The following is a 64,406-nucleotide window of genomic DNA, read 5'->3' as shown; positions in this document are numbered from 1 at the left end:
CTGGCGTGGATGTTACAGATCCACAATTCCTTTGAGGCAGCACCAGAGTCGTAAAGAGATTTTTGGGCATATTGACCATTAGGAAGAAGGGTAGGGGTATTAATGCTAAAGTTGTAAAAGTCACAGTGGTTCCAAAATATGCAGTATTGTGTGCAGCTCTGGTCCGAACTTGGAGGAAAGATATCGATAAGAGTGAAAGTGTGCAGGGAAAATTACACGGACATTGCTGGTGTTTCACGAAATAATTATAGTGATAGGTTGAACAGGTTAGGACTTGATTACCTGGAATACAGGGGAATGAGGGGGTATCCGAGCAGGGTTCCAACTTTTCTCCGCCATTTGCCCCTACAATTAAAGAAAGGTTCCATGGACCCTAGGTTCCAACCCCCCGCTAGAAACATAGAAAACTATGATGGTATAAAAAGGGTGAATGCAGGTCGGCATTTTCCACTCAGGTTGGGTAAGATCGTGAATTTAATTGAGAATGTGACACATTTAAAGGGATTTTGAGGGGGAAGTAACAGATGAAGTTTCAATTGTAGTATTTGAGAGATGTTTGGGTAGGTAAATGGATGAGGGAGGCATAGAGGGCTATGGTCTGCGTGCAGGGGGAGGGGACCACACCGAAAATGACATGGACTGGATGGGCTAATAGTCCTGTGTCTGCGTTCTGAGGGCTCTGTGAATTTAATTTGATCGTTCGACACATTTTCGACATTTGTTGCCGACAGGTGATATCCAACAATGTGTTTTTATTTTGGACCAGGGTCTGCAGTGCTGAGAGTTCTGTAGAGCTGGAACTACCATGAGATTTGCTGAATGCACCTCGACAGGGTAAATACAACCAGTGGAATTTTAGGATCACCATCACAAAATGGCTGAATGTTCAGTTCATCTTTGCCATAATGAAATTCAGAACATGTCACTTTGAGTGTGTTATTTCCTTTTTCGGTTATCTTTGCGAGCCACTTCCTCCGTCGCCAGGGCAACCGCTCACCAGAGCTGGAAGAAGAGTTGAACAAGTTTATCGCTCTCCGGTTATTGACTCTCGGAGGAGAGACAGGGGCCTCAGCAGCCGCGGTTGATACTTTGAGCTTTCACCGGGCGGGATGGATGATGTCTGTGTTGGAATGAAGAAACAACTAATGATTGTAGAGATTGCATTTATGCAATTCTGTTCACTGTGTCAAACATGTTGCAGTCAGTCAGTGTTTTGTGCATCAAAAGAACTAAAATATCTCCTGTATTTAGTTTCCAGTGCTATATTTTCAAATTTATATTTACAACATTTTGTTCCTGTTACGCGACGGGGAAAGTGGCTGCTAATTGACCTGGGCTACACCGCACTCAACAATAAAATAATGAACAAGTATGTTCAGTGTAACTGTGGAGACAAGTTGAAATGTAACAGCACCCTGTTTGTGACCCAATGCCCATGTCTCCCGGCTGATCCCCGTCCAGACAAAGGATCACCAGGCTCCAGTTCTGTCATGGGTTGGTGTGGGAGTGTAAATTTTTGAACTGGGATTAGCTGAGACACTGCCGCATATTACCGGCAGCAAAGAGCCCTGGGAGAGCTGGTGCTTGAGATACAATCTTGGGATGGGGGCTCCAGGAATATGGGACTGTTAGTGTTTGGGCTTCGGTCTATGTCGGTGATTTTACAGATGCGGCTGGATGTTCCTCCTTCTGCAAAAAAGCAGACGTCTCCGGTGGCTGGATATTGGTAGCGTGAATCTCTCAGTGTGTGACCTGGAAAAGATGTGCGAGGCTCTCGGTGATGGCTGTGACCCTCTGAGGTTGGATCCTGGGATACCACACTTGTTTTGGCCCAGATAAAATGAATCAGGGAATCAAGTTGTCCGCGTTTATGAGATGTTGAGCGAGTATTTCTGTTCTGTGCTCAGATGTTTGATTCTATAGTTCCTTTGGAAGCAAAGCAGAGAATGAGTTCCCATTCCATCCCACACAGGGAAAGGCTGTGATTAAATACCCTGTTTTGTGTTTGCACCAGTAGAAATAGACCGGGGTTTCAGAATTCAATTCACATTTGGAAATCCCCCCTCACTTTTACCTGTCTATCTGCCAGTGGGAGACAAACAGAAACTCTAGATGCTGAAGATAGAACAGAACATGGAACAGTACATCACAGGAACAGGCCCTTCGGCCACAATGGTGTGCCAAACCAGCTGAAAAGTAAATCAACCCCCTCAAAAAAAAGCTAATGACCTACCTACACAATGTCCATATCCGCTGAATCTTCCTCACATCCATATGCCTATCTAAAAAAAAACTAATGACTCCTACCTACACAATGTTCATATTCGCTCAATCTTCCTCACATCCATGTGCCTATCTGAACGTCTCTTAAAAGCCTCCGATGTATTTGCTTCCACCACCATAACAGACAGCAGATTCCGGGCATCCACACCTCTCTGAGTAAAACAACTTACTCTCACATTTCCTTTACATCTACTCCCTCACAGCTTCATTGCATGTGCTCTGGTATTAGACATTTCAAAACAGGGGAACGATACTTCCTGTCTACTCTACCTATGTCTTTCATAATCTTAAAAACCTCTGTCAGATCATCCCTCAGTCCCTACCTCTCCAAGGAGAACAACCCGAGATTTTCCACTAAAACCTGGATGAATCCATTCTGACGAAAGGTCAGGAAACCGAATCGGTAACATTTTCCCTCTCCCAACAGCTGCTCCTTACCTGCTGAGCGTTTCTTGTGATTCTCATTACTCTTTATTACATTCACCTGGAACATTTTAAATCTCCTGCGAATGGATCAGCGCATCAGCGCTCGTTTTGTGTCAGTTGATAGAAGAGAGAAGAAACCACACAGCTTTTCCCAGTACATTATCCTGATACCAATTGTCCTTTATTTTTACCCCGGAAATGCATTCAGTACAGTTGCTGATAACAAGGTTCAAAGAATAATCCAAGGAATGATAAGCATTATGCATGTGGAGCATTTGATGGCCCTGGGCCTGTGTTCAGTGGAGTTCAAATGGTTGGCGGGTTAGGACAGGGGTGATTATTTACACCGACTGAATGACAAGAAGTTTGGTTGCAGTGAGAATGGAGAGGGTGTCTTGATTAGACGGAGAGTCTGGGATCTGAGAGTGCCGCTTCACTTTAAAACTGAGATGAGAGAAATTACTTTAGCCAAATGTTGGTTGATCTGTGGAATTTGATGCCACAGAGGGTGGTGGAGGCTGTCGTTGGGTATATTCATGTTCTGGATTGCTAAATAGGTTGCGTGCTATAGCAGGGAAGCAAGAATACGGTGTTGGAAAAAAAAATCCTCCATGATTGATTTTGGAGCAGACTAGAATGACCGAATCACCTAATTCTACTCCTATGCATTATGATTTGTATCTTATACCATGACTGAGTAATGAGTTCTTTGTGTCCCATCACAAACAAGAGAAAATCTTCAGATGCTGCCAAGCAACACACACAAAATGCTGGAGGAATTCAGCAGGCCAGGCAGCATCTATGGAAGAGAGTAGAGTCGACATCCAGATGCTGCCTGGTCTGATGAGTTCCTCCAGCAATTTTGTGCGTGTTACTTTGTATCCCATGTCAGGCTTTGTAAAGTGTGAGGGGCAGTTACAGATTTCTTCACTCGCATCATTATATATGAGTTCAAGTTCCAATACGTTTAATTCTTTGTTCTACTTTGTATGAGTAACATGCTTCATTATCTCTCTGGTTAAAGGTAGACCTGACCTGCGAGATTTATTGGAAGAAAAGTCCACGACAAGGAGAAAATCACAACTGAAGACGAGGGAACAGCAACAATGAACCAGCCCGAAGACGGAGAGCACCAAATGGAGATAACCCATCTGACGTGACGTCTCCATTGATTCAGCCAGGAGAAAGGTTGGTGAGTCTTATTTACCCAAACACTGGTCCTTTAGACATAACATTTCTGTATCAAGGAAGGTAGGAAATAGCTGGAGTGGGACTAAATAAGCCTCGGAATACCAGTATGCGTCTGTCAGACCCATTTGCACTCACTGCAGATTTGCTAATTACTCTGGGAAGTCACGCACATTCCCTCATATTGTTTACTCATTTCAAACTCTTATCAGTTCTGCTTGTTTCCTTGCTTGGCTGTTTTACGTCACAATAGTCTCAAAATGCGTTGAGAATTTCCTCCCTTTATAAGAGGCCGCAGTTTTTTCCTGCTCTGGTGATTGCAGAAATGTGGAATTACCGTGAACTACAGCAACATGTCATTAACTCCTCTGTCTATTGCAATCTGCAACGATATACTTGCCCTCGAGTATGTTGTCCTACAAGCCTCCGCAAACCCTCTTGAAGCCAAATGTCCCAGCACCACATTTCAGTCTTAACTAGCAAATGCCAACCAATAATTTACATTTGTATACCCTGTCGCCATCAAGTACATTTCTACTAATAAATTGTCAGAACCTACGAATCTGTGATTAAGCATATTTAGGTTTTATAATGAAGTTATGTTCCCATTTGGCCCTGTACCAAAGGCATGGGTTATATCGGTACTTGAGATGAATAAATGTCCCTGCAGCCAGGACTTCTGGAGCTGCCGGGTTAGTTTAAACTCAGTCGTTGCGGGATGGGAACCAGAGTGTTTGGTCAGATAATAGAAGAGTTGATATAAAGGTAGATGCGAAGTTCACAGAGACTGTGGAAGGATCGGTTGTGGACAGGGCGTCATGTAGTCAGTTGGAAATGTCTTTAATTCAATACAATATGTATTAAGAATACGAGTAACTTAGAACATGGATGGTACATGTTATCACCATTATACAGACCGGACTGTTTGATGCTCAGGGTTTTAGTTGTTTCATAATACATATGGGGGGGGGGTGTGAAATGGGGATAATTGTCTTTACTAATTAGGAATCATATGACAGTTACATAAACAGAGGACATCAATGTGGGTGGAAATCAGAAAAGGGAAGGGGGCTATCATTCTGGAAGTATTCTACAGGCCTCCCCCAAAGCCACTAGGATAATGAGAGCAGATAACTTGGCAGTTTTGGGAAAGGTGCAAAAACAACAAGGTTATTATCATTATTGATCTCAACTTTCCTGATATTGATCCCACCTCCTTGTTCCAAAATGTGTCAATGGAGCAGAATGCATTGTGCTTCCAGGCAGGATTCTTGACGTAGTATGTGAATGGGTTAACTGGAGGATTTGCCATACTGCATCTAGTTTGAGGCAGTTGATGCCGGTCAGATGACAGAAGTCACGATGGGTGACCTTTTTGAGATGGTGACCACAACACCCCAACTTTTATCATGGTCATGGACAAGGATAATAGCAGACGATACGAGGCAGTATTTAATCAGTGGATGGATAGTTACAATGGTATTCGAAGCATCTTGGGGGTGTAAATTGGGAAAACATTCTCAAAGGGAAATGCAAGATGGAACTGTGAAGTTTGTTTCAGGAACACTTGAATGCGGTTCGGGGTAGATTTGTTCCACACACAGTGAAAGAATGTTTATATAAACGAACCGTGGTTCACAAGGGATGAGAACATTTAAGCAAGAGGGAAAAGGAAGCATTATTTAGGTACAGTAAGCAACATTCAAGCGAGGCTCTAGAGAATTATATGGTATCCTGGAAGGAACTTAAGAAGCGACATAGAAGTCAAAATGAACTTGAGAAGTTCTTGGGAAGTAGGATAAAGGAAAGCCCAAGGCGTTCTACATGTGGGTGAAGAAGTGGAGGAGGAATAAATTTAGGGTAGGATACTCAGGAGCAAAGATGGAAACATGCCTGGACGATGCAGTGATAGGTGAGCTGCTTAATGAATGCTTTGATTCTGAGTTACCAATGAGATGGACAGTGATTGTGATAATAGCATAATATTGCCATTCTGCTAAGAAAGTGATGTTGTTCAATTTACCAATAAACGCCATGTTACTACAGAAAGTGAGGGGTGATTACGGGGCATTAACAATGAACATTGCATCCTCTCTGGCTACAGGGATAGTAACACATGATTGGAGGCTGTCAAATGTTGTTATGTAATTCAATAAACCCAATGGGTTTAAATCCTGGGGATGATAGACCAGTGAGTGTTACATCGGGGGTGGGCAAACCCTTGGAGTGGTTACTGAGGGATAAGAAATTTGAGCATCTGGAGAAGCATAATCTTACTACGGGTTGCCATTTTGGCTTTTTGATGGTGAGTGGAGAAAATTGAAGGGCAGGTGCGGGAGATAATTTCCCACAATATGGAGAAGTCACACACAGCATATCTACTAACATTTGTATCGACAGAGACTGATCAGGAATCACCATGGCATGGTGCATGGGAAGTTGTGTTCAACAATACCTTTTTAAGGTATTTGAAGATGATTATCAATGAGGGAGGAGGAGTGGATGGTGTACATTGAACTCCAGTAAAGCCTTTGGCAAGGTGCCTCATGACAGCTTGGTCTGGAAGATAAGGTCCCATACGGTACAGAGAGAGAAAGTTAGATGGATTCAAAAATTTCCTTGAAGGTAGCAAGCAAAGAGTGATGGTTGAAGGTTTCTCCTCAGAATGGAGGCGCGTAAGTAGTGCTGTATCGCAAAGCTACAAGTAACATTTGATATTTGTTAGTTGATAGCAATGAAGTGAATGCAGGTGCACAAGGCTTGACTGGTCAGTTCGTGGTTGACGCAAAATTAGTAGATGGTACTCACGGTGAAGATTATCGTAGCTTATAGCGGATCTAAATGGGCAGAGGAGTGGTATATAGATTGCAAAACCAACACGAGCAGCAACGGTTTCATGCAGAGTTTGGTGATGATGTGGAGGGGAGCAGCCAGAGGAAGTGGGTGAGGCAGGCACGATTGTATAATTCCAGAAGCAGTTGGGATGTGAATATGGAATGAAGAGGCCAGGAGGGAAATGGGTCCAACACAGGAAATTAGCACCATCTAAGTGTACACTGTGGTCAGCATTGTCTCGATGGGCTGAAGGGTCTGTATCTGCGCTCTGTTGCTCTGTGACTCTATCAGTAGGATGCGCCAGATATCACCGGACCGACATACAGACATGGTGTGGGATTTGATGTTTGGTCCCTAAGCACACTGCTGCTGTGATACAGAGGATGACAGTACTGTCACATTTGCAAAGTAATCCTACTCTCTCTGACTCACTGTCTGCCTGTTTTGTGTAATTCAGGGCATCACCAGCAGGTGGGGCTGTCCTGCAACGCGACCAAAGTGTAAACAAGACGCCGACAATCAACAATCGTCAGTCAGAATCAGAATGGCAACAGGTATGTTCACTGGGATCTTTATAATTAAACTTATGCCCTATTGGTGCACAATAGTTCAGATGAAGAAACTTACACAGGCGCTAACAGGGCAGAGAAAAGTTTCATCAAGCAGTGTCATTGATCCCACTGGTAAAGCGATTTTGTGTAGTCGATCAATCCAACAGTTCCAGCGCAGGGACCTGACACCAGTAATGGTCGAATGACTCCGCTCACCAGGCAAAGCTTCACCTGGGTGAAAGGAGCCGGAGACCTTGAATCAGTAGGTTGAGAGTGATACACAAACAGAAATGAGACAGCGGTGTTGTTTGTTATGTAAAAGTCCAGGTTCAGGGTTTGTTGCACATCAGGGCCTGTTTAGAGGTGAAAGACATCTCCAACTTTCATTTATAAAATTCAGACACAGGTGATTGGAGCATTTCCGGGATTTCAGGAATTGTGTGATAATACAACATTTCACGTTTTGGCAGGGCAGCTATCATCTCCCCCCTCGATGCGCAAAGTTGATGAGGAGAATTTTCCGAACTCTGTTTTCTGTAGCTGAGCCGAGAACATTGCCAGCCTTCGAAATGGCTGAGGATCAGGAGACACTTCATTTTGGATTATCTTGTGGTCTGCTTCGGTGCATCACTGTTTGGTATAGAGGGGTAACTGCACAGGATCGAGAGAAGCTGCAGAAGGTTGTAAATCTGGTCAGCTCCATCTTGGGCAGTAGCCGACAAAGTACCCAGGACATCTTCAGGGAGTGCTGTCTCAGAAAGTTAGCGTCCATTATTAAGGACCCCCAGCACCCAGGGCATGCCCTCTTCTCACTGTTACCATCAGAAAGTAGGTACAGAAGCCTGAAGGTACATACTCAGCGATTCAGGAACAAATTCGTCCCCTCTGTCATCTGATCCCTAAATGGACATCCAATCTTTGGACACTACCTCACATTTTTAATGTACAGTCTGTCTGTTTTTGCACGCTTTTAAAAATCTATTCAATATACGCAATTGGTTTACTTGTTTGTTTTCTATTATTATTATTATTATTATTATTATTATTATTATTATTATTATTATTATTTATTATTATTTTTCTCTGCTAGATTATGTGTTGCATTGAACTGCTGCTAAGTTAACAAATTTCACGTCACATGCCGGTGATAATAAACCTGATTCTTTTTTTTCATCCCCCAATCCATGTCCGGTCTGTGGCCAAAAAGGTGAACGTGAGTTCTCAATATTTCCCTCTTCAGATGACCTGCTACCTGAATTTAAATTCCCAGTATCTCTGATGGGAGACCCGGTATAACCAGTGACCAACTGTCTCTGTCTCCTGTAGGCATTGTGATTGTGCTCAACTCTGTGATTCCAGGTGGAATGAAAGAAAGGTTACAGCCTGGACTAATTCATGCTGTTCTAAATGTCTCTGAGCTTGCCCGATTTCCCAGCAGCTTTTCCCAAATTTCCCTTGCAGACTTCTTCTATCCTTTTTCCTCGCACAACTTCTCAACTTTGTAATTTTATTTGTGTTACAGCCTCCTGTTGCTTCATGTAATTTATACCCATCAACCACTACATGAAAAAATGCCCCTTTTGAATGAATGAATGAATGAATGACATTTTATTTCGGTCAGTAAAAACATAAGAAAAACATCATTTTCAAAGATGATTGTTAAATCAAAATTAAATAAAAAAAAACAAGAAAATGTAGATATTCTTTAAAACAGACCGAAAGGGTGTCAGCTGAATCTACAGCTTATTATGCCTACCCCTCTTACTTATACAGAAAACATATTTGGCGTCAATCATCACATCAAAAATGTCATAATCTTTTAACAAAATTCCGAGTATCATTTATCACTGCCATTCATTTCAAATCATGCATTTTTATATTTGTTCATTAAATGTGTAAGGTTACCATTCAAGCTCCCATGATCCAGGGCAAACTGTTCCAGCCAAACCATTTAACACAAAAACCAAACAGCCCCATCCAGTAACGTACTGGTCAATCTCCCCGACACTCTTTCCGTCTGAATCACATCCATCCTATAGATTAGCAACTGCAAAAGCGAGACTAAGCTTAGCTGCCAGAAATGCACGCAAGACTCTCCGTTTGCCAATGACTTGTACAGTTGTTACCTGACAATCATCGTCCAGGAGATGGGATGGGAGCCAGGGGACTAGGCATCATGGGCTTCAAGGTTATGATCAGTCTGTAACCCTGGGGACTGGACATTGTTGGTATCAAGGCAATGGTCAGTCTGTGACCCAGGGGACAAGACAGTGTGTGACAAAGCAAACGGAGAGCATGTGATCTGGAGGATCGGACCATGAGTAATCCAATGGCTTGTCTGTGAGTGACACAGGTGACTGGACAGTTTCTGATCCATGGAGATTTATGTCTGTGGAAGATAATCCCAGTTATAATTCCCGGTATCACCTGATGCCGTTCCATTAATAACGGCTGGTTATCAGTCTGTTCAACTAATGCGTAGTCGGTGATCAGTATATCCAGTTCTTTTTCTGGGACTGGATGTGTCCAGACACTGGCTTATCGGGATGGTCACCTGGCAGGAAGTGTGGTTCACATTCACCAGCACAGTCCCACTCCAAATCTGGTCATCCGGAGTCTCGGCTCCATTGCAGACACACATTGTGAATCCTTGTTTGAGTCTAAATCACTATAAACCTGCTATTCATAATTTACTTAAGGTGGGAAATTAAATCGGGTACAGAAAATACTCAAAAGGCTTTTACCAGGCGGATCATTGAGGGAAGATGACCGGGACACGGGAAGCAAGCTACCAAAGCAGGGTCGGATTGAGAGCAATGTCCCAATGGAATGTAGTCCGGCCACAGCGGAAGTGGAGCAAATTCAGCCCAGTGAAGTGAATGCCTGTCAGCCCAGAGACAGTGACGTCAGAGACACCGATCAGGACCCTGGAACCAGCACAAGTGAGGCGACTGTCTGTCAGCTCGGAACCTCATTGAACACGGAATTATCAAGTCCCCAACAAGGAGCGGGTGAGTGAAATATGAGGGTGATTTGTTCACAGAATGAGGTAGGAAGGCGGGTAAATGTCTTTCTTTGTTGGATGGTTGGTCAGAGAGGGGAAATATGTGAGTGTATTGCATGTGGTGTAGTAGGCACCCGTTACCCCACTACAGGAACTACGGGTATTAGTCTCAGCTCCATTGCAGACACCCATTGTGAATCTTTGTTCGAGTATAAATCACTCTAAACCTGCTATTCATCATTTACTTCAGGTGGGAAATTAAATCGGGCACGGAAAGTACTCAAGCGGTTTTTACCAGGCAAATCTCTAAGGGAAGATGATCGGGACACGGGGAGCAAGGTGCCAAAGCAGGGTCAGATTGAGAGCAATGTCCCAATGAAATGTGGTCCGGCCGCAGCGGAAGTGAAGCAAATTCAGCCCAGAGGCAGTGACGTCAGAGACACTGAGCAGGACCCTGGAACCGGCACAAGTGAGGTGGCTGCCTGTCAGCCCAGAGACAGTGACGTCAGAGACAGTGATCAGGACCCTGGAACTGGCACAAGTGAGGCGACTGCCTGTCAGCTTGGAAGCTCATTGAACATGGAATTATCAACATTCCCACAAGGAGCAGGTGAGTGAAATGTGAGGGTGATGTGTTCACAGAATGAGGTAGGAAGGCGGGTGAATGTGTTTCTTTGTTGGATGGTTGGTCAGAGAGGGGAACTGTGTGGGTGTGGTACATGTGGTGTAGTGGGCACCCGTTACCCCACTACAGGAACTGTATTACCTGCTCTGATGATTTCCAGGATGTGTATCGGAGGAAATGCAGCTAAACGAATAAGAGAGTATTTCCAGGATATGAGTTATGGGAAATGTATTCGCCAGGATGGAGAGAATATCTCTGGGAAGCAACTGTCATTGACAGTCCCAACATTTATTACCCATCTTAACCTGAAATCTGTAAGTGGATGGGACGGTGGGTGAGGCAGGTTTCTAGTGAATGTGGTCCTTCTGGTAACGTAATGTCCAGCGCATTGATGTGTCGGTTTTAAGGCCAATTTTGGAGATTTGGGCAAAATACTGTTTCCAGCTGAAAGCAAGTGAACACTGAGATTCAAGACATGACTGGTTTATTGAGTTGGGTGAGAGCGGTGGAGACAAGCGATATTTGAGTTTGTGACGACATTCTCTTTTTATATTCACAGAGCCAGAGTTTACAGTCTCTGACCTCCTGGCAGAGGGGGGCGAGTATCGACTGTACCAACTGACGAAGTTCTACAGGGCCAGGTTCAAACAAGCGATTGAAGAAAAGGTTGAAAGACTCGGTTGGATGTTGACAAAGGAGGGACATTTCAGTAGAGAAGAAAATGAGGTAAGTGTCATAAGGGGGAGCGTTGAGACAGGACCCAAATGTTGACACAAAGTACTAGGAACAGGGTGGGACAAAGCTAAGGGACGGGACAGGCCGCAGTTCGTGACGTTCGTGGAGCTCGTGGGGTTCGTGGCGTCCGTGGAGATCTTGGAGTTCGTGGAGATCCTGGAGGCTTGGGTAGAATGAGGCTACAGTCCTGGGTTCTTGGGAATCTTGGATACTTGGGTTCCTGGAGTTCTTGGGTACGTGAGTTTTTGGAGTGCTTGGAGGCTTGGGTAGCTCAGGCTAGAGTCTGGGGTTGTCTAGGGACGGAGTGCTTGGAGGTTTGGATAGCTCGAGGCTAGAGTTTTGGGTTCTTAGATCTAGCCTCCTGGGCGGGCCAGGGGCTCGCTTACAGGGGGGAAGGAAAGTAACTTCTGCCACCTCCAACGGGATCCAACTAACAAGCACACCTTTCCCTCCCCCCCTTTCTGCTTTTCGCAGGGATCGCTCCCTGCACGACTTCTTTGTCCACTCGTCCCCCCCCCCCCATCCCTTCCCACCGATCTCCCTCCTAGGACTTATCCTTGTAAACGGAACAAGTACTACACCTGCCCTTACCTACCACCCCACCAGCCTCCAGGTCCAACGTATAATTCTCCGTAACTTCTGCCACCTCCAGCGGGATCCCACTACCAAGCACATCTTTCCCTCCACCCTCTTTCTGCATTCCACAGGGATCGCTCCCTACGCGACTCCGTTGTCCACTCGTCCCCCCCCCCCCCATCCCTTCCCACCGATCACCCTCCTGGCACTTATCCTTGTAAGTGCTACACCTGCCCTTACACTTCCTCCCTCACCATCATTCAGGGCCCCAGACAGTCCTTCCAGGTGAGGCGACACTTCACCTGTGAGTCGGCTGGTGTGGTATACTGCGTTCGGTGCTCCCGGTGTGGCCTTTTATATATTGGTGAGACCCGACGCAGACTGGGAGACCGTTTCACTGAACCCCTACGCTCGGTCCGCCAGAGAAAGCAGGATCTCCCAGTGGCTACACATTTCATGTCCCATTCCCATTCTCATATGTCTATCCATGTCCTCTTCTACTGCCAAAATGAATCCAAACTCAGGTTGGAGGAACAACACCTTATATATGAGTCCAACCTGATGGCGTGAACATTGACTTCTCTAACTTCTGTTAATGCCCCTCCTCCCCTTCTTACCCCATCTCTGATAGATTTAGTCCCCCCCCCCTTCTTTTCTTTCTCTCTTTCTGCCCATCTGTTCTACATCTCGATCTGGTGCTTCCTTCCCACTTTCTTTCTCCCTAGGCCTCCCGTCCCATGATCCTTTCCCTTCTTCAGCTCTGTATCCCTTTTGCCAATCACCTTTCCTGCTCTCAGCTTCACCCCACGCCCTCCGGTCTTCTCCTATCATTTCACATTTTCACTCCCCCTCCTACTTTCAAATCTCTTACTATCTTTCCTTTCAGTTAGTCCTGACGAAGGGTCTCGGCCCAAAACGTCGACAGCGCTTCTCCTTATAGATGCTGCCTGGCCTGCTGCGTTCCACCAGCATTTTGTGTGTGTATCTACCTTTGCTGCCACTTTTAATGAATTATGGACCTATATTCAAAGTTCACTTTGTTCTACCACAATCCTCAGTGCCCTACCGGTCACTGTATAAGATTGACCCTGCTTAGTCCTTCCAAAGTGCAATACATCGCACTTGTCTGCATTTAATTGCATCGGTCATTTTTCAGCCCATTTCTCAGCTGGTTTAGACACCACTGCAAGCTTTGGTCGTCTTTCTCACTCTCCACTACACGTCCCCACTCTTGGTGTCATCTGCAAATTTGCTGATACAATTGACCACATTTTCATTCAGGTCGTTGATATAGATGACAAACAACAATGGACACAGCACCGATCCCTGTGGCACAGCACGAGTTACAAACTCCCAGTCAGAGATTCAACAGTCTATAACCACTCTCTGTCTTCTTCCAAAAATCCATTGTCAAATCCAATTTACCACTTTAACTTGCATGCTGAGCAACTGAACTTTCTTGCCCACCCTCCTGTGCTGTACCTTGTCAAGTGCCGTGCATTCCTTCGACAACACCCATTTCCTTCGATTCATCAACTTTCCCGTAACTCCCTGGAAAAACCTTAAAATTGGTTAGACATGAACTACCACTGATGTCTTATGACCCCAAAAATCAATGGGTTGTCCGAAAAGAGCATATATATCAGACAAACCTTTTGGTGAGCTATTTTACATTAGTAGCTAACCAACTTCATATTTCATATTTTCTCTACTTACGGCTTTTTAGTTGCTTTCGGCTGTTTAGTAAAAGCTTTCCTCTATATCTTTTTCTATATTCTGTGTCCTCTCCTTTGCTTTTTGTGCTGGCATTGACTTCCTCGTCAGCCACGGTTGATCATCCTCCCTCTACTTATAATTTTTCATCTTTGGGATTATCTACCTCTATCTGCGCCTTCCAAATCAATCCCAGAATCCTCATCTATTCCTGCTTTGCTGTTGCCTCTGTACAATGTCCTGTGTATGTTACTAAAAAGGGCTTCTTTGGTTTGTTACGAGTAGGAATGTTTCTTTGTTAAATGTTTCTCTCGCCGTTGTTTCGCTTTAGAATGGCTGATATGGTAATTGTATTCATTTGTTAATCAATGGGGAATGTTATTGTGTTTTGTGAGGATGGGAACTTGGAGGAGGGGTTGCGCGGGTTTGGGGGTGAAGGGAGTCGGGAGGGAGACGCCGAGGAAGGAGGACGTGCGCTCGGAAGACCACCGGGGAGTCCAAGGTGGAAGACGTGGAAGCAAGCGCCGAGGGGTCGAGTGGTTCGCTGGTTGAGCTCCAACGAGTGCACTAAACTGACTGAACTTTGATAAGTTGGCGCCTTTTGTTTTTTCCTTGTATATATATATTGTATTGCCTAATACTCTTTTAATTTTAGTAAACTCTTTAAAGTGTATTTCATACCGGTATTTGTTGTGGGTTTGATACTGTTGGCGGGCGCGAGGCATAAACGCGATTCTCACAGCACCTGCGTGTACGGGAGGTGGGTTGGTGTGTGGTTGGATCTCCTTTTCCCCTAGACATATACCAGCCTTTGTGGGTATGTGTTACACCTCTGCTACTGTCCTCTTCAAATTTATTTTCCCAGCTCCTTTCCCGTGTAATTCATTTATTCCACTGTCATACGGAGACATCTAACTTAAACCTTCTCCCTCTCAAACTGCAGTGTGGGTTCTGCTATTTTATGATCATTGCCTCTTAAGGGTTTATTTAGCTGAAGCTCCCCAATCAAATCTGGTGCAATACACAACATCGAATCCAGACCCGCCTTTCCTAGAGTGGGCTCAACCATAGGCTTTTCTCAAAAGCCATCTCATAGGCATTCTATAAATTCCCTCACTTGGGATTCAGCACGGACCTGATTTTCCAAAGCTACCTGCGTATTGAAATTCCCCATGACTATTTTAACACTGAGCTCTTTACATGCCTCTTCTCTCTCGCTCTGGAATTTGTAGCCCACATCCTGGTTACTGTTCCATCAGGGTCATTTTTCCTATGCAGTTTCTTAACATCTACATCGTCCATTCCGCTACCACCTCTTTATAAGGACATTTATCTTTCTATGAGAACGGAGTCAACCCAACCCTTTCACCTACCCGCCTATCCTTTCGATTAACTATTTATCCTTGGGTATAAGCACTCAAATATGATCTTCTTTCAACGATGATTCAGTGATGCCTGCCATCCATTTTTGCTCTCTCACTCTCCCCTCTCTTCTGTTCTTGTTGTCACATCTTTTTGATGTAATGTTGCACATTGATGGACAAATAAGTTAATTAAGTTTAATATACTCTAGGGTGACAATAAATCCTTATTCTTACGCAATATTGATTTAGAATTTCCTCCAGTTACTGTTTCTCTGTTAATGACTGAACCCAGGGAGGATGAGCCAGCAGCCCAGTGACTGCATCTGTTCTGAAGCTACCGGGGCCATGAACAGATATTTTCCTGCACATTCTCCATGTCTGTCTGTCTGCTCCACAATAAATTCATTGTTTTCCTTTTATAGAAAGTCACTGAACTGACAGAGAAGGGAAACCGGACAGAGAGTTCCAGACTCTTCCTTAGTTTGGTGATGGGCAAAGGCTCCCGGGCCCGGAGGGCGATGTGGGAATCCTTTCTGATGTGGAGGACTGAGTTACCGAAGTTGGACAGAATACTGAGAGAAATACAGGAACTCGGTATGTTAAAACACGCACTGAACACACAGGCACATTGAAATAAACATTTAAGTTATATTAATTATTTTATCTGTGTTTCCATGGATTTTGTTTTATGTTTAAACAGGTCCTGATCCACAGGAATACATGAACATCGGCCAAGGGTTATCTGAGTTACCCACTCAACTGATAGGTGAGTGATGAAATGTGCAGTTCAAATCACAATCAAATGTTTGTCTGTGACTTGGCAAAACCTCAGAATCAAAATTCGCCATTAATCATTCGCCGATCTCAGGATTCAGGTTACAATTCAGAGAATCTCTCTTTGCAGCCTGAATATTCTACATTGTATTTTTGTCTTAATCCAGCTGTTGGTTCTGCTGAAGTCTTCACTCCAGGTCCTCACACTCTGGGAAATCCCACACACCCCAGACAGGCTGCTGATACACTGTATGACTCAGTCCAGGTGACTTTTCTATCTTCAGACGTTTCATATTCCAAGCCCCTTTTCCTTTGTAATAGCACTACACACACTTCTGTTTGCTGATATTCTTTACCTTTTGTAATTCCGCTAGTGACTTCCACAGAGTTTGTCTGGCATTTCCTTTTCGCCCGTTACTGCAACTACAACATCATTTTCCAGCGGTCATCTGGGAAAGAAAAAAATATTTTGGATACTTTGGAATTCTTTCTTATATTATTGACCATATCCTTGCACTTCCTGCACATTCATGTATATCTAGCAGCATCTATAACATATTTGCCACTGACATGACCCAGACAGTAACTTCAATGCACCCACAACTCTGTGAAAAAACTTACCACAATTGCTGTAAATTTACGCCACCTCACCTTAACCAAATGCCCTCTGGTATTAGACATCAGTCTTATGTAAAAAAAATAACAATAGACAATAGGTGCAGAAGTAGACCATTCGGCCCGTCGAGCCTGCACCGCCATTCTGAGATCATGGCTGATCATCTACTATCAATACCCGGTTCCTGCCTTGTCCCCATATCCCTTGATTTCCGTATCCATAAGATAACTATCTAGCTCCTTCTTGAGAGCATCCAGAGAATTGGCCTCCACTGCCTTCCGAGGCAGTGCAATCCAGACGCCCACAACTCTCTGGGAGAAGAAGTTTTTCCTTAACTCTGTCCTAAATGACCTACCTCTTATTCTCAAACCATGCCCTCTGGAACTGGACTCTCCCAGCATCTGGAATGTATTTCCTGCCTCTATCTTGTCCTATCCCTTAATAATCTTATATGATGCAATCAGATCCCCTCTCAATCTCCTTAATTCCAGCGTGTACAAGCCCAGTCTCTCTAACCTCTCTGCGTAAGACAGTCCGGACATCCCCGGAATTAACCTCGTGAATCTACGCTAGATGTACTGGAGGAACATTGAATTTCCCCTTGGGGATGAATAAAGTATCTATCTATCTATCTATCTATCTATCTACACTTCCTCTATAGCCAGGATGTCCTTCCTTAACCCTGGAGATCAAAACTGTACACAATACTCCAGGTGTGGTCTCACCAGGGCCCTGTACAAATGCAAAAGGATTTCCTTGCTCTTGTACTCAATTCCCTTTGTAATAAAGGCCAACATTCTATTAGCCTTCTTCACTGCCTGCTGCACTTGCTCATTCACCTTCAGTGACTGATAAACAAGTACTCCTAGATCTCTTTGTATTTCTCCCTTACCTTACTTTACACCATTCAGATAATAATCTGCCTTCCTGCTCTTACTCCCAAAGTGGATAACCTCACACTTATTCACATTAAATGTCATCTGCCAAGTATCTGCCGACTCACTCAGCCTATCCAAGTCACCCTGAATTCTCCTAACATCCTCATCACATGTCACACTGCCACCCAGCTTAGTATCATCAGCAAACTTGCTGATGTTATTCTCAATGCCTTCATCTAAATCGTCGATGTAAATCGTAAACAGCTGTGGTCCCAATACCGAGCCCTGTGGCACCCCACTAGTCACCACCTGCCAAACAAACAAAATGCAGGCTGTTGATCCAAACTCTTATCTATCAAACTTGTACACCTCAGTCAGATCTCTGTTCTAACTGCAGAGTAAACAAACCAAGTTTATCACACCCCTCCTTGTAGTACATGTCACCGAATCCAGGCAACACCCTGATGAACCTGTTGTGCACCCTCTCCAATCCTTCCCAGAGCTGGAAATCAGAAGTGAATACAATACTCCAGATGCACCCTAAAACCATATGATGCAGGAGTAAAATCGCCGATTGGCTCAGTGAATTTGCTCCGCAAATCCTCTCAACTCCATTATTCAGCCGTCTCCCAGTAAAAGCTGATGCTTTTCCAAATCAAGAACCTATCGACCTGCATTTTAAATATACCCAATGACTTGTCGTCTTCAGCTGTCTATGACAATAATTTCACGGATTCATCACCCACCAGTGAAAGAAATTTCTCCCAGTGTGGGTCACCTCCAGCCAGAACAATTCACACAGTACTCAAGCATGTTAATTTTCTGAATAAGGATTCCATGTGGGACCTTGTCAAACACCCGACTAATATCCAACTAAAAGATCTCCATGTCTAACTTCATCCATCACCTTTGTCACCTCCTGGAAGAACTCCATCAAGTTGGCAAGACGCTAACCCCGCCCAAAGCCTTGCTGCTGAACCCCAAACCACCTCAAACAGGCTCTCTTTCATATTCGCAAGGGGCAGAAGATATAAAAGGCTGAAGGTATGTACCACCAGCCTCAAGGACAGCTTTAATTCTGCATTTATAAGACTACTGAATGATTACCTTCTATGTTATTATTGGCTCTTAATAATAAGAAGACAATTTTATATATAAAATTGTAACATCGTGCAGATCGTTACTAATAACCACTCACTTAGATAACCACAATATACTTACAGAAGAGCTGAAAGAATACACTCAGTGTATGAACAGATTTAAGGAGCAACTGATAATAGATTATGTATCTACCGAGCACTGGGGAGTGTAGAAATCTCTCAGTGTTATATTGTCTATCAAAAACGATTTGATTCTGTCTCTCACATGGTTAAGAGGTTTCAATATTATATAAGATGCATCCAATACTTGTGAAATTTCTACAACATCTAATGAAGTACAATAAACACTATATTAACAAGAACAACGGAACAACCACTGTTAACAAAATAAATGGAGACATTTTCCAGAGTGACACACTAAGCCCACTATGGCTTTGTCTGGCGTTGAACCCACTCTTGGATTTCCTGAAACAGACAAAAATCAGGTATCAAATCAGAAAAAAAAACAAACGGATTATACCTTGACACAACTATACAGGGATGATTGGAAATGATTTGCTCTTGCATCAGTGGAGCTAAAACAATTAATTCAAATAATGGAAGTAATTTCCAAAGAAAGCATATACAGTATAGCTATGCATGTCTGTGTGATTCCGTAAGTATGCAGAAATAGAAATAAAAAAAAGATTAGTGAGTCACTATCGATGGGTTGTTTGTCCATTCAGAAACTAGATGGCAGAGGAGAAGTTTCTGAACCGTTGAGTGTGCGCTTTACTCCGATCCTGTACAGTAGTCCCCATGAACCAGACGGTGATGCAGCCAGTCACAATGCTCTCCAAGTTACATCTGTAGAAATATTCGAGTGATGTTGGAAACTCCTGATGAAATATAGCCACTGTTGTAGTTTCTTTGTGGCTGCATCCATATATTGGATCCAGGTCAGATACTCGAAGATATTGACAGCCAATAATTTGAAATTGCCCACACTCTCCACTTCAGATCGCTCTGTGAGGATTGGTGTGTCGAGTTTCCTCATCTTACCCTTTCTGAAATCCACAATTAGTTCTAATTATATATTTTTATCAACACAAGCAGGATTCAGCACTCCGTACAAACATATGCAATTCTGATATGGGGTACACATCACTGAACGCATAACCCATAAATGAAAGCATAACCCATAAAAATGAAGAAACGATCATAATAGAAGAACGTTAACCTTGGAAGAGTGGAAGAGTCTGACTCCCCACGGAAGACATCCCCACGATCTGAGCGCACTAGATGTTGACAAGGAAGCTTTGAGCGCCTGGCTCATAGTTGGAGACCTCTTCCCAGAAACAGAAGGGAGCATACAGGACCAGGTGCTTAACACATCTAGTTATCAATAATAAAGAACAAAGGCCAGCAGGTTCAAGGTGATAAATGCTGAAAATTACAAGAGCTGCCAGAAACAATTGAACACATTACAGGATCCCGCAGTAGTTCTACTCAATCTGAGCACTGCACCATCAAGTGGTAGACAACTTTCACCAACATCTTGCTTAAACTACAGCCGACAAAAAACACCATCCCTCACTATAAATACAAGTCTGCTCCACATTTAGAGTTAGAGTCCGACAAATCCACCGTAACCGATTCACTATTACAGATAGGAAAATTCATATTAACTGTCCGGCTATAATTGTACCGGACAAACTAGCAAAAACAACTTTTTAAACAGATATTGCCATTCCAAACACACATAAATTACAGATATCAATTAATAAAAATCTTTAGAAATATGCTGAATTAAAAGAGGAAATTGAAAGACTGTGGAACATGAACATGATACACATTGTCCCGATAATAATATCGACAACTGGTATCATCCAAAAAGCACTACACGATAGTAATAAAGAATTAGCTCCACACAGCAATGTTCATGTAAATCTTCCGAACGCCACAATAGTATACGCCACGAGAGTAATCTGAAATGACCTGTCAATTTAAAATGAGTGTGCTTTGATTTGCCCTTACCTCAGGATTTCCCAGTTTGAGTTAGAAAATTTTTTTAAAAAAGTTATTTATAAAGCACTTTTCATCGGGACGATGTCGTTCAAACTGCATTACAATGGGATAAAGTTCAAACTAGAAAATAAAAGACAAAATAATTTCAATTACAGGCAAGGTTCAAACTCTTAAAAAAAAGTTTTACACTGGTGCTTAAAAGTGACTAACTACATCCCTTACGCAGTACTTACAGAAGTCTTGGTCTCCCTAGTTATATATATCTGCCTCAGAATTTTGTGCAGTACTGTACCATTTTTTTAAGTGTTGAATTCTACAGTTTAGGAGAATAGTTCAAAAGCTAAAAAAAAATCTGACCTGCCAATGATCCTTTGGCCTTGTACCTTATAGTCTGCCTGCACTGTATTTTCTCAGCAACTGAAACACTGTTTCCCTGCACTATTCTGTTCCGTTTTTCCTTGTAGGACCTTATTGCAACGATGTGATGTAATGACCTATTTGGATCGCGTGCATAAGAGTTTTCATTGTACCTTGGTACATGTGACTATAATAACCCAATTTGCCAAGTTATTGTTGTCAATAACATAGAGCTGCTTGGTTGTTTAAGATTGTTGCACACAGGGGTGGTAGTGGGGAAACACTCCCACGTCCTATTAAATACTCCCAGTGGCGTGCAACTCAAACAGCCTCTGACAATCAGGTCCAGCTCCTGGCCTTCACATGTGACTCAGCTACAAAGCTTGGCAGAGGCATTTTTTCCAATAGGAGAAAGGGCAAATGCGGGTTACTGCCACCTGACAACCAGTCGCTTCGGGTAGTTGGGGCTCATCGTTCGTGTCTGGCAGCTCATCCAGAAGAAGGAAAACAATGATCTCACGCTGTTACTTTGGGAGTAAACCCAGTGGGAAAAAGTATAACCATATAACAATTACAGCATGGAAACAGGCCATCTCGGGCCTTCTAGTCCATGCCGAACGCTTACTCTCACCTAGTCCCACTGACCCACACTCAGCCCATAACCCTCCATTCCTTTCCTGTCCATATACCTATCCAATTTTGCTTTAAATGACAATACCGAACCTGCCTCTACCACTTCTACTGCAGCTGGAGCCCCTATGGCAGTCTTAGGTTGCATTCAACGCGGTCTGGCAACTCCTGTGACACTTCTGGTGCCAAGCTGTATCAGTCTCTGGAGTTCCTTTGTGTTCATCGTCTGCTAATGATGTAAACAATGCTTCAAATATAGTCAAATGTTGTCCTAACGAAAGTGCAGTCAGGATTGCAATTGGATATCGGGAAAATTCTCTTCAAAATTGATTAATAACAGGATATGAGTATTGGGCATTTTCTGGGACATCTATCGCTGTCAATTCTGGTGTCTGTGAACACAATTTTACTTTCTGTCTTAGTATCCATGGAAGCATTGAATTAATTCATGAAATCTCAAACACTGAATGTTGAAATGCAATTATAAAGTTCTTTGTCAGTTGAGCAATTTAACTTTGTGACCATGTTCTCTGTTTCCATGGAAGATGTTCAACAGAAACACAAGGAGACTCTGCGGGCACAAACTGAAACACTCAGAGTGAACACGATCCTGATGAGGGAGAAGGTGAAGGTTTTCCAGTTGGTTGATCGATACGCTGAGCTCACGGTCATTTCTACAGTTCGAGATCGGAGACTGGTGGAATATGAGCTGCTGGCAAGAGGCAGAGACCACGAGGAATGGAGAGAAAAACATCTCCACAGAGAGCTGGAAAAAATCCGGACTGATCAATTGTTCCAGAGCTGCTTTTCCCGGAGTAAATCCAGATCTAGGAATTCAGCCGCAATGGCCGGGGTCCCGGGGATCGGGAAAACAACAATCGTACAAAAGATTGTTTATGACTGGGCCACGGGGAAAATATACCAGCAATTCCAGTTTGTCTTCAGATTCAAATTCCGGGATTTAAACTCCATTAACTGCAGAATAAACCTGAAGGAACTGATTCTGGACCAGTATCCTTACTTTGGGAATATCCTGAGAGAGGTCTGGAATAACCCAGAGGGATTGCTGTTTATATTCGATGGTTTGGATGAATTCAATGACGAAATTGATTTTGCAGACAGTCGGGGAGATAAAGAACCTCAGTACACATGCACAGATCCTGAATTCAAGTGCATGGTGTCCGACATTGTGTACAGTTTAATCCAGCACAAGCTGCTCCCAGGGTGTTCAGTGCTGGTGACCACCCGTCCCACTGCGTTACATTTATTGGAAAAGGCAGAAATCAGGGTCTGGGTGGAAATCCTGGGATTTGTTGGTGAGGAACGGAAGGAATACTTCATCAAACATTTTGAAGATCAGACGGTGGCGGAAGCTGTTTTCAAACATGTGAAGGAGAATGAGATCCTGTACACCATGAGCTACAACCCCTCCTACTGCTGGATCCTCGCTCTGACACTGGGCCCCTTCTTCACTCAAAGAGTCAGGGACCCACAGCGAGTTCCCAAGACCATCACTCAACTGTACTCCTATTATATTTACAATATCCTAAGAAACCACGGCCGTGAGATTGAGAGCCCCCGTGATGTGTTACTCAGGGTTGGTCAGATGGCCTTCAGAGGAGTGTCCCAGAGGAAGGTTGTGTTTACAGATGGAGATTTGATCAAGTACAATCTGCAGCCTTCCCAGTTCCTGTCCGGGTTCCTGATGGAGCTTTTGGAGAGAGAGGATTCTGCCCAGAGTGTGGTGTACACATTCCCACACCTCACCATCCAAGAGTTTGTAGCTGCAGTCGCACAATTCCTGATCCCAGATGGCAGAGATATTATGAAACTCCTCACTGAAGCCCACTGCGTGAAGGATGGGCGGTTTGAGGTATTTCTCCGTTTTGTTGCTGGTCTCTCCAACCCAAAGACAGCTCGGGGCCTGGAGGAGTTTCTGGGTCCATTTCCTCATCAAACAACCTGCCGGGTGATTGACTGGGTGAAGGAGGAGGTTAAACGCTGGAGTGGAAACACAGGGAGTGACGCTGGTAAAAGGAGCCTCCTGAACACATTGCACTATCTGTTTGAGTCTCAGAATCGTGGACTGGCTCAGGACACACTGGGATCTGTGGAAACACTTTCATTCAGTGGAATGACACTGACCCCGATTGACTGTGCGGTCCTGTCTCATGTCATCGGACTCAGTGATACAATAAAACACCTCGACCTGTGGGACTGCCACATTCAGTGTGACGGAATCCGGCGGCTGGGACCCGGGCTGCACAAGTGCCAGGAGTTGAGGTAACTTGATTTATCTCTCACTTTGAACTGTGAAACTGTCTGATTGTGTTGTTTCAATGTAAAGGAATTTTGGTAAATTTGTAGTAAATCAGATTGTGAAGAATTGTGACAAATCCCCAGGGGATCGGTCAGTAATTCCCCAAGGACGGGAGGGTTCTGTTATTCCTTGTGAAGGGATGTTGGAGACTTCATCAGATCAGTGAACAACGGCCATTGGTTTAACGGTAGTAAATCACAGGAATGGCCGTGTTTCTCGCTGCCTGTGACATGTCCATTGACAATGTTCCTTCTCACTGTTACTGACACCCAGACCGACACTAACTGCAGCAGGTGGGTCAGAGATTCACACCCCCTTCCCGGTGAGGGACAAGAGACCGTCAGCAGACTGTCCCAGTGAGAAGGAAAGAAATACCATTGTGAGGTTGGCCACCCACTGCCCTTCCCGGTGTGTGACTTTGCTCACTTCCAGATACGCAAAGAGCGAGGGCGCATCTCCTCTGGGCCTCTGTTCAGATTCAACACACATGTACAAAAAATTTCTGCATCCTCTCGTCTGGTAGGATTATCGTTTACCGTTAGAATCCTCCTGTGGGACCTCTCATCCCAATCTCCCTTCCATTCTTTGGAATCTCACCCCTATCTCCATTCCTCCTGTGGGGTCTCTATTACTCTTTCCTCATCCTCCTGTGGGATGTCTTTTCCACACCCCCCCCCTTCCTGTGAGATCTCTGCTCCCCATCCCCCATCCTCCTGTGGTACCTCTCTTCCCCATCCCCCTTCCTCCTGTGGGATCTCTCTTCCCCATCCCCCTTCCTCTTGTGGGATCTCTCCTCCCCATCCCTCTTCCTCCTGTGAGATCTCTCTTCCCCATCTCCCTTTCACCTATGAGATCGCACTTCCCCTTCCCCCTTGCTTCTATGGATTTCTCTTTCCCATCCCTTCCTGCTGTTGGAACTCTCTTCCCCGTCCCCATTCCTCCAGTGGGATCTCTCTTCCCCATCTCCCTTTTCATATTTTCCACATCAGATGGCAGGTCGTTCCACACTCTCACCACCCTCTGAGTGAAGAAGTTCCTCCTAATGCTCCCCCTAAGCCTTTCCCCTTTCACACTGAAGCCATGTCTTCTCATATTTATCTCTCCTAATCTATGTGGAAAGAGCCTATTCGCATTTACCCTGTCTATACCATCATAATTTTGTAAACCTCTATCAAATCTCCCCTCATTCTTCTATGCTCCAAGGAATAAAGTACTAACCTGTTCAATCTTTCCTTGTAACTCAACTCCTGAAGACCTGGCAACATCCTAGCAAATCTTCTCTGCACTTATTCAAACTTACTGATATCCTTCCTATAGTTAGGTGATCAGAACTGCACACAATACTCCAAATTTGGCCTCACCAATGCCTTATACAACCTCACCATAACATCCAAACTCCTATACTCAGTACTTCGATTTATTAATGCCAGGATGCCAAAAGCCTTCTTTACAACCCTGTCTACCTGTGACGCCACATTCAGGGACTTATGTATCGGAACTCCCAGATCCCTTTGTTCCTCTGCACTCTTCAGTGCCCTACCGATTATCGTGTATGTCGTACCTTGATTTGTCCTTCCAAAATGGAACACCTCACACTTGTCTGAATTAAATTCCATCTGCCATTTTCTGGCCCATTCTGCCAGTTGGTCCAGATCCCTCTGCAAGCTTTGAAAGCTTTCCTCGCTGTCCACAACGCCTCTATCTTAGTGTCATCCACAAACCTGCTGATCCAATTTATCACAATATTATCTAGATCATTGATACAGACAACAAACAACAATGGCCCCAGCACAGATCCCTGAGGCCCACCACTAGTCACAGGCCTCCAGTCTGAGAAGCAATCATCCACTACCACTCTCTGTCTTCTCTCACACAGCCAATTCGAATCCAGTTTACAACCTCTCCATGGATACCTAGTGTCTGAACCTTCTGAACTAAACTCTTACGTGGGACCTTGTCAAAGGCCTTACAAAAGTCCATGTAGACAACATCCACAGCCTTTCCTTCATATGCATTCTTGGTAACCTCCTCGAAAAACACTACAAGATTCATTAAACAGGATCTACCACATACAAAGCCATGCTGACTATCTTTTATCAGCCCTTGGCTGTCCAAATCCTTGTATATCCGATCTCGCATTACACCTCCTGATAATTTACCTACTACTGATGTCAGGCTTACTGGCCTGTAATTACCTGGTGTACTTTTGGAGCCTTTTTCAAACAACGGAACAACATGAGCTACCCTCCAATCCTCCGGCACCGCACCCGTGGCTGAGGACATTTTAAATATTTCTGCCAGGGTCTCTGCAATTTCTACACTAGTCTCTCTCAAGGTCCGAGGGAATATCATGTCAGTTCCGGGGGATTTATCTACCTGTATTCACTGTAAGGCAGCAAGCAGCTCCTCCTCTTTAATCTCTATATGTTCCATGACACTACTGTTTGTTTCCTTTAATTCCATAATCGCTATGCCAGTTTCCTGAGTAAACACTGACACAAAAAAACTGTTTAAGATCTCCCCCATCTCGTGAGGCTCCACACATAGACGACCACTCTGATCTTCTAGGCGCCCAATTTTGTCCTTTACTATCCTTTTACTCTTAATATACTTGTACAAACCCTTCGGGTTTACCTTCACATTATCTGCCAAAGCAACCTCATGTCTTCTTTTTGCCTTCCTGATTTCCTTCTTTAGTATTCCCTTATATTTTCTATACTCTTCAAGTACCTCATTTGTTCCTTGTTGTCTATACCTGCTAAACACCTACTTAACCAGATCGCCAATATCCCTTGAAAACCAAGGTTCCCTTGCCTGTTAACTTTGCCTTTAATCCTGGCAGGAACATGCAAACACTGCATTCTCAAAATTTCACCCTTGAAGGCGTTCCACTTACTGAACACATCCTTGCCAGAAAACAACTTATCCCAATTCACTCTTCCCAGATCCTCTGTCATTTCCACAAAATTGGCCCTTCTCCAATTCAGAAAATTTTAAAATTCAGTTAATTTAGCGCACAGAAAACAAGCCATTCAGCCCTTCTGCTCTGCTGAAACTTCATTCTGCTTGTCCCATTGAACTGTACCCAGTACATAACCCTCCAGACCTCTCCCATCCATGCATCTATCCAATTTATTCTTAAAGCTTAAGAGTGATTCCACATTTTCTGCATCAGATGGCAGCTCGTTCCACACTCTCAACACTCTCTCAGTGAAGAATTTCCCCCTAAACCTTTCCCCTTTCACTCTGAAGCCAAGTCCTCCTGTAATTTATCTCTCCTAATGTATGTGGAAAGAGCCTATTCGCATGTACCCTGTCTATACCCCTCAGAGTTTTGTAAACCTCTTTGAAATCTCCCCGCATTCTTCTGCGCTCCAAGGAATAAAGTCCTAACCTGTACAATCTTTCCTTGTAGCTCAACTCCTGAAGACCCAGCAACATCCTAGTAAATCTTCTCTGCACTTTTTCAAACTTACTGATATCCTTCCTTTCGTTTGGTGATCAGAACTGCACACAATACTCCATATTTGGCCTTACCAATGTCCTATACAACCTCACCATAACATCCCAACTCCTATACTCAATACTTTGATTTATGAATGCCAGGATGCCAAAAGCCTTCTTTACAACCCAGTCTACCTGTGATGCCACTTTCAGGGACTTATGTATCTGAACTCCCAGATCCCTTTGTTCCTCCACACTCCTCAGTGCCCTACCATTTACTGTCTAAGTCCTACTTTGATTTGTCCTTCCAAAATGCAACACCTCACACCACTGCACAAGTGGTGACTAGTGGTATCCCTCAGGGATCTGTACTGGGCCCAATGTTGTTTGTCATATACATTAATGATCTGGATGATGGGGTGGTAAATTGGATTAGTAAGTATGCAGATAATACTAAGATAGGTGGTGTTGTGGATAATGAAGGTTTTCAAAGCTTGTTGTTCAAAGATTTAGGCCAGTTAAAAGAGTGGGTTGAAAGATAGCAGATGGAGTTTAATGCTGATAAGTGTGAGGTGCTACACTTTGGTAGGAATAATCCAAATAGGACATACATGGTAAATGATAGGGCATTGAGGAATGCAGTAGAATAGAGTGATCTAGGAATAATGGTGCATAGTTCCCTGGAGGTGGAATCTCATGTGGATAGGGTGGTGAAGAAAGCTTTTGGTATGTTGGCCTTTATAAATCAGAGCATTGAGTATAGGAGTTGGGATGTAATGCAAAAATTGTACAAGGCATTGGTAAGGCCAAATTTGGAGTATTGTGTACAGTGCTGGTCACCGAATTATAGGAAAGATGTCAACAAAATAGAGAGAGTACAGAGGAGATTTACTAGAATGTTACCTGGGTTTCAGCACCTAAATTACAGGGAAAGGTTGAACAAGTTAGGTCTTTATTCTTTGCAGCGTAAAAGGTTGAGGGGGGACTTGATAGAAGTATCGGTATTTATAATTATGAGGGGGATAGATAGAGTTGACCTGGATAGTCTTTTGCAATTGAGAGTAAGGGAGGTTAGAACAAGAGGGAATGAGCTGAGAGTTAAGGGGCAAAAGTTTAGGGGTAACACGAGGGGGAACTTCTTAACTCAGAGAGTGGCAGCTGTGTGGAACGAGTTTCCAGTAGAAGTGGTAGAGAGAGTTTCGATTTTGTCATTTAAAGTAAAATTGGACGGGTATATGGACAGGAAAGGAATGGAATGGAGGATTATGGGCTGAGTGCAGGTAGGTGGGACTAGGTGAGACTAAGCGTTCGGCACGGACTAGAAGGGCCGAGATGGCCTGTTTCCGTGTTGTAATTGTTAAATGGTTATAAGTTATATGATATAAATTCCATCTGCCATTTTCAGGCCCATTTTTCCAATTGGTCCAGATCCCTCTGCAAGCTTTGTCCACAACGTCTCCAATCTTAGTGTCATCAGTAAACTTGCAGATCCAATTTATCACATTATCATCTAGATCATTGGTACAGACAACAAACAACACTGGTCCCAGCACAGATCCCTGAGACACACCACTAGTCACAGGCCTCCAGTCTGAGAAGCAATCATCCACTACCACTCTCTGTTTTCTCCCACACAGCCAATTTCGAATCCAATCGACAACCTCTCAATGGATACCTAGTGTCTGAACATTCTGAACTAGCCTCCCATGTGGGACCTTGTCAAATGTTTTACTGAGGTCCATGCATACAACATCCACAGCCTTTCCTTCATATGCATCCTTGGTAACCTCCTCGAAAAACACTACAAGATTCATTAAACACAATCTACAATGAACAAAGCCATGATGACTATCTTTAATCAACCCTTGGTTGTCCAAATCTTTGTATATCCGATCTCTCAGAACACCTTCCAATAATTTACCTACTACTGATGTCAGGCTCACTGGTCTGTAAATACCTGGTGTACTTTTGGAGCCTTTTTCAAACAATGGAACAACATGAGCTACCCTCCAATCCTCCGGCACCGCACCCGTGGCTGAGGACATTTTAAATATTTCTGCCAGGGCCCCTGCAATATCTACACTAGTCTCTCTCAAGGTCCAAGGGAATATCATGTCAGTTCCGGGGGATTTATCTACCTTTATTCACTGTAAGGCAGCAAGCAGCTCCTCCTCTTTAATCTCTATGTGTTCCATGACACTACTGTTTGTTTGCCTTAATTCCATATCCGCTATGCCAGTTTCCTGAGTTAGCACTGATGCAAAAACAAACTGTTTAATATCTCCCCCATCTCGTGAGGCTCCACACATAGACAACCACTCTGACCTTCTAGGGGACCAATTTTGTCCTTTACTTTCCTTTTATTCACAATATACTTGTAGAAACCCTTCTGGTTTACCTTCACATTATCTGCCAAAGCAACCTCATGTCTTATTTTGCCTTCCTGATTTCCTTCTTTCGTAATCCCTTACATTTTCTATACCTGCTGAACACCTACTTAACCAGATCACCAATATCCCTTGAAAACCAAGGTTCCCTATGCCTGTTAACTTTGTCTTTAATCCTGGCAGGAACATGCAAACTCTGCACTCTCAAAATTTCACCCTTGAAGGTGTTCCACTTACTGAACACATCCTTGCCAGAAAACAATTTATCCCAATTCACTCTTCCCAGATACTCTCTCATTTCCACAAAATTGGCCCTTCTCCAATTCAGAACCTTAACTGGTAGACCAGTCCTATCCTTATCCATAATTATCTTGAAACTAATGATATTATGGTCACTGGACCCAAAATGTTTGCTTACACATACTTCTGTCACCTGACCTGTCTGGTTCCGTAATAGGACATCAGGTACTGCACCCTCTCTCGTTGGTACCTCAAGATATTGATTTAGAAAACTTTCCTGAACACATTTGACAAACTCCACGGCATCTAACCCTTTCTCAGAGTCAATATGTGGAAAGTTAAAATCCCCTACGATTACAACTTTCTGTTTCTTACATTGGTCTACAAACTCTCTATGGATTTGCTCCTCCAATTCTCTCTGACTATTGGGCGGTCTATAATACAACTCTATCAGTGTGCTCACACCTTTCCCATTCCTCAGTTCCACCCATATGGCCTCTGTAGACGAACCCTCCGGGCTGTCATGTCTACGCACAGCTGTGAGATTCTCCCTGACTGGTAATGCCACTCCTCCCCTTTTCATCCCTACCCTGATCACGTCTGAAACAATGGAACCTCGGAACATGAAGCTGAAGCTGGAGCTTTTAACGAATATAAAAATGTATAAATCTCTGGATCCTGACAGGATATTCCCTAGGACCATGAGGGAGGTTAGTGTAGAAATAGCAGGGGCTCTGACAGAAATATTTCAAATGTCATTAGAAAAGCGGATGGTGCCGGAGGATTGGCGTATTGCTCATGTGGTTCCATTGTTTAAAAAGGGTTCCAAGAGTAAACCTAGCAATTATAGGCCGGTCAGTTTGACGTCAGTGGTGGGTAAATTAATGGAAAGTATTCTTAGAGATGGTATATATAATTATCTGGATAGATAGGGTCTGATTAGGAACAGTCAGCATGGATTTGTGCGTAGAAGGTCATGTCTGACAAATCTTATTGAATTTTTTGAAGAGGTTACAAGGAAAGTTGATGAGGGTAAAGCAGTGGATGTTGTCTATACGGACTTCAATAAGGCCTTTGACAAGGTTCCACACAGAAGAATAGTTAGGAAGGTTCAGTTGTTAGGTATTAATATTGAAGTAGTAAAATGGATTCAGCAGTGGCTGGATGGGAGATGCCGGAGAGTAGTGGTGGATAACTGTCAGGTTGGAGGCCGGTGACTAGTGGTGTGCCTCAGGGATCTGTACTGGGTCCAATGTTGTTTGTCATATACATTAATGATCTGGATGATGGGGTAGTAAATTGTTTTAGTAAGTATGCAGATGATACTAAGGTAGGTGGCGTTGTGGATAGTGAAGTAGGTTTTAAAAGTTTGCAGAGAGATTTAGGCCAGTTAGAAGAGTGGGCTGAACGATGGCAGATGGAGTTTAATGCTGTTAAGTGTGAGGTGCTACATTTTAGTAGGAATAATCCAAATAGGACATACATGGTAAATTGTAGGGCAATGAAGAATGCAGTAGAACAGAATGATCTAGGAATAATGGTGCATAGTTCCCTGAAGGGGGGATCTCATGTGGATAGGGTGGTGAAGAAAGCTTTTGGTATGTTGCCTTTATAAATCAGAGCATTGAGTATAGGAGTTGGGATGTAATGTTAAAATTGTACAAGGCATTGGCAAGGCCGAATTTAGAGTACTGTGTACAGTTCTGGTCACCGAATTATAGGAAAGATGTCAACAATATAGAGAGAGAACAGAGAAGATTTACTAGAATGTTACCTGAGTTTCTGCACCTAAGTTACAGAGAAAGATTGAACAAGTTAGCTCTTTATTCTTTAGAGCAGGGGTGTCAAACTCATTTTAGGTCACTGGCCGGATTGAGCAAAATGCAGCTTCATGCGGGCCGGATCAGTCGGACGCGTGCGAACGCAGCTTCCGTTGCCTCCGATTTTTCAGCCTGCTCTCATGTGTCTCAGTCTCTGCTATAACTACAAAGTGTTTCACTTTACAAATTCCGTTTCTTATGAAGAAGACTGCCGAGCAAGACTGCCGAATAAACACTAAAAACCCTGAAAACATGGTACCTGAATAAACTCAGCATTAGCCATATCATACGCCATAGGCGCTTCGATTACTGGGGCCAGCTTTAACAGTAATTAGATATTATCTCACGGGCCAAAGATAATTCCACCGCGGGCCAGATTTGGCCCGCGGGCCTTGAGTTTGACATATATGCTTTAGAGCATAGAAGGTTGAGGGGAGACTTGACAGAGATATTTAAACTTATGTGGGGAAATAGATAAAGTTGATGTGGATAGGCTTTTTCCATTGAGAATAGGGGAGATTCAAACAAGAGGACATGAGTTGAGAGTTAGGAGGCAAAAGTTTAAGGGTAACTCGAGGGCTGATTTCTTTACTCAGAGAGTGGTAGCTGTGTGGAACGAGCTTCCAGTATAAGTGGTAGAGGCAGGTTCGCTATTGTCATTTAAAGTAAAATTGGATAGGTATATGGACAGGAATAGAATGGAGGGTTATGGGCTGAGTGCGGGTCAGTGGGACTAGATGAGGGTAAGCGTTCGCATGGACTAGAAGGGCCAAAATGGCCTGTTTCCGTGCTGTAATTGTTATATGGTTATATAGTTATAAGTCCTGCCCCTCCTGCAACCAAGTCTTACTAATAGCAAAAATGTCGAAATCTTCATGTGCCAATCCACGACGTAAACTGATCCGCCTTACATACAAAACTCCTTGCATTGAAATAGATGCACCTGAGAACATTTCTGTCACGTACAAACCATTGATATCTGTCTATACAAGCAGTCCTGGCATGACCCGTATCCTCCTCCAGCTCACTATCTGCTCTAACACTCTGGTTCCCCTCCCCCTGCAATCTAGTTTAAAACCCCACGAGCAGAACTTGCCTAACCTACCGGCAAGGATGTTAGTCCCCCTCCAGTTCAGGTGCAAACTGTCCAATTCGAACTGGTCCCACCTCCCCTGGAAGAAAGCCCAATTGTCCAGAAACATGAACCCCTCCCTCATGCACCATCCCCTCAGCCACGTATTTAGCTGCATTATCTTCCTATTTCTAGCCTCACGTGGCATGGGTAGCAATCCACCTGTGGGATCCCCATTCCCCATCCCCCTTCTTCCTGTGCGATGTACCTTCCCCATCTGACATCCTCCTGTGGGATCTTGCTTCCCCAACCCCCTTCCTTCTGTATGATCTCTCTTCCATGTCCCTCCTCTTCCTGTCGGATCCCTATTCCCCATCGCCATTCCTCCTGTGAGATCTCCCTTCGACATCCCACTTCCTGCTTTATGATCGCTCGTCCATCCAACCTCCTCCTGTGGGCTCTCTGTTCACCGTCCCCCATCCTGCTGATGTGCTTCTGTTCCCAATCCCCTCCTCCTGTGGCATCTGTCTTTCTCACCTCCCTTCCTCCAGTGGGATCTCTCTTCCCCATCCCCCTTCCACCTATTGGATCTCTCTTCCCCATCTCCCTTCCTCCTGTGGGATCTCATTTCCCTATCACCCTTCCTCCTGTGGAATCTCTCATCCCCATACCCCTTCCTCCGATGGTATTTATCTTCCCCACCACCTTTCTTCCTGTGGGATCTCTCTTCCCCATCCCTGCTGTTGGATCTCCCTTCCCCTTCCCCCTTCATGCTGTGGGCTCTCTCTCGTGCATCCGAACTCCTCCTCTGGTCTCTCTCTTCACCATCCCCCTTCCTGCAGTTGGGACTCTGTTCCCATTCCCCTCTTCCTGTGGCATCTGAATGTCTCAGCTCCCCTCCTCCCGTAGGATCGTTCTACCCCATCACACTCCCTCAGGTGGGATTTATCTTCCCTACCCCCTTTCTTCCTGTGGGATCTCTCCTCCCCAACCCTGCTTTTGGATCTCCCTTCCACTTCCCCCTTCCTGCAGTGGGCTCCCTCTTTCCCAACCCCCTTCCTCCCGTGGGATCTTTCTTCCCCATCCCACTTCCTCCTGTGGGATATCCCTTCCCCATCCCACTTCCTCCAGTGGGATCACTCTTCCCCATCCACCTTCCTCCTGTGAGATCTCTCTTCCCCATCCCTGTACTGCTGTGGAATTAATCTTCCCCACCCCCTTTCTTCCTGTGGGATCTCTCTTCACCATCCCACATACTCCTGTGGGATCTCACTTCCCAATCCCCCTTCCTCCTCTGGTTTATCTCTTCCCCATCCCCTTCCTCCTGTGGGATCTCTATTCAACATCACCGTTTCGCATGTGGGGCCTTTGTTCCCACCCCCCACTCTTCTTTTGGAATCTCTCTTCCATATCTTCCTTCCTCTTGAGGAGTCTATCTCTTCCCCACTCCCTTTCTCCTGTGGGATCTCTCTTCCACATCCCCTTCCTCCTGAGGGATCACTCTTCGCCATCTCCTTTCTTACTGTGGGATCTCTCGTCCCCATCCCACTACCTCCAGTGGGATCACTCATCCCCATCCACCTTCCTTCTCTGGCATCTCATTTCCCCTTCCACTTTCCGCCTGTGGGGTCTCTGTTCCCATCCCCCCCCACTTCCTGTGGGATCCTTGTACATCCCACTTCCTGCTTTTAGATCGCTCGTCCACCCGACTTCCTCTTCTGATCTCTCTTCGCAATCCCCCTTCCTGCTGTTGGGCCTCTGTTCCCATTCCCCTCTTCCTGTGGCATCTCTCTTCCCCATCCCCCTTACTCCTGTGGGATCTCTCTTCCCCCACTTCCTCCCGCTGGATCTTTCTTCCCCATCCCCCTTCCCCTATTGGAATTTTTCTTCCCCACCCCCTTTCTTCCTGTGGGATCTCTCCTCCCCAACCCTGCTGTTGGATCTCCTTTCCCCTTCACCCTTCAAGCTGTCGGCTCTCTCTTTTCCAACCCCCTTCCTCCTGTGGGATCTCTCTTCCCCGTCCCACTTCCTCCTGTGGGATCTCTCTTCCCCATCCCCCTTCCTCCAGTGGGATCTCTCATCCCCATCCCCCCTCCTCCTGTGGGATCTCTGTTCCTCGTCCCACTTCCTCCTGTGGGATCTCTCTTTCCCAACCCCCTTCCTCCTATGGGATCTCTCTTCCCCATCCCACTTCCTCCTGTGGGATCTCTCTTCCTCGTCCCACTTCCTCCTGTGGGATCTCTCTTCCGCATCCCCCTTCCTCCTATGGGATCTCTCTTCCCCATCCCACTTCCTCCTGTGGGATCTCTCTTCCTCGTCCCACTTCCTCCTGTGGGATCTCTCTTCCGCATCCCCCTTCCTCCCGTGGGATCTCTCTGCCACATCCCCCTTCCTCCTGTGGGATCTCTCTTCCACATCCCCCTTCCTCCTGTGGGATCTCTCTTCCCCGTCCCCCTTCCTCCTGTGGGAATTCTCTTCCCCATCCCACTTCGTCCTGTGGGATCTCTATTCACCATCACCCTTTCTCGTGTGTGGCCTATGTTCCCATCCCCCACTCTTCTTTTGGGATCTCTCTTCCACATCTTCCTTCCTCCTGAGGGATCTCTCATCCCCATCCTCCTCCCTCCGGTGGGATTTATCTTCCCTACCCCCTTTCTTCCTGTGGGATCTCTCCTCCCCAACCCTGCTGTTGGATCTCCCTTCCACTTCCCCCTTCCTGCAGTGGGCTCCCTCTTTCCCAACCCCCTTCCTCCCGTGGGATCTTTCTTCCCCATCCCACTTCCTCCAGTGGGATATCCCTTCCCAATCACCCTTCTTCATTTAGGATCACTCGTCCATCTGACTTCCTCCTCGGGGATCTCTCTTCCCAACCCCCTTCCTCCTGTGGGATCTCTCTTCCCCATCCCCCTTCCACCTGTGGTATCTCTCTTTCCCATCCCCCTTCCTCCTGTGGGATCTCTATTCCCATCCCCCTTCCACCTGTGGTATCTCTCTTGCCCAACCCCCTTCCTCCTGTGGGATCTCTATTCACCATCACCCTTTCTTGTGTGGGGCCTCTGTTCCCATCCCCCACTCTTCTTGTGGGATCTCTCTTCCCCATCCCTTTAGCTCGGGTGGGTCTATTTCACTGTGTCCCATTGACAGTTCTGCTTTTCTGTTAGGAGCATTTTGTTTAGCCATCTGGAAATGAGAGAGTTTACAGGGTCTCACCGACAAACTAAATTACCGACATTTGGTGAATACACTGGAACTGGGCAGTGAGGGACATTGACAGTGATGGGAACTCCAATCAGTGATTTACTGAAGGGTTTAATGTTTCCTGAAATATCCCAGCGAGAGAAATTCCCCCAAACCCACGGTTTGAATCACTTTGTTCATCAATTTGTCTGTTTGTGTTTAGGCTTGGGCACAATTACCTGGGAGATTCAGGAGTGAAACTGGTGTCTGCGGCTCTGAGGAACCCGGAGTGTAAAATACAGAAACTGAAGTAAGTACCAGACTGTGGGAGATTGTGTTTACAGTCACTGGGTGTCTGACACTGAACATTAATGTGATCAGCAGAAACAAAGAAACATAGAAAACATACAGCACAATACAGGCCCTTCTGCCCACAAAGCTGTGCCGAACATGTTTCTACCTTAGAATTACCTGTTTTACCCATAGCCCACTATATTTCTAAGCTCCATGCAGCCATTCTGGAATTAAAAGACCCTATCGTTTCTGCCTTCAGCAGCCCTTTCCACGCACTCACCACTCTCTGCGTAAAAAAACTTACCCCTGACATCTTCTCTGTACCTACTTCCAAGCACCTTAAAAATATGCCCTCTCGTGCTAACCATTTCAGCCCTGGGGAAAAGCCTCTGATGAACCACATGATCAATACCTCTCATTACCCTGTACACCTCTATCAAATCACCTCTCATCCTCTATCTCTCCAAGAGAAAAGGCTGAGTTCACTCAACCTATTCTCATAAGGCTTAATCCCCAATCCAGGCAAAATCCTTGTAAATCTCCTCTGCATCCTTTCTAATGGTTTCCACGACCTTCCTGTAGTGAAAAGCCCAGAATTGAGCACAGTACTCCAAGTAGGGTCTGACCAGGGTCCTATAGTGCTGCAACATATAACCATATAACAATTACAGCATGGAAAAAGGACATCTCGGCCCTTGTCGTCCGTGCCGAACGCTTACACTCACCTACTCCCACTGGCCCGCACTCAGCCCCTAACCCTCCATTCCTTTCCTGTCTATATACCTATCCAATTTTACTTTAAATGTCAATACCGAACCTGCCTCTATCACTTCTACTGGAAGCTCATTCCACACAGCCACCACTCTCTGAGTAAAGAAATTCCCCCTCGTGTTACCCTTAAACGTTTGCCCCCTAACTCTCAAACCATGTCCTTTTGTTTGAATCTCCCCTACTCTCAACGGAAAAAGCCTATCCACGTCAACTTGATCTATCCCCCTCATAACCTCTCAACTCTTAAACATTACCTCTCGACTCTTAAACTCAGTCCCACGACTGATGAAGGCCAATACACCGTACGCCTTCTTAACTACAGAGTCAACCTGCATAGCAGCTTTGAGTGTCCTATGTACTCAGACCCCAAGATGCCTCTGATCCTCCACACCGCCAAGACTTACCATTAATACTATAATCTGCCATCATATTTGACCTACCAAAGTGAACCACTTCACACCTATTTGGGTGAACTCCATCTGCCACTTCTCAGCCCAGTTTTGCATTCTATCAATGTCCCGTTGTAACCTTTGACAACCCTCCACACTATCCACAACACCCCCAACCTTTGTGTCATCATCAAATTTACTAACCCATCCCTCCACTTACTCATCCAGGTCATTTATAAAAATCACAAAGACTTGGGGTCCCAGAACAGATCCCTGAGGCACTCCACTGTTCACCGGCCCCCATGCAGAATATGACCCATCTACAACCACTCTTTGTCTTCTGTGGGCAAGTCAGTTCCGGATCCACAAAGTGATGTCCCTTGGATCCCAGGCCTCCTTACTTTCTCAATAAGCCTTGCATGGGGTACCTTATCAAATGCCTTGCTGAAACCCATATACACTACATCTACTGCTCTACCTTCATCAATGTATTTAGTCACATCCTCAAAAAAATAATTCAGGCTCGTTAGGCATGACCTACCTTTCACAAAGCCATGCTGTCTATTCCTAATTATATTTTGCCTCTACAGATGTTCATAAACCCTACCTCTCAGGATCTTCTCCATCAACTTACCAACCACTGAAGCAAGACTCACTGGTCTATAATTTCCTGGGCTAGCCCTACTCCCTTTCTTGAATAAGTGAACAACATTCGCAACCCTCCAATCCTCCAGAACCTCTCACATCCTCATTGATGATGCAAAGATCATTGCCAGAGGTTCAGCAATCCCCTCCCTCGCTTCCACCAGTAGCCTGGTGTACATCTCTTCTAGTCCCGGTGACTTATCCAACTTGATGCTTTCCAAAAGCTCCACCACATTCTCTTTCTTAATATCTACATTCTCAAGCTTTTCAGTCCACTGCAAGTCATCCCTACAATCGCCAAGATCCTTTTCCGTCATGAATGCTGAAGCAAATGATTCATTAAATACCTCCGCTATTTCCTCTGGTTCCATATACACTTTTCCATTGTCACACTTGTTTGGTCCTATTCTCTCACATCTTATCCTCTTGCTCTTCACATACTTGCAGAATGCTTTGGGGTTTTCCTTAGTCCTGTCCGCCAAGGCCTTCTCATGGCCCCTTCTAGCTCTCCTGATTTCATTCTTAAGCTCCTTCTTGCTCGCCTTATAATCTTCCAGATTCATATCATTACCTCATTTTTTGAACCTTTCATAAGCTCTTCTTTCCTTCTTGACTAGATTTACAACGGCCTTTGTGCACCACGGATCTTGTACCCTCCCATCCTTTCCATGTCTCATTGGAACGTACCTACTCAGAACCCCATGCAAATATCCCCTGAACATTTTCTACATTTCTTCGGTATGTTTCCCTGAGGACATCTGTTTCCAATTTATGCTTACAAGTTCCAGCCTGATAGGCTCATAGTTCCCCTTACTCCAATTAAAGGTTTCCCTAACTTGCCTGTTCCTATCCCTATCTAATGCTATGGTAGAAGAGATAGAATTGTGATCACTATCGCCAAAATGCTGTCCCGCTGAGAGATCTGACACCGGACCAGGTTCATTTCCCAATAGCAGATCAAGTACAGCCTCCCCTCTTGTACACTTATCTACATATTGCTTCAAGAAACCTTCCTGAACAGACCTAACAAATTCCACCCCATCTAACCCACTCACTCTAGGGAGATGCCAATCAATATTTGGGAAATTAAAATCTCACACCTTAACAACCCTGTTATTGTTACTCCTTTCCAGAATCTGTCTCCCTATCTGCTCCTCGATGTCCCTGTTACTGTTGGGTGGTCTATACAAAACACCCAGTAGAGTTATTGACCCCTTCCTGTTCCTAACTTCCACCCACAGACGTCAATGACGTCCTCCTTTTCTGCAGACGTGACACTATCTCTGATCAACAATGCCACGCCCCCACCTCTTTTGCCTCCCTCCCTGTCCTTTCTGAAACAATTAAATCCTGACACTTGAAGTAGCCATTCCTGCCCCTGCACCATCCAAGTCTCTGTAATGGCCACCACATCATAGCTCCGAGCGCTGATCCACGCTCTAAGCTCATCCGTTTTATTCATCATACTCCTTGCATTGAAATAGACACATCTCAAGCCATCGGACTGAGTGCCTCCCTTCTCTATCACCCGCGTATCCTCCCTTTCACACTGTCTTCAAATTCTCTCTATTTGTGAGCCAACCTCCCTCTCCTCTGTCACATCAATTTGGTTTCCTCCCCCCAGCAATTCTAGTTTAAACTCTCCCCAGTAGCCTTAGCAAACCTTCCTGTCAGGATATTGGTCCCCCTGTGATTCAAGTGCAACCCGTCCTTTTTGTACAGGTCACACCTGCTCCAAAAGAGGTCCCAATGATCCAGAAATCTGAATCCCTGCCTCCTGCCCAATCCCTCAGCCACGCATTTATCCTCCACCTCATCCTAATCTTATTCTCACTGTCACGTGGCACAGGCAGTAATTCCGAGATTACTACCTTTGAGGTCCTGCTTCTCAAATTACTTCCTAACTCCCTGTACTCTGTTTTCAGGACCACTTCCCTTTTCCTACCTATGTCACTGGTACCAATATGTACCACAACCTCTGGCTGTTCTCCCTCCCACTGCACGCTATCTTGGACGTGATCAGAAACATCCCGGACCCTGGCACCTGGGAGGCAAACTACCATCCGAGTTTCTTTCCTGTGTCCACAGAATCGTCTGTCTGACCCCCTAACTATAGAGGCCCCTATCTCTGCTGCCTTCCTCTTCCTTTCCCTGCCCTCCTGAGCCACAGGGCCAGACTCAGTGCCAGAGGTTTAGCTGTTGTTGCTCCCCCTCCGGCAGTACTCGAACAGGAGTATTTATTGTCAAGGGATACAGCCACAGGGGTACTCTCTAGTACCTGACTCTTGCCCTTCCCTCTCCTGACTGTGACTTACTTCTTCAGTCTCCCGTGGCCCCGGTGTGACCACCTGCCTGTAACTCCTCTCTATCACCTCCTCACTCTCCCTGACCAGACGAAGGTCATCGAGCTGCATCTCCAGTTCCCTAACTCGGTCCCTAAGGAGCTGCAGCTCGACACACCGGGTGCAGATGTTGCCGTCCAGGAGGCTGGGAGTCTCCAGGATCTCCCACATCTGACACCGAGCACAGAAAACCAGCCTCACACACATACCCTCTGTCTGTATTGTAAACAGATAACCTACCTCGCCTCGACCCTTTATTGCCGAAGTCTGTTGATACAAAGCCTTCCTACTCTGTCTCCTGCTACTCTGACGCTCGCTCTGTAAATCTGTTCTTCCTTTTAAACTCTTCTCGCTGTTCTCACTGGCCGACTTGCACAGTCGTGCTTAAGAAAAAAAATCAGTAAATGTGTTACTGATAAACACTGGGGATGTGTACCGTATCCTGTCTCTCTGTGTCCTTCACCCTCACTCTCTCTCATCTGTAGGCTGGACAATGTCGGTCTCACAGATTCTGGTGCCGAGGATCTCACCTCCGCTCTCAGTACAAACCCATCACTGACAGAGCTGGACATGAGTGGTAATAAACTGGGAGATTCAGGAGTGAAACTGGTGTCTGTGGCTCTGAGGAACCCGGAGTGTAAAATACAGAAACTGTGGTAAGTACCAGACTGTGGGAGATTGTGTTTACAGTCACTGGGTGTCTGACACTGAACATTAATGTGATCAGTAATTGTGTTACTGATAAACACTGGGGATTTGTACCGTCTCCTGTCTCTCTGTGTCCTTCACCCTCACTCTCTCTCATCTCCAGGCTGCAGAGTGTCTGTCTCACAGATTCTGGTGCCGTGAATCTCGTCTCCGCTCTCAGTACAAAACCATCACTGACGCTGCTGGACCTGGGATCAAACTCGCTGACAGACCGATCTGTCCCCGCTCTCCGCCGCCTCATACTGACCCTCCCGAGTCTGGAGTGGATCCAGTGAGTGTTTGTGTTAATGTTCAATGTGATAAAATATCAGCGGATCCGCGGGTTTTCTGGTAATATTTGTCTGTGAGTGTTGTTGAAACATTAACCCCGGTCCCCTGTTACTGACACTTTTGTGTAATCTGTTTATTTCATCTTTATTCTCCCTTCTGTTTCAGGCTGAAGGGGAATCGGTTCAGTGGGACCGGGAGGAAGGAACTGAAGCCTCTGTGGGAACCCAGACCCGGACTGAGAGTGATCCTGAACATCTGAATGTGTGAACATCCCCGCCCGCGGGATGGGGACATTTTGGCCGGTTCCCCGCCCTCCCCTTTAACTCCCGCCCTTACCTTTAACGGCCGCGCGCCGGGGGTGATTCCCAACGGTTTTAACGGAACCGGCTCAGGTCTCGCGCTGTGCGTCGCTCGGAGCGGTCCCGCAGTGACGCGTTTCCGCCTGTTGTCCGGCGGGACAGCTTCCGCCGGTTGTGCGTGTTCGGGACTCCCACGTGACACCCCGGAGAATTACCCAGACAGGAAGAACCCGGGGTCCGGGGCTCAGTCTGAGACACCGGTGTCCCGGGGTGGGATTATACCAGGAGAGAATCCTTTTGCTCGCTTTGCTGAGGACGGTGCATTCGGCAGTCTGGCCAATATAATGATGTTAAATAGACAAATCCCTCGGCAGTGACCCTGGATCTGCAGCGATCCCGGACACGGCCCTGAAGTGTGATTTTATAATCATCGGTTCCCCGATACAAAGTGACGGTGAGAAATGGGACTGATTATTCAAACTGTCACTCGTTGTCGCCGGTCAGTTAACTGTGTGTGACTGTGAGTGAGTCGATTTACATTTGTCATGAAGAAATCAATAAACCGCTGTAACTTCCCGTCTTGGTGTCGGACATGAGTCTCATCAGAGGAGAAACAGTGACCTGGGGTTACTGCTGGCCCCCCGCACCCGATGAACTGAAATAATACATGGTAAATGGTAGGGCATCGAGGAATGCAGTACAACAGAGTGATCTAGGAATAATGGTGCATCGTTCCCTGAAGGTGGAATCTCATGTGGATAGGGTGAAGAAAGCTTTTGGTATGCTGGCCTTTATAAATCAGAGCATTGAGTATAGGAGTTGGGATGTAATGTTAAAATTGTACAAAGCATTGGTGAGGCCGAATTTGGAGTATTGTGTACAGTTCTGGTCACCGAATTATAGGAAAGATGTCACAAAAACAGAGAGTACAGAGAAGATTTACTAGAATGTTACCTGGGTTTCAGCACCTTAGTTACAGGGAAAGACTGAACAAGTTAGCTCTTTATTCTTTGGAGCGTAGAAGGTTGAGAGGGGACTTAATAGAGGTATTTAAAATTATGAGGGATAGATAGAGTTGACGTAGATATGCTTTTTCCATTGAGTGTAGGGGAAATTCAAACAAGAGGACATGAGTTGAGAGTTAAGGAGCAAAAGTTTAGGGGTAACAGGATGGAGAACAACTTAACTCAGAGAGTGGTAGCTGTGTGGAACGAGCTTCCAGTAGAAGTGGCAGAGTCAGGTTTGATTTTGTCATTTAAAAAAATGTTGGATAGGTATATGGACAGGAAAAGAATGGATGGTTATGGGGTGAGTGCAGGTCGGTGAAACATGGTAGAGAGAGCGCGTTTAGCACGGACGAGAAGGGCCAAGATGGCCTATCCCATCAGACACTCACGGGGTCACACACAGACTGAATGTCTCTCCACACTGTCCCATCACACACTCCCAGGGTCAGACACAGTGAATCTCCCTCTGCATTGTACCAGCACACACACTTTTTTTTACAATATTTTTATTCAGAAGAAAAAAAACAAGATTTACAGAGTGCAACACATCTCAACATAAAGTGTGTACATTCATATATTGTAATAAAATTGATCAAAATGTTATAGCACATCACATATAGGTATACCACTGTAATCAAAAATTTAAAGAGGTCATACAGCATAAAAGAATTTTTTTATATAAAAAAGTCAACACCCTACCAACTACCAAATAAAAAATCTGATGGATGATAATGGATAAATTAGAAAAGAAAACATAATCGCTTAAGAAGAGAAGATAAAAATATACATAAAAGTCTGTGCACTGTTAAACTTTATAAATTGGAAAAGTAATTTAGGAAAGGTCCCCAGATACCATAAAAAGATTGATTCGAATTTAAGACCGAGCAGCGGATCTTTTCTAAATTTAAATAAGACATAATATCGCGTAGTCATTGAAGATGTGTAGGAGGGGTAGACTCCTTCCATTTAATCAAGATTGCTCTCCTTGCTAAAAGAGAGGGAAAAACTAAAGCCTGTAGGTTAGAAGTTTTTAAAGTTATATCTTCATCTGCAACAATACCAAACAAGACAGTAAGGGGATTTGGGTCAAATTGGACCCTCAAAGGTTGTGAAGGTATGGAACACTTCCCGCCAAAACGTTTCAATTTTAGGGCAAAACCAAAACATATGAATTAAAGAAGCATCAGTAGAGTTTCATTTATTACAAAGTGGAGAAACATTCAGATAAAAACTGGACAGCTTCTGTTTAGAAACGTAAGCTCTATGAACCACTTTAAGTTGTAGAAGAGAATGACGAGCACAGAAAGATGATTTATTAACCCGTTCAAGAACTTTATTCCATCTATCATCAGAAATCTGACAATTTCGGTCATCCTCCCAAGCTTATTTATTTTATCTAAAAAGTCTTGTCCAGTATCAATCATCAAGTTATAGATACCGGTAATAGAACCATTAACAAAAAGGTTTTAAATTTAAAAGATCGTCCAGTAATTTTTTTTCAGGACCTATAGGAAAAGTAGTTAATTGGAAACGTAAGAAATCTCTAATTTGAAGGTATCTGTAAAAATGTGTTTTTGGGAGTGCAAATTTAGTTGACAATTGGTCAAATGAAGCAAGAGATCCTGAGATAAACGGGTTCCAAAAACACTTAATACCCAGTTCATCCCAATCCTTAAAGACTGTGACAGTCATGGAAGGGATAAGAAATAATTAAGAAGTATGGGAGATGATAATGAAAAATACGCTAAACCAAAAACTTTCCTAAATTGAGACCAAATCCTTAAAGTTTGCTTAACAATTATGTTATCTGTTATTTTATTTGCTGAAAAAGAAGAATATGATCCAAGAAGAGAGACAATAGAGGAATATTTTACAGAATTATCTTCTAAGGAGACCCATGATGGGCAATTTTTACCATAAATAAGAGCAGAAAGTAATATTCCTTATATCGGCAGCCCAATAGTAAAACCTAACATTGGGTAGGGCTAATGCACCCATTTCTTTATTTCTTTGTAGGTAAACTTTACTTAAACGAGCTTGCTTATTATTCCAAATATAAAATGTTAAAATTGAATCTAAAGAATCAAATTAGGTTTTAGGAATAAAAATAGGTAAGGCCTGAAAAAGATATAAAAATTTAGGAAGAATCTTCATTTTAATCGAATTAATTCGGCCAATTAGGGACAAAGAAAGAGGAGACCATTTAGAAAGCCTCTTTTTCACATAATTCAATAAGAGATTTAAGTTTTCTTTAAATAAATTCTTGAAGTTTTTAGTAATTGTTACTCCTAGGCTTGTAACTTGTAACAACTTGTAACACAACTTCAAATGGAAATTTGGCATTTGATGACATTAGGTCATTTAAAGGAAATTGCTCACTTTCATGTAAGTTCAGCTTATATCCTGAAAAGGAACTAAACTAGGAAATTAAAGAAAGAACCGAAGGTAAAGAAGTTTCAGTGTTAGAGATAAAAAGTAAAATATCATCACAGTATAATGAAATTTTACGAGTCATACCTTCCCTCAGTATACCAGAAATGTCCTTAGATTCTCGAAATGCTATTGCTAAGGGTTCTATAGCTAAAGCAAAAAGTAAAGGACTAAGAGGACAACCTTGTCTAGTTCCCCGCTGTAATTTAATGGGCTTAGAAATTTGAGAGTTAGTAATAACCTGAGCGGTAGGAAGCAAGTAAATTAATTTAACCCAACGAATAAAATTAGGCCCAAAATTAAACTTTTCTAAGGTCTTAAAAAGATAATTCCACTCAATCCTATCAAAGGCTTTTTCTGCATCTAAGGATAATATACACTCTGATATTATTTTGGATGGTGAATATGTCACATTCAATAACCGACTTATATTAAGATGTGTGTAACGATTTTTAATATATCCTGTCTGGTCATGTGATAGATGGTAAAATACTTTCAAGTCTTCCAGCTAAGATTTTGGATAAGATTTTTGCATCAACATTTAATAAAGAGAAGAACATTCAGCTGGATTTTTTTTTAAGAATAAGAGAAATAAAAGCTTCATAAAAAGATTGAGGGAGTTTGCCTGATTTAAAGGACTCTGATAAAACACAGGATAAATAAGGTGTAAGTAACGTAGTGAAAGTTTTATAAAACTCCCCAGGAAAGCCATCAGGTCCTGGGGTCTTACCAGAATGTAAAGCACGTATAGCCTCAGCCACTTCTTCATTGGAAATAGGCTGATCTAACTGTGTTAGACTATCAGCAGACAATGTAGGAATGTTGATATTGCTGAAAAAAGCAACGGGACTGATTATTCAACCGGTCATTTAATTGTGTGTAACTGTGAGTGAGTCGATTTACATTTGTCATGATGATATCAATAAACCGCTGTAACTTCCCGTCTTGGTGTCAGACTTTGGTCTCATTAGAGAAGAAACAGTGAACTGGGGTTACTGCTGCCCCCAGCACCCGATGAACTGAAATAATACATGGTAAATGGTAGGGCATTGGGGAATGCAGTAGAACAGAGTGATCTAGGAATAATGGTGCATAGTTCCCTGAAGGTGGTATCTCATGTGGATAGGGTGGTGAAGAAAGCTTTTGTAAATTAGAGCATTGAGTAGAGGAGTTGGGATGTAATGTTAAAATTGTACAAGGCATTGGTCAGGCCGAATTTGGAGTATTGTGTACAGTTCTGGTCTCCGAATTATAGGAAAGATGTCACGAAAACGGAGAGAGTACAGAGAAGATTAACTAGAATGTTACCTGGGTTTCAGCACCTAAGTTACAGGGAAAGGTTGAACAAGTTAGGTCTTTATTCCTCGGAGCGTAGAAGGTTGAGGGGGGGAGGCTTAATAGAGGTATTTAAAATTATGAGGGGGATTGATAAAGTTGACGTAAATAGGCTATTCCATTGAAAGTAGGGGAGATTCAATCAGGAGGACATGAGTTGAGAGTTAGGGGGCAAAAGTTTAGGGGTAACACGAGGGAGAACTTCTTTACTCAGAGAGTGGTAGCTGAGTGGAACGAGCTTCCAGTAGAAGTGGCAGAGTCAGGTTTGATTTTGTCATTAAAAAAAAATTGAATAGGTATATGGACAGGAAAGGAATGGATGGTTATGGGGTGAGTGCATGTCAGTGAGACATCGTAGAGAGTGAGCGTTTAGCACGGAAGAGAAGGGCCAAGATGGCCTGTCCCATCAGACACTCCCGGGGTCACACACAGACTGAATGTCCATCCACACTGTCCCATCACACACTCCCAGGGTGAGACAGAGTGAATCTCCCTCTGCATTGTACCAGCACATACTCCTTTTTAAAAAAAAATTCAGAAGAAGAAAACAACAAGATTTAGAGAGTGCAACACATAGATACATCTCAATATAACTTGTGTACATTCATATATTGTGATAAAATTGATCAAAATGTTATAGCATAACACATAAAGGTATACCACTCTGTAATCAAAAAAATTAAAAATAGGTCATACAGCATAAAAGATTTTTTTATATATAAAAAGTCAACCCCCTACCAACTACCAAAGAAAAAAGCTGATGGATGATAATGGATAAATTAGAAAAGAAAACATAATCGCTTAAGTAGAGAAGATAAAAATATACATAAAAGTCTGTGCACTGTTAAACTTTATAAATTGGAAAAGTAATTTAGGAAAGGTCCCCAGATATCATAAAAAGATTTTTTCGAATTTAAGACTGAGCAGCGGATCTTTTCTAAATTTAAGTAAGACATATCACATAGCCATTGAAGATGTGTAGGAGGGTAGACTCCTTACATTTAAGCAAGATTGCTCTCCTTGCTAAAAGAGAGGGAAAAACTAAAACCTGTAGGTTAGAAGTATTTAAAGTTATATCTTCATCTGCAATAATACCAAACAAGGCAGTAAGGGGATTTGGGTCAAATTGGACACTAAAATGTTGTGAGAAGGTATGGAATACTTCCCGCCAAAACTTTTCAATTTTAGGGCAAAACGAAAACATATGAATTAAAGAAGCAACAGCAGAGTTGCATTTATTACGAAGTGGAGAAACATTCGGATAAAAACTGGATAGCTTCTGTTTAGAAATGTAAGCTCTATGAACCACTTTAAATTGTAGAAGAGAATGACGGGCACAGAAAGATGATTTATTAACCCGTTTAAGAATTTTATTCCATCTATCATCAGAAATCCGACAATTTAGGTCATCCTCCCAAGCTTTTTTTTATTTTATCTAAAAAGTCTTGTCTAGAATCAATCAGCAAGTTATAGATACCGGTAATAGAACCATTAACAAAAGGTTTAAAATTTGAAAGATCGTCCAGTAATTTTTTTTCAGGACCTATAGGAAAAGTAGTTAATTGGAAACGTAAGAAATCTCTAATTTGAAGGTATCTGTAAAAATGTGTTTTTGGGAGTGCAAATTTAGTTGACAATTGGTCAAATGAAGCAAGAGATCCTGAGATAAACAGGTCCCAAAAACACTTAATACCTAGTTCATCCCAATCCTTAAAGAATTTGTCAGTCATGGAAGGAGTAAAAAAAAATAATTAAGGAGAATGGGAGATGATAATGAAAAAATTGCTAAACCAAAAAAATTCCTAAATTTAGACCAAATCCTTAAAGTTTGCTTAACAATTATGTTATCTGTTGTTTTATTTGCTGAAAAAGAAGAGTATGATCTGTTAGGGTTAATGTTAGGGTTAATTCGAGACTGCCACTACAGGTCAGGAGTGGCTCACGTGATATTAGGAGACAGGAAAGCAAGGGAGGGGGGAAGCGAAACTGGGGATTCTGCTACACCGAAACTGCTAGTGTCACGCGATTCAGTAAACAAAAGAAACAGGTAACTCGTGAGTGAATGACATCGGGCCAGTAAGGAGGACACAAGTGCCCGATATTACCTAATTTGTACAACAAAGTTCGGCCTTACCGAATATGTGTAGTGAGGGGATGGAATGGGGAAAAGGTGTATAAATAAGCGTAGAATGTAAGGGGAGGGCAGAACGCGCCTTCTCCAGCGACGCCGTGTACTCGCTGTGCCAGTTACGCTTCTGCATTAAAGCCAAGTTTTGTAATATTCCGGTGTTGGTTGTCTCTCTTCCTAAACGAACACAGGGAAGAATTTAAAGCCCAACATTTGGTGACCCCGACGTGGGGAGGGAGAGACAACACAGGCTGGCGGGTCCGACAGCAGACAACTTGCGGCCGCAACCTCGACGAAGGTCAGGAAGTGCCTGTTATATCGAAGACTTCCACTAGATAGTTAAATTACCGAGTTAGATCTTGTCTGCTGACGGATCCTCACCAACCACAAATTACCCTGGGAGAGATCATTCCCGGTGCAGAATCGTGACTGGTAAGTACTAACTCTTCTTATCTGTTTTTAGAAGGATCCTCCGCCGGTGCAAAGTCTTCTGAGTGAGGGTACCCGCCGCCCACGAAGGGCATAAAAGTCTCAGGAGTGAGGAGGAGACGCGGTACACCGTAGTGCACGGAGTTACTGACGGCGCCTACCTTAGACTGGTTGTTAAGAGGAGAAATCTCCCACGTGAAGGTCAGGTTTTGAAAGGCGACTGTCCCACATTTGATCCTCTCCGTGTACTAGGGAGCCATGGAGCACTTCAACTTCAAGTTACCAAAACTCAGACATTTGCGTGTTGAGTAACAGAGTATATGAGAGTTTTTAGAAATATGGTAATATTGATAACTGTGCGAGTTCAATAATCTAACAGTGAGCAGCCGCAGGGGTCAGACACCATCAAGGTAGCAGTGGAAGTGTTCCTCCGAGGCCCGGGGAAGCTCACCTGGAACGAAAAACGGTGGCATGGTCCATACCCTGTCACCGAGGTCTCCAACAGGGCATTAAAAGGTAAGAAGGGAGGGGGACAATAACTGGCATCATTTTCTCACTGCTCCAGATCCGCAAAAGGAAGCCAAATTAATCTAATTGAAACGATTGACGAAGAGGGCACGGGGAAGGAAACGGGCAAGGATGAGTGGCTGGATGTTGGGGTGGATAAGTATCACCGCTCTCCTGGGACGTCTCGTTCAGGGAGCGCCGGACCCCTGTGGGGCCAGAGTGATATTAGACGCCGACCCAAAGAGGAATAAAGTTTTTCAATTTGTCCTTTGTGATGTGTTTGACTGCTGGGGAGGTTCCGAGGCCGGATGGAAAGGATACGAAGTCTACATGTGTCGCTTTGCGGCACTCGGACTAGGGTATCCACCCATCTTTCCCAATAAACGAACGGCGGGAGGGCAGTGGTGTGCCTCCTGGAATGATGTTTGGTGGGGAACGGGGTGGACCAGACGGAAAGCTGACCAGCAGCCTCATAGAACTCCGGGCGTTGGCCAACGAGCTGAAAGAGCAGTCCGGGGTAAACAACCCAGTGGTAGATTGGCTGAATAAGACCTTTGGTAAGTGGGGAGCGTTCCTGGGACAGTTGGCGCTAGGACTGTCTATTTCAATTGCTATCTTTATCACGTGTGGTTGTTGTTGCATACCCTGTATCAGGACCCTAGTCATCCGGACTATAGATCGAGCTTTGACTGGAAAGGATGGACCTCCACCGGCGTACTAGGCACCCTTGCTCCCGGTGGAAGGGGAGATCGAGGCCCTCCCGAAAGCGGACGCGCTATGGGAGGACACGGACTGGAATGGGCCATGCAAAGGGGGAAATTGAGAGTTGGCTTTTGAAAAAGTCTTCTGAAATGTTGCATGCTACTTGTAAAAATTTGCTGATGTTTAGGGAACCCCTACCCATATTTAGTGACCCTAGGTCGGACAAATCAGAATATGCAAATAGGGAGGACACGCCAAAGAGTGCCGGGGGACGCTCACCTCCCTGCCTGATCCCGGCAGCCGCGGAAAAGCTTGTAAGGGATGTGGCCTCAGGGAGGCCAAGGGAGGGAGTGTTAGGGTTAATGTTAGGGTTAATTCGAGACTGCCACTACAGGTCAGGAGTGGCTCACGTGATATTAGGAGACAGGAATGCAAGCGAGGGGGGAAGCGAAACTGGGGATTCCGCTACACCGAAACTGCTAGTGTCACGCGATTCAGTAAACAAAAGAAACAGGTAACTCGTGACTGAATGGCATCGGGCCAGTAAGGAGGACACAAGTGCCCGATATTACCTAATTTGTACAACAAAGTTCGACCTTACCAAATATGTGTAGCGAGGGGTTGGAATGGGGAAAGGGGGTATAAATAAGCGTAGAATGTAAGGGGAGGGCAGAACGCGCCTTCTCCAGCGACGCCGTGTACCCGCTGTGCCAGTTACGCTTCTGCATTAAAGCCAAGTTTTGTAATATTCCGGTGTTGGTTGTCTCTCTTCCTAAACGAACACAGGGCAGAATTTAAAGCCCAACAGATCCAAGAAGAGAGACAATAGAGGAATTGTTTACAGAATTAACTTCTAAGGAGACACATGATGGGCAATCTTTACGATAAATATAATAAGACCAGAAAGTAATATTCCTTATATTGGTAGCCCAATAGTAAAACCTAAAATTATGTAGGGCTAATCCACCCATCTCTTTATTTCTTTGTAGGTAAACTTTACTTAAACAAGCTTGCTTATTATTCCAAGTATAAGATGTTAAAATTGAATCTAAAGAATCAAAGTAGGTCTTAGGAATAAAAATAGGTAAGGCCTGAAAAAGATTTAAAAAATTAGAAAGAATTTTCATTTTAATCGAATTAATTCAGCCGATTAGGGATAAAGAAAGAGGAGACCATTTAGAAAGCGTCTTTTTCAGATAATTCAATAAGGGGTTTAAGTTTTCTTCAAATAAATTCTTGAAGTTTTTAGTAATTGTTACACCTAGATATGTAAATTGACTTGTAACAACTTGGAATGGAAATTTGGCATTTGATGACATTAGATCATTTAAGAAAATAGCTCACATTTAAGTTCAGCTTATATCCTGAAAAAGAACTAAACTGGGAAATTAAAGAAAGAACCGAAGGTAAAGAAGTTTCAGTGTTAGAGATAAGAAGTAAAATATCATCACAGTATAATGAAATTTTATGAGTCATACCTTCCCTCAGTATACCAGAAATGTCCTTAGATTCTCGAAATGCTATTGCTAAGGGATCTATAGCTAAAGCAAAAAGTAAAGGACTAAGAGATCAACCTTGTCTAGTTCTCCGCTGTAATTTAAAGGGCTTAGAAATTTGAGAGTTAGTAATAACCTGAGCGGCAGGAGACAAGTAAATTAATTTAACCCAACGAATAAAATTAGGCCCAAAATTAAGCTTTTCTAAGGTCTTAAAAAGATAATTCCACTCAATCCTATCGAAGGCTTTTTCTGCTTCTAAGGATAATATACACTTTTTTTTTTGGATGGTGAATATATCACATTCAATAACTGACGTATATTAAAATGGGAGTAACGATTTTTAATAAATCCTGTCTGGTCATGTGATAGATGGTAAAATATTTTCAAGTCTTCGAGTTAAGATTTTGGATAAGATTTTTGCATGAACATTTAATAAAGAGATCGGTCTCTATGAAGAACATTCAGCTGGATTTTTTTTTTAAGAATAAGAGAAATAAAAGCTTCATAAAAAGATTGAGGGAGTTTGCCTGATTTAAAGGACTCTGATAAAACAGAGGATAAATAAGGTGTAAGTAATGTAGTGGAAGTTTTATAAAACTCCCCAGGAAAGCCATCAGGTCGTGGGGTCTTACCAGAATGTAAAGCACGTATAGCCTCAGCCACTTCTCCATTGGAAATAGGCTGATCCAACTGTGTTAGACTATCAGCAGACAATGTAGGAATGTTGATATTGCTGAAAAAAGCATTCATATAGGTATCATCTGAAGAAGAGTCAGACTGATACAACTTATGGTAAAAGTCTTTAAATACGTTGTTAATTTCAGAATGGTCAGATATCTTAGTACTATTATCTTTAAAAATTTCTGTGATTTGACGATTAACTGTGAAAGATTTTAAGCAATTGGCTAATAAACTACCTGTTCTATCCCCGTGAATGTAAAATTGAGTTTTATCTCTCAACAGCTGTTGTTCAATTGGGTAAGTCAGCAGAAGATTATACTTGGATTGGATTTCAATATGCTTATTTATTATACTTGGATCTGGAGATAGGGCATACTTTCGATCGAGATCTTTTAATATCGCTGCTAGGTCAGACCTTTCTTTGTCAGCTTTTTTCTTTATATAGGTAGAGTAAGAGATAATTTCGCCACGAATATATGCTTTAAAAGTAGCCCAGACTATAGTACCAGCAGTATCTCCTTTAAAATTTTCTTTAAATAAAAAAGTAATACGGATTTCCAAAAACTTTAGAAAATGTTTATCAGATAACAATGATAAGTTAAAACGCCAACTTCAATTTGGTACAGAGTAAAAAGGTAATCTTAAAGCACACACTCCTGGGGTCAGACACAGAGTGAAGCTTCCTCTATACCGTCCATCAGACACTCCCCCGCCACAGTCACAGAGTGAAGCTACCCCCACATCGTCCCATCACACACACCCAGGGTCAGACACAGACTGAATGTCCCTCCACACTGTCCCATCACACACACCCAGGGTCAGACACAGACTGAATGTCCCTCCACACTGTCCCATCACACACTCCCGGGGTCAGACACAGAGTGAATCTCCCTCCCCTCCGTCCCATCACACACTCACGGAGTCAGACACAGTTAATCTCCCTCCACACTGTCCCATTACACACTCCCGGGATGAGACACAGAGTGAATGTCCCTCCACACAGTCACAACACACACTCCCGGGGTGAGACACAGAGTGAATCTCCCTCTGCACTGTACCATCACACACTCCTGATGTCAAACACAGAGTGAAACTCCCTCAAAACCATCCTATCACAAACTCCCGGGGCAGGCACAGAGTGAATCTCCCTCCACACCGACCAATCACACACTCTCGGGGTCAGACAAAGAGTAAAGCTCCCTACTCACCGTCCCATCACACTTCCTCCGAGTCAGATACAGAGTGAATCTCAGTCCCCTCTGTCCCATCACACACTCCCAGAGTCAGACACATAATTAATCTCCCCCCTCAACATCCCATCACACACTCTCGGGGTCTGAGACAGCTTGAAGCTACCTCCACATCGACCCATTACACGCCCCCAGGGTAAGACTCAGAGAGAAGTTCCCACCATTTCTTCCATTAGACACTCCCGGATTCACACTCAGATTGAATCTCACTCCACACTGTCCCTTCGCACACACCTGGGGTGAAACACAGAGTGAATGACCTTCCACACAGTCACAACATACACATCCGTGGTGAGACACAGAGTGAATCTCCCTCTGAATCGTCCCATCACACACTCCTGGTATCAGACACAGAGTGAAGTTCCCTCCACACCGTCCCATCACACTCAATCCGAGTCAGACACAGAGTGAATCTCCCTCCCCTCTGTCCTATCACACACTTCCAAATTCAGACACATAGTGAATCTCCCCCCTCACCGGCCCATCACACACTCGCCGGGTCACACACAGTATGAAGCTACCTCCATATCGTCGCATTACACACACCCAGGGTAAGACTCAGAGAGAAGAACCCTCCACTTCTCCAATCACACACTCCCAGGGTCACACACAGATTGAATCTCCCTCCCCACTGTCCCATCAGAGACACCCAGGGTGAGACACAGAGTCAATCTTCCTCTGCATCGTACCATCCCACACTTCTGGTGTCAGACACAGAGTGAAGATCCGTCAAAACCATCCTATCAGGCACTCCCGGGGTCAGACATGGAGTAAATCTCCCTGTACACCGTAACAACACAAATTCCCGGGGTCAGGCACAGAGTAAATCTCCCTCTACACCATCACAACACAATCCCATGTTCAGACACAGAGTGTAGTTCCCTCCACTTCTCCCATTAGACACTTCCGTGGTCAGACACAGATTGAATCTCCCTCCACATTGTCCCATCATACATTCTCGGGGTCAGACAAAGAGTAAAGCTCCCTCCAAACCGTACCTTCACACTCACTGCGGGTCAGACACAGAGTGAATCTGCCTCCCTTAGTCCCATCACACACTCCCGGAGTCGGACATAGAGTTAATCTCCCCCCTCACCGGCCCATCACACACTCCCGGGATCAGACACAGATTGAATCTCCCTCCACACCGTCCCATCACACACTCCCGGGGTCAGACACAGAGTGAATCTCCCTCCACACCGTCCCATCACACACTCCCGGGATCGGACACAGAGTGAAGCTCCCTCCAAACCGTCCCATCACACACTCCCGGGGTCAGACACAGAGTGAAGCTCCCTCCACACCGTCCCATACACACTCCCGGGGTCAGACACAGAGTGAATCTCCCTCCACACCGTCACGTCACACACTCCCGGGGTCAGACACAGAGTGAATCTCCCTCCACACCGTCCCATCACACACTCCCGGGATCGGACACAGAGTGAAGCTCCCTCCAAACCGTCCCATCACACACTCCCGGGGTCAGACACAGAGTGAAGCTCCCTCCACACCGTCCCATACACACTCCCGGGGTCAGACACAGAGTGAATCTCCCTCCACACCGTCACGTCACACACTCCCGGGGTCAGACACAGAGTGAATCTCCCTCCACACCGTCCCATCACACACTCCCGGGATCGGACACAGAGTGAAGCTCCCTCCAAACCGTCCCATCACACACTCCCGGGGTCAGACACAGAATCAATCTCCCTGTACACCGTAACAAAACACACTCCCGAGGTACGACACAGAATCAATCTCCCTCTAAATCATCCTATCACCTGGGATAGGACGCAGAGAGAAGTTCCCTCCACTTCTCCCATCACACACTCCTGGGGTCAGACACAGATTGAGACTCCCTCCATACTGTCCCATTACACACTTCTGTGTCATACACAGAGTGAAGCTCCCTCGAAACCATCCTTTCAGAAATTCCAGGGCAGTCACAGAGTGAATGTCCCTCCGCACAGTCACAACACACAGTCCCGTGGTGAGACAAAGAGTGGATCTCTCTCTGCATCGTACCATCACCCACTCCCAGGGTCCGACACAGAGTGGAGCTGTTCTGATTGCGCTGGGAGAAATCGAGAAAAACCTGCTGTATGAAGGTCGTGATTTACTTGGAAATTGGTTTGAAACGTCTCTTGAACATCTAAGTGAGCGGCTGGTTTAGAGTGGAAGCTTCGTTTGGAGTTTTTCTGCCAGTTTGGACTGGGTTCGTTGATGGCTGCGAACCGCGTAGCTCCCAGCTGTGGCGGCTGGCAACTCGCCAGGAAGCCGGGTCGCTCCAAAAACCGGAGACAAACGCCATTGTTCCCCCACTGACATCGGGACAACCTCCTTCCATCTCTATCGTCGGGATTCTCGTTCGGTGTCGGAGCCGAAACATCGTTTGAGACGTCTCGACCTCTCACGGCCTGGAAGTTCTGCAGGACTAACGGAGCCTTTCCTGGCGTTGGAATTTCTGGCGCTGAGCCAGCAAGGTACTTTCGTGTACAAACTTTTCCAGCCAGTTACTCAACTCGCTCCAGGACTTTATAAGCAGCACCACCAACGTATCGCTCTCGACTTCGGACACAGAAGTAACATGCCGGATCAGTCTATAGGGAGTCGCAGGCCTTCGGGGTGTTATGCAAAGGCGGCTGCCTCTCTAGCCTCGGGCAACGCCCTGTTTCGGTCGGTGAAAGTTGTATTTTGCAATGTATTTTGCGAACTGGAACTACCCTGGAAAACTGCGCGGAGGCTATGGAGGACTTGTTGGGGAGAGATGGTGTTTTGGCCACTGAGATAGAGTTCGGGAAGGCAGTGTTTTATCTGAGGAATGATGAGTTGGTGCATCGGGCCCTCAGTAGAGGGATCACGGTGGAAATATCTTTTTACAGATGGAGCTGGTGACAGCTCCCACACAACGCATCGTCCTCGGTAACGTAAGGCCTTTCATCCCCAAAGAGGACCTGCTTCCTGCACTAGCACGCTTGGGGCAAGTACGGTCAGAAATAACTGCCATCAGGCACAAATTCCGGAGACGCACCCCTCCGTATCGTAATCTCTTTCCGGCGACAGGTATTCATGCAGCTGGAAATGGAGGACGAAGTTGAGGGCCGGTTTACTGCTCGGAACGAGGGGGTAGATTATCAGGTGTATTGGAGCTCTGAGCGCCCACGGTGCCATGCGTGCCGGGAGGTGGGGCACTTTCGGAGGGATTGTCCTCGCACCCGAAAACCCAGGAAGTCCACTTCGGGAGCTAGTGCCCCAGCTACCTCTGCCCCTGATCCCATTACTGCTCCTACACCTGTGCCGGCCCCTGCTCCTGCCCCGACCCTGTCTCTACCCCTGTCCCTATTCCTACGTCTGTTCCAGTCTCTGCTCCTGCCCCTGACCCTGTCTCTACCCCTGTCCCTATTCCTATGTCTGTTCCAGTCGCTGCTCCTGCCCCTGACCCTGTCTCTACCCCTGTCCCTGTTTCTACGTCTGTTCTAGTCTCTGCTCCTGCCCCTGACCCTGTCTCTAACCCTGTCCCTATTCCTACGTCTGCTCCAGTCCCTGCTCCTGCCCCTGACCCTGTCTCTACCCCTGTCCCTGTTCCTACGTCTGTTCCAGTCTCTGCTCCTGCCCCTGCCCCTGTCTCTAGCCCTGTCCCTGTTCCTACGTCTGTTCCAGTCCCTGCTCCTACCCCTGTGGTTCAGGCGGGTGTTCCTGAGGCAACGTGCAGGGAGTTTCAGGCGAGGGACGGGGTGGAGCCTGTGCGGGGAAGGAAAGTGAGGAAGAAATCCAAACACATGAAGAAGTCGGCCCCCGAGACCGCAGAGCTCACGCCCATTTGCCCTGAAGTGGAGCGGGAGGCTCGGGGAAGTGTACAGTCGGACGGGGTGATGAAAGCGGAGAAAACGCTCCATCGGTGAAACCCGCACCTGCGTGCTCCTCCCGCTTGAAGAGCAAAAGGGACTGTTCCCCCAAGCGGGCAGGGAATGTAGATGCGGGGGAGTCCCAGAAAGGGGTGTGAATCCGGGTGGAAGTTGTGTCTCACCCTGAATCCCCAGATGTAGCCACCAGTCCTGTTGTAGGTGGTGTAGTTGTGCAGGAAGCTGGAGCTAGGCCTGTTTGCACAACTAATACAGACCTGGAGCCCTCCACCCAGGACTTAGCAGTAAGCGCCTCCCTGGAGGCAAGTGTATTAAGCAGTATGAGCGTAGAGGAGACCAAGCTCTCTCACTGTCAGAATCAGGCTGTCGGTGAATCCATTGGACCAGAGCTGCTGGGGACCCCTTCATGCCTGTCTCCTGGGGAGGGTGATATAACCTGCATGCCGACCCCATCAAATAATGGCCTGCAGGGAGTCCCTGGGGATTTTCCCTCCATCGTCGCAACTGTGGATAAGACTGATGCGACGGTGGAGCCGGAAGGTATGAGGGAGGTACCCGCTGCGCAGTGTGTGCTACAGGGGCAGCCACCTTATACACCACATGAGGAGGAAGATGGGGCATCTGTCTGCAGTGAGGGGTTGGAGGGAGACTCTTTTGATAGCGAGACAATGGACATCCTCGCCCCTCCTGAAAAATCCCCATTGATACCTGTGGAGGAGATCAGAGTGTTTATTCACTCCTCTGTGGGTGCAAAGCATCGGCCTAAACTAGCCTCGCTTCGCTGGCCTAGCGTGCCGAGGCTGGTGAAGTCCCTGTGAGTCATCGTCGGACAGAAGGGGAAGGGGAAGAGGAATGCTGTGTCGGGGAATGACAGACGGCAGCTGAAATCCTTCCTGGATGACCTGGTGAGAGACATCAGGGTGAAAAGCAGCCTCGCTCCTTCGGGAGATGGTGGGTCACAAGGTAGCGATGGTAGCAGTCGGGCCCGGAAAGCAAAGAATATTCTTGGTTTTCATCCGGATAGTGCGGCTGAGGGCGACACCGCTCTCAATGGGAAGGGTACTGGTGCTGAGGCTCCCGACATGAAACTTACCATAGCTAGTCTTAATGTAAACGGTAGCAGTGGCTCTCTCCGCAGATATAACAATCTCTCAGTCCTCAGGGATGGGAGATACGCGGTAATTTTCCTGCGGGAAACACATACCACCCCGGGGGACGAGTCCACTTGGCTCCTGGAGTGGCAGGGCGGGGTCTACATGAGTCACCTTAGCTCCAACTCTAGCGGGGTGGCGATCCTGTTGGCCCCAACCTTTCGGCCGGAAATCGTAGGAGTCCAAGATGTTGTGCCCGGCCGTCTGCTCCACCTGGCTGCGCGCCTGGATGGAGTACCGCTGCATTTTGTCAACGTGTCTGCTCCGAGGCGCGGGGTGATGCAGACGCGCCTATTCTGTCAGCTGTCCACCTTAGTGAGTTCCATCGATCCTGGGGACTGCGTCATCCTCGGGGGAGACTTCAACTGTACCCTCGAGGTGGAGGACCGCTCGGGCCTCCAACGCGACCCAGCATCGGCGAAAAGGTTAAAGTAGATAGTCGGCTCCTTTGACTTGGTGGACAGCTGGCGGAATCTTCACACTGCCTCTAGCGCCTTCTCCAGAAGATTTAGAGAGGGGGGCTCCCGGATAGACCGCCTGTATATCTCTCGGGCTTATGTCTCCCGCGTGTCGGCGTCCTCCATGCGGCCGGTGTCGTGCTCGGATCATCACCTTGTGTGAATGGAATTTACTCCTCTGCACCCTCGGGTGGGATCTGGGTATTGGAACTTTAACCACCGGCTTCTGGAGGACAGCCGATTCCGGGATTCGTTCCGGGCGTTCTGGGCCACCTGGAGAGAGAGAGACGGAGAGATTTCTGCTCCCTACGGCTGTGGTGGGATGTGGGCAACATCCAGTTTTTATGTCGGGAGTTCACTGGGGGTCGACAAAGAGGCAGGGCTCTGAGATGAAGCGGCTCGTGAGAGCGTTACCTAGATCCCCGTCTTGTTCAGACCGCTGGAGACTAACAGCTGTGGCAGGAATACCAGGAGAAGAAGGACGCACTAAGGAATCTGCAGCTTCAGCAGACCCGAGGTGCATATGTGAGGTCGCGGATCCAAATGCTGTAAGATTTGGACCGCGGCTCACACTTCTTCTACTAGTTGGAGAAGTGGCGGGGAGTTCAAAAGCTGCTGGTGGAGCTACTGGATGCTGATGGCTCCTCCATCACAAATCCCGACGAAATTATCAAAGAAGTCCGCACTTTCTATCGGTCCTTATTCTCACCAGATCCGTCAAATGCGGGGGCATGCAGTGAGGTCTGGGAAGATTTGCCAAAGGTCAGCCCAGAGGACGCAGCGCGTCTGGACGCTCCCCCGACTCGGGAGGGGCTGTCTACTGCCCTTCGGCAACTCCGGAGGGGTAAATCCCCTGGCTCAGATGGTCTGAGTGTGGAATTATATCAGGATTTTGGGTATGTCCTGGGGGTTAATTACAGGCTTGTTCTAGGGGACAGCCTAGCCACCGGGGAAATGCCCCTCTCATGGCGGAGAGCTGTTGCGGTCCTGCTGCCCAAGAAGGAAGACCTTCGCCTGCTAAAGAACTGGCGCCCGGTCTCCCTCCTGTGTGCGGACTACAAGATCTTCGCCCGAACAACGGACAACCGTCTTGGTTCAGTACTGAGACAGTTGATTCATCCTGACCAATCTTACACGGTCCCGGGCCGCTCCATCCAGGACAACGTCCACCTAGTACGGGACCTGATCCACCTGCAACAGGAGACTGGGTCCCGGGCAGCGTTTCTCTCTCTTGACCAGGAGAAGGCGTTTGACCGCGTAGACCACAGTTTCCTGGTGGGCACTCTGCAGGCCTTTGGGCTCGGACCACACTTTGTGGCCCGAGTTCGGCTCCTATACTCTGCCGCGGAGTGCCTTGTTAAGGTCAATGAATCACTGGCAGCGCCCATTCCCTTCAGGAGAGGAGTGCGTCAGGGGTGCCCCATGTCCGGTCAATTGTACACGATCTGTGTCGAGCCATTCCTGAGCCTTCTTCGGCGAAGGCTGACAGGCCTGGATCTGTGTGAACCGGACATGGAGGTCGTCCTCTCGGCCTACGCCGATGATGTACTCCTCATGATGACAGATCCCAATGACCTGCGGAGGATGCGCGAGTGCCAGGAAGTTTTCTCGGCGGCATCCTCCGCTAGGATAAACTGGGCGAAATGTTCCGGACTCTTTGTGGGTCAGTGGCAGCTGGACTCCCTGCCGGAGGAGATGAGAGCTTTTGAGTGGAGCACTAGACGTCTCCTCTATCTGGGAGTCTACCTGAGTTCTTCTGGGGAGACCTGGCTGGCGAACTGGCAGGACCTGGAGATGAAAGTCATGGCCCGGCTGGGGCGCTGGTCAGGCCTTCTCAGGGTGCTTTCCTATCGAGGCAGGGTGGTGGTCATAAACCAGCTGGTGGCCTCCATGTTGTGGTCTCGGATGGTCACCTTGGCCCCTCCTGCCCAGTTTGTTGCAAGAATGAAGAGGAAGCTAGTGGACTTCTTCTGGGGCAACAGGAAACACTGGGTCTCTGCAGCGGTCTTGAGTCTCCCAGTGGGAGAGGGTGGACAGTCGCTGGTGTGCGTTCGAACGCGACTGGCGGCTCTCCGAATCAGGAATCTGCAGAGATTCCTGTCCGCCGAGCACCCTCCCAGGTGGCACGTGTTGGCGACTTTCTTCCTCCGGAGGGCCTGTTGTCTTCACGAAGACATGCGGCTACCACCGGCGGGCGTCAGCCGTACTGCTTTTCGGAGTCTGCCCGGCTTCTATCAGGACCTACTGAGAGTCTGGAACATGGTCGCCTCAGGCCGGGAATCCCCTCCTCTGGCAACGGGCGAGGTCCTGGAGGACCCTTGCCCTAACTCAGTGGATGTCGGTGTGGCTCAGGTGTGTGGACCGACTCAGGCCGAGCTGCTTGTCGGGTCCAGGCCCTGCAATCTTCTCCGGGAGCCGTGTCCACACAACTTGAGCCGTCTCTCATTGATACCCAAAGTCCCATTCAGGGATGCAAGTAGGAGGTATTTGTATGGGCTGCTGCTCCACACCCTCCACTTCCTTGCCCTTGTCCAGAGTCCCGACACGCCATGGCAGTCGGTCCTTCCACCCGGAGGTGAGGCGGGTCCCCACTGGAAGTCCCTTTACGAGGGGGTTCTTCCCATGAACCTGGGGGATCTCGGCTGGAGGGTGCTGCATAGAGCGGTGCCCTGCAATAAGTTTTTTAGTTTGTACATGGATCTCCCAGCCGCATGTCATTTCTGTGGGCTGGAGGAGACCGTGTACCACATGTACATGGAGTGTGCGAGGCTGCAGCCTCTTTTTGCGTATTTGCGTGGGCTGCTTCTCGCCTTCTGGCTGCATTTTAGCCCCACCCTATTTATATATGGTCATCCAGTAAGGAAGGGGGCATGGAGGGATGAGGATGTCCTAGTCAACTTGCTCCTGGGGCTGACGAAATCCGCCATCCAAGGGTCTTGGAAACGGGTGGCGGGAGGATCTCCCCGGGCAGACTGCCTGGCAATGTTTAGAGGGTATGTTCATGCCCGGGTAAATATTGAAAAAGAACACGCGCAGTCCACGGCGACCTTAGAGGTGTTTCGAGACTGTTGGGCTCCGCGGGGTGTAAATGCCGTCGTGGTTAGAGATGGCAACATTCTGGTGTAATGTCTATTGTCTATTTGTAGCTTAGTAATTGTGTTTGCCATTGTTTTGTATATATTGTATAGCACCGCTATTTGTAATAAAGGATTTTGTTAAAAAAAAAAAGGGGTCAGACACAGAGTGAAGCTCGCTCTGCGCTGCCCTCTCGTGCCCGGACGTGGAGAAAAGGTGAAAAGGTCTCTGCAGAGTGAGATGTATCAGATAACTTCTGGAGTTGAAACGGATTAAGGAGGGCACTCTCAGCTTGTATCTGTAACATAGGGCCCCCCACCCACACATACACACAGTTGAATCTATGTAGAGGAGGTCAGAGGGACGGAGAGGGATACAGGGTGCACGCAGTGGGCGAGGGTAGGTGGGGGCAAGTCTGTTGCCTGGATTGGGAGCATGCGTTATGCGAACAGGTTGAGTGATCTCGGCCTTTTCTCCTTGGAGTGACAGGATGAGAGGTGACATGGCAGAGATGTATAAGATGATGAGAGGCATTGATCGTGTGGATAGTCAGCGGCCTCTCCCCAGGGCTGAAATGGCTAACACGGGGGGGGGGCGGGCACAGTTTTAAGGTGCTTGGAAGCAGGTACAGAGGAGATGTCAGGGTTAAGTATTGTTATGCGGAGAGTGGTGAGTGCGTGGTATGGGCTGCCGGCGACTGTGGTGGAAGCGAATACGATCGGGTCTTTTAAGAGGTCCCTGAACAACTACATGGAGTTTAGAGAAATAGAGGGCTATGGGTATTCCTAGGTAATTTCTAAAGTAAGTTGCTGTTCGGCACAGCTTTGTGGGACGAAGGGACTGCATTGTGCTACAGGTTTCTGTGTCTATGTTTTCATGTTTCTATTGTGCGCAGTTTTGGTCACCTCCCTGCAGGAAAGATGCTAGCGAGTCCGAAAGAGTACAATTTACAAAGATGTTATTGGGGCTGGAGGTCCTTTGAGAAATAGATTGAATAGGTTTGGATTGATTCCTTAGAATGTCGAACATTGAGAGGAGATTTGATGTGTGTATACACAATTATGAGGGGTATAGATAGGGTAAGTGTACGCAGACTTGTTTTTCCACTGAGTTTGGGTGGGACGACAACCAGAAGTCACTGGTGGCCATGAGAATGCGGACTGGGCTGCCAGAGCAAGTGGTGCATGCGAGCACGATTTCAACCTATAAGCGATTTTTGGATAGGGACGTGAATGGCAGGGACACGGTGGGCTGTAGTGCCAGTGCAGTTCAAATTGTTTTGGCGTGGACTAGATGGGCCGAAGGATATATTCTGTGTTGTACCTCTCTGTGACTCTGACTCTACGTGTGGGCTACCGAATAGCGTGCTTCAGGATTAGCTCTCTTTATGGATCCTGATGCTTTTCTGTGAACGTGTATTTATGTCACATTACACAGTTCACTTCTGTTTAGCAGCTTAATTCGCACTTTCTCTCCTTCCCTGAATTACTTGGTGAAGTCAAACTGTCAAAATTATCTGGTGACTCTGTAACATATTTAATATCGTTACCAGTACTTATTTGTATTAAAACCGACGTTGGCACGACGTTTTCTCTTTTTCTCTGTCTCTGGGAATAAACACGACAGTAGTGGTGAAGGATCGGGTCTGTAATACAGCGTCATTGTTTTGTAACTCGCGCTACATACATGCCAGCAACTGCATTAGCGGCTGACTCCGGGAACAGCGCCACCAGTGAGTGTTTGCACCAATAGAGCTAATGCTAATGTATCACATCGAGAAAAAATAATTCTCACCGGAGCAAAGTAACAGTGAATCACATTTGTGGTGCGTGATCACAGAAAAGCAACAAGACAGTGCTGACTTTATTGTTTAATTAAAGTTATTAATATCTGCATTGGAGCTGAGACTCCACTCGCAATGTTAAAGTGGAATCATCGCTGATGAGGTGGACTCACCAACGGGATTACTGACTCCTGTCGTCACCAGCGATGCGCAGATAATGTCCTGTCATTAGACGGAGTAGTTTGACAACATCGCATTTGGTGTTGCG

At 45.7% G+C, this 64,406-nt stretch overlaps 1 protein-coding gene across 1 annotated transcript; it reads left to right on the top strand.

The window, feature by feature from the left end:
- Positions 1–3,878: 3,878 nt before the first annotated feature.
- LOC140723448 (NACHT, LRR and PYD domains-containing protein 12-like) lies at positions 3,879–42,416 on the top strand. Its single transcript, XM_073038026.1, has 11 exons — positions 3,879–3,897; positions 7,190–7,286; positions 9,983–10,294; positions 10,538–10,897; positions 11,472–11,638; positions 15,723–15,894; positions 16,001–16,066; positions 22,208–23,945; positions 36,346–36,432; positions 41,375–41,542; positions 41,707–42,416. The coding sequence occupies exons 2-11, from the start codon at positions 7,277–7,279 to the stop codon at positions 41,798–41,800; spliced, it is 3,174 nt and encodes a 1,057-aa protein (XP_072894127.1). The 5' UTR covers positions 3,879–3,897; positions 7,190–7,276; the 3' UTR covers positions 41,801–42,416.
- The last annotated feature ends 21,990 nt before the right edge of the window (positions 42,417–64,406 follow it).

This window comes from Hemitrygon akajei, unplaced genomic scaffold (assembly GCF_048418815.1).
Source record: "Hemitrygon akajei unplaced genomic scaffold, sHemAka1.3 Scf000113, whole genome shotgun sequence".
In the NCBI taxonomy this organism is placed as follows: Eukaryota; Metazoa; Chordata; class Chondrichthyes; order Myliobatiformes; family Dasyatidae; genus Hemitrygon; species Hemitrygon akajei.
Note: the sequence above shows the minus strand (reverse complement) of the source record. Positions and strands in the feature narration are given on the sequence as shown.

What these genes read in the sequence shown, in the direction of transcription:
- LOC140723448 (XM_073038026.1), top strand. An exon ending in TCAGTAGAGAAGAAAATGAG is followed by an intron (nt 11,639 to 15,722) that starts GTAAGTGTCATA and finishes TTCCTTTTATAG; the next exon opens with AAAGTCACTGAACTGACAGA. An exon ending in CACAAGTGCCAGGAGTTGAG is followed by an intron (nt 23,946 to 36,345) that starts GTAACTTGATTT and finishes GTTTGTGTTTAG; the next exon opens with GCTTGGGCACAATTACCTGG.